Here is a 72,089-nt window from a genome sequence, read left to right on the forward strand (position 1 = left end):
AAGGGCCTGGACAGATATCATGCAAACCCTAAGAGAACACAGATGTCAGCCCAGGCTACTGTACCCAGCAAAACTCTCAGTCCTCATAGACGGAGAAAACAAGATATTCAATGACAAAAACAAATTTCAACAATACCTACACACAAATCCAGCATTACAGAAGACACTGGAAGGGAAAATACAACCCAACAAAATTAGCTTCTGTCAAGAAAACACAGGAAATAATTAACCTTACTACAGTAAAACAAAAAGCAACCAAGCACACAACCTTATGACCACAGCCAACATCAAAACCAAAGGCTCTAACAGCCACTGGTCATTAATCTCTCTCAACATCAATGGACTCAACTCTCCAGTTAAAAGGCACAGATTAACAGAGTGGATACGTAAACAAAACCCAGCAATCTGTTGCATACAAGAAACACACCTAAAGCACAAAGATAGACATTACCTGAGGGTAAAAGGTTGGAAGATGACTTTCCAAGCAAATGGATACAAGAAACAAGCAGGAGTAGCCATTCTAAAATCTGATAAAATAGAAATTTTCAACCAAAATTAATAAAAAGAGATGGGGAAGTACACTTCATACTCATCAAGGGAAAATTCCACCAAGAAGACACCACAATCCTGAACATCTATGCCCCAAATACAAGAGCACCCACATTTGTAAAAGAAACATTGATAAAATTTAAACCACATATAGATCCCCACACATTAATAGTGGGAGACTTCAACACCCCACTCTCAACAAAGGACAGGTCAACAAAACAGAAATTAAACAAAGAAACAATATCTCTGACAGAGGTCATGAATCAAATGGACCTCACAGACATTTACAGAACTTTACACTCAAACACAAAAGAATTTACCTTCTTCTCAGCACCTCATGGAACCTTCTCCAAAATAGACCATATAGTTGGTCACAAAGCAAGCCTTAACAGATACAAGATTAAAATAATCCCTTGTATCCTATCTGATCACCATGGAATAAAGCTGGACTTCAACAACAACAGAAATGGAAAAAAGCCTACACACACATGGAAACTGAACAGCTTGTTACTAAATGACAGCTGGGTCAGGGAAGAAATAAAGAAAGAAATTAAAGTCTTCCTAGAAATCAATGAAAATGAAGACACAACATACCCAAACTTGTGGGACACAATGAAAGCAGTGCTAAGAGGAAAGTTCATAGCACTAAGTGCCTTCAAGAAGAAATTCGAGACAGCTCATTCAAGCAACTTAATGGCCCACTTAAAAACCCTAGAGAAAGAAGAAGCAGACACACCAAAAAGGAGTAGATGGCTGGAAATAATCAAACTCAGGGCTGAAATCAATCAATTAGAAACAAATAAAACAATTCAAAGAATCAATGAAACCAAGAGCTGGTTCTTTGAGAAAATCAACAAGATAGACAAACCCTTAGCCAAGCTAACTAAAAGGCAGACAGACACCACTCAAATCAACAAAATCAGAAATGAAAAAGGGGACATAACTACAGACACTGAGGAAATCCAAACAATCATTAGGACTTACTTCGAAAGTCAGTCTATATGCCACAAAATTTGAAAACCTAAATGAAATGGACAATTTTCCTGGTCGATTTGACTTACTAAAGCTGATTCAGGACCAGGTAAATCAATTAAATAGTCCTATATCCCCCAAAGAAATAGAAGCAGTCATCAAAAGTCTCCCATCCAAAAAAAGCCCAGGACCAGATGGCTTCAGTGACCTTCAAAGAAGAGCTAACTCCAATTCTCTTCAAACTATTTCACGAAATAGAAACAGAAGGAAAATTAACAAACTCATTCTATGAAGCCACAGTCACGTTGGTACCTAAACCTCACAAAGACTCAACAAAGAAAGAGAATTTCAGGCCAATCTCCCTTATTCAATATTCACATTAATGCAAAAATACTTAATAAAATACTTGCAAACTGAATCCAAGAACACATCAAAGATATTATCCACTATGACCAAGTAGGCTTCATCCCAGGTATGCAGGGGTGGTTCAATATAAGGAAATCCATCAATGCGATCCACCATATTAACAAACTGAAAGAAAAAACCACATGATAATCTCCCTATATGCTGAAAAAGCATTTGACAAAATCCAACATCCATTCATGTTTAAAGTATTGGAGAGATCACGCATACAGGGCACATCTCTAAACATAGTAAAGGCGATATACAGCAAGCCTATAGCCAACATCAAACTGAACAGAGAGAAACTTAAAGCAATCCCACTGAAATCAGGGACAAGACAAGGCTGCCCACTCTCTCCATATCTCTTCAACATAGTACTGGAAGTCCTTGCTAGAACAATAAGACAGTTGAAGGAGATCAAGGGGATACAGATGGGAAATATGAAGTCAAATTATCACTATTTGCAGATGATATGATAGTATACATGAGTGACCCCAAAAACTCTACCACAGAACTCCTACAGGTGATAAACACCTTCAGCAAAGTGGCTGGATACAAAATTAACTCAAAAAAATCAGTAGCACTCCTGTATACAAAAGACAAAAGGGCTGAGAAAGAAGTTAGAGAAAGAACACCATTCACAATAACCACAAATGACATAAAGTACCTTGGTGTAACCCTAACCAAGGAAGTCAAAGACTTGTATGAAAAAAATTTCAAGTCTCTGAAGAAAGAATTAGAAGAAGATATGAGAAGATGGAAAGATCTCCCATGCTCATGGCTTGGCAGGATTAACATAGTAAAATGGCCATCTTACCAAAAGCAATCTACAGATTTAATGCAATTTCCATCAAATTGCCAACACAATTCTTTACAGACCTGGAAAGAAAAATTCTCAACTTCGTATGGAATAACAAGAAACCGAGAATTGCTAAAACTCTCCTCTACAATAAAAGATCTTCTGGAGGTATCTCCATCCCTGATCTCAAACTGTACTATAGAGCAACAGTTATAAAAACTGCATGGTACTGGCATAGAAACAGAATGGTGGATAAATGGAACTGAACAGAAGACCCAGAAATAAACCCACACACTTAGGGACACCTGATTTTTGACAAAGATGCCAAAACTATACGATGGAAAAAAGATAGCATCTTCAACAAATGGTGCTGGTCCAACTGGATGTCTACATGTAGAAAATGAAAATAGGTCCATACTTATCACCCTGCACAAAACTGAAGTCCAAGTGGATCAAAGACCTCAACATAAAAACAGACACATTAAATTGGCTAGAAAAAAAAAAAAGTGGGGAATACCCTAGAACTCATTGGTACAGGAGAAAACTTCCTGAACAGAACACCAACAGCACAGGCTCTAAGAGCAACAATCAATAAATGGGACCTCATGAAATTGAAAAGCTTCTGTAAAGCAAAGGACACTGTCATGAAAACAAAGCGACTGCCTGCAGATTGGGAAAGAATCATCACCAACCCTTTATCTGACAGAGGACTCATATCCAGTATATATAAAGAACTTAAGAAGCTGAAAAGCAGCAAACCAAGTAATCCACTTAAAAAATGGGGAACAGAGCTAAAGAGAGAATTCTCTGTAGAGGAATATCGAATGGCAGAGAAGCACTTAAAGAAATGTTCAACCTCATTAGCCATTAGGGAAATGCAAATTAAAACAACCCTGAGATTTCACCTTATACCCATCAGAATGGCCAAGATGAAAAACTCAAGTGACAATACATGCTGGAGAGGTTGTGGAGAAAGGGGAACCCTTCTCCACTGCTGGTGGGAATGTAAACTTGTACCACTCTGGAAAGCAATCTGGTGCTTTCTCAGACAACTAGGAATAGCGCTTCCTCAAGATCCAGCCATACCACTCCTAGGCATATACCCAAAAGAGGCTCAACTACACAAAAAGGACATTTACTCAACCATGTTTGTAGCAGCTTTATTTGTAATAGACAGAAGCTGGAAACAGCCCAGATGCCCCTCAACTGAAGAATGGATGCAGAAACTGTGGTACATCTATATAATGGAGTATTACTCAGCAATGAAAAATAAGGAAATCATGAAATTTGCAGGTAAATGGTGGGACCTGGAAAGGATCATCCTGAGTGAGTTGTCCCAGAAGCAAAAAGACACACACGATATATACTCACTCATATAAACATACAACATAGAACAAACCCACTAAAATCTGTACATCTAAACAAACTAAGCAAAAGAGAGGACCCTAACTAAAATGTTCAATCCCCATCCTGAAAGACAAAGAGGATGGAACATCAGAAGAAAACAGAAAACAACCTAGGAACCTGCTACAGAGTGCCTCTGAAAGCCAGAAGAAGTAAACAGGAAATAACCTTGGAACCTGCCTCAGAGGACCTCTGAAAGCCTCTGCCTTGTAATCTCAAAGCAGATGCTGAGCCTGATTGCCAACTGACGGGCAGAGTGAATGGAATTTTATGTAAAAAATGGGAAATAGTAAGAGCTGGAGAGGACAGGAACTCCACAAGGAAAGCAACAGAACAAGATAATTTGAACACAGGGAACTTCCCAGAGACTCATACTCCAACCAAAGACTATCCGTGGAGATAACCTAGAACCCTGACAATGCAGCCACTTCTGACAAGAACTGATAGACTAAGATCATAAATAAGGAGAGGAGGACCTCCCCTATCAGTGGACTTGGGGGGGGGCATGCATGCAGAAAGGAGGGGAGGGTGTGACCGGGAGAGGAAGAGGGAGGTGCTTATGGGGGGATACAAAATGAATAAAGTGTAATTAATAAAAGTTAAAAAAAACAAAATGTAACTAATCAGAAAAATAAAATAAAATAATAATAATAAAAAAGAATAACTAAAATAGTCCTATACCATAAAAGAATTTTGTTTGTTGTTCAAGTACAACAAACAATAGTGGTTAAAATAAACACATGATATTGGCATAAAATCAAACAGTTTAATCAATGGAATTGAATTGAAGATCCAGAAATAATCTCATACACCAATGGACAGTTGTTTTTTGACAAAGAAGCCAAAATCATACAATGGAAAAAAAAAAAGAAAACGTCTTTAACATATGGTGCTGGTCTAACTAGATGGCTGCATGTAGACGAATGGGAATAGACACATATTTATACCACCTTGCACAAAACTCAAGTCCAAGTAGATCAAATATCTCATCATAAAATTGGACACACTAAATTTAATAGAAGATAAAGTGAGGATTAGCCTTAAATGCACTGGCACAAGGAAAACTTCCTGAAAAGAACAGAGCTTTGAGTTGCTGTTCCTCTACAACTACCCCATCTATGAACTGATGGAGCCAGATAAAGGGGAGAGTCATGCAAAACCATAGTTGCAGGATCTTTTCTGACACAAGGCAACAAAGTATACTATAGGAGCCTTGGTGAGGATCAAGTATTGATCCAGTAGCAAAAGCCAGAGGCCTCAGTCAGGCCAATGACACATTGCAATTAACATTTACAAGAAAAGATGTTGAACAAAAGGGAATATAGGGTGATACATCTTGACATCTTGATGCTTCCTCAGGAAGATGTATTTTTATTAATAATTAATTAATTACTTTTTTTTGTTGAGGGATTTTGAAAGGGCCAAGGGCAGATATGGCAGGATGGAGAGATGAGGGAACTTGGTTGCATGATGTAAAATTCACAAAGAATCAGTGAAAAGTTAAACAGAAAAAAGAAAGAAAGAAAGAAAGAAAGAAAGAAAAAAAAAGAAAGAAAGAAAGAAGAAGAAAGAAAGAGAAGGAATCAAAGACAGCAGTGGATAGTAAATACAGTAGCACATTTACAACTGTTAACTTTTTGAAAGCAATTTACTACAGGGAAAATACTGCAAGGGGAGTGATTTAGTGTAAGAAAGTAGGGAACATGAGTTTATTATTGGAGCACTGCACAAGGACATTTTTAATACAACAAGAAATGAGTAGGGGAGGAGAGTATGAGACTCTCTAAGAGTTATAGTGCACAGTATCATGTATGTGTATAAAAACCCATGCACAAATGACATTGCACAGTGACATATTTGCAAAAATCAGTGTAGCTCTACATAGGAAGGCTGAATGCTGTTAACAGGGGCCTTTTTAAACATTTTTACTATTAAATTATTATTTTTATATTAATTACAGTTTATTTACTTTATATCCCAGCTGTAGACCCCTACCTCTTTATCTCCCAATTCCACCCTCCATCCCTCATTTCCTCCCTGCCCCTCTCTAAGTCCATTTATAGTGGAGGTCCTCCTCCCCTTCCTTCTGACCCTAGCTTATCAGGTCTCATCTGCAATGTGACTGGCTGCAAGGTCCTCCTCTGTGGCCTAGCAAGGTTGCTCCTCCATGGGGGAAGGGGTGTCAAAGAGCTAGTCACTGAGTTCATGTGAGAGACAGTCCCTGTTCCCCTTACAGTGGAACCACTTGGATACTGAGCTGCCATGGGCTGCATCTGAGCAGGGGTTCTAGGTTCTATCCATATATGGTCCTTGGTTGGAGAATTAGTCTTAGAAAAAACCTACCAGGGGCTTCTTAAAGGTGCTCTCATACACCTCAAACTTGTTTTCACCAGAAGAGCAGTTGATACCTTCCTATTGCTAGTGAATTGTTGGAAAACAGAGTGAACAGATTATATACATCTGCAAAAACTTTTGAAAGCAATTCAGGTGAGAGAATTTTACAGCAAGGGGAGTGATTAATTAGTATGAGAAATCAGGAAACATAAGTTTATTATTGGAGCACTGTACAAGGACATTTTCTATTACAACAAGAAACAAATGAGGGAACAGAGCACATGTATCTTTAATATTTAAAACACATAGTACCATGAATGTATAGAAAACACAGGCACAACTGATTAAGCATTGCCTAGTGGCTTATTTGCAAAAAAAAGAATGAACTTCAATGATAGAGAAAACTAAATACTTTCTACAACAGCTAAGAGATTTCTTCATACATCGCTAGAGTTGCTTACATTAGAATATAGCAGAGCATATTATTCCCATGTAAGTTGAGTTTTTAGAAAACATGGTAAGAATACTCATTTCCTTTTCAGTTGCAAAATCTATTCAAAGTAACGCACAGTAGGGGAAATTTCATCAAGCAGAGTGGTAATTTAAACTAAGGAAGCAGGCCATTGAGTTTTTTTAGTAGCACTTCATAAGGATATTTGTGCTGGAGTTATAGTTAAAATAGAACTAGAAGGGAATGGTGGAGAATCATGAGTATCTGCAATGTTCATAGCACACTCTACTCCATGCCACACACACACACGTGCACACGCACTACTAAAATACTGCAAAGTGATCTCTCTGTCCAAATGAAAGTTCTTCAACCATAGCAAAAACTGAATCCCTTTTTACATGTGGAAAGGGTTTTTCTCGCACATCTCTGAAGCTGCTTGAATTGGAAGACTAGATGTCACTTTTATATGTGATGTAAGTTTCTACAAAATGCAGTCAAATCAGAAGTTCTTCCAGAAGAGCACCACAGACCCTGTTATAGTAGAGCCCCTTACAGAGGAGCAGTTCACCGGACAGGACATGGTAATTATTTACAAGAAAGCAGAGCACCTGGAGTTAAGATTCATCCACTGCATAAGGAGATTAGAGTTAAGATTAATGTAAAGGTTGTGGTTCAACAAGAGAGATGCCACGGACCAGCCCAGTCGGATTCCCTGCGTCTGTGGGGAACAAGGCTCTGGATAGGAAGACATGGTTTCGGTGATGAATTGATAGACAGAGACACCTTGATGGTTTTGGCTCTGCTGCACTTTACTGAAATCAAGCTAGTAGTTTTATAGTGATTTCACAAAAAGGCACCTTAAAGTTGGCAAACTTCCCAGAACATTTAGACTTTTACCAAGAATACAAAATTTACATTTTAACATAGGGGAGTGCCCACAAGAAATCTTGGCCTGCAAACTTTTGATCAAAGCAGACAAAGGGAAAGAAACCTCAAATGCAGTTTCATTATTGCTAACCAATGAAGAGGGAAGTCAGGAGCTAAGTCAGATGCCTGCCAAAATCTTTCTCTGTATCAAAATCTAATTACACCTTTGTTAACCATCCTCCCATATGTCCTGCTAAAGATTTATGATCTTCCTTAGAAACAAGGCACTGAAGGGAGGGGAAACTCCCGCCAGCTGTATTGCTCATGCTATTTTTTCTTAAGAAAGAGCCTATTATTTTTTCACTATTCTTATAATGCTCTTAATACTAAATTTAATTCATTACTTCTTTTAAAACTACTTTTCTTCTGCCCTATTCTTGTTAAAGCTTTTGGTAATCTATCAAGATTATACTTCCTTGAATAGTTAATTGTGCTGTTTCAGGAATCATAAAGAAAGATAAAAAAACTCATTAATCCAGCCCCACAACCACAAACGAAAAAGCGTAGAGACCCTAGACTGCGTCTTTTTGACTTAGGTGGTTGGGAAGACTTGCCAGTGGCCTCCAGGGAGTGAATTTCCGAAGAATGCGTGTCTCCTGCCCTGTAGCACAATCTATTGATATGCTACATTGGCGATGCTGGAGTGGGTATGGCAGAGAGGAGTATGGTAGATCATTATAAATATCTGAAACATTAGCATCACCCAGGCCATTTTGGAAAAAATTACGGGGTAAAAATTACAGCAATGGAAGTGGTGATTTAGTTTAAGAAAGCAGAGAACACGAGTTTATTATTGGAGCACTGCACAAGAACATTTTATATTACAATAAGAAATGAGTAGGATAGACGAGTACAGGTCTTTAATATTTATAGTCCACAGTATCATCTATGTGTTGAAAAGAAAAGCATAAGTGACTGAAGCATTTCACAGTGGCTTATTATATATATATATATAAAAAAACAAATAACAAAAACAAAAACAACCATCCAACCAAAAAAAAAAAAAAAAAAAAGAAACTAATGAACTGCTCTAGAGAAAACTACTCCCATTTACAACTGTTGAAAGTTTTGTTCATAGATCTCTGGAGTTGCTTCCATTAGAAGAACAGAGGAGGAATATCAACAATATGTGGATATGCTAGATAGCGTAAGTCAAACAGTTTCAGAACATAAAACATGGTCAGCAACACAGCTCAGCTTGTACTTGTAGAGTGCTCAGTTGGCGTGACAGAGTCCTTTGGTTAATCCTTCCAATCATCATAAAGTGGGCAGGTGTGCACACCATAGGCATGCACCTCGGTCATGCCAGTACTCAGAAAGATGATAGAGGAACATTAGAAGTTCAAGATCACAGCTACAGGCAAAGTTCAATTCTAGTCTACATAACAAAAGACCCATTGTTAAAGACCAAGACAGATAAAAAAACAACAACACAAGGAGGGATTAGGGTGGAGTGGAGGGGAAAAATAAACTCATTTTGTCTCCACTGTTTCTCCTCAGTTCTGTATTTCTTCCTGTCAGTGGCTTTTATGTTCTATTAGAGTCTTCAAAGTAAGAGGAAAGCAGGAGCACTTTTAAGCCTTCAGCTCTGAACCTGACATAAAAAGAGGACACATTCACAAATGTCACCAGACTGGTGTGCTGTGAGGAAGGCTGCACCCTCATCACTGGTGGTTATTTTGCCCTTGAAAAGGCCCCATGGTGCATATTACAGGTGGATTAAATGATCACAGTGATAATAAAAGTCATTTTTTACTACAATTATTAACATTAAAATATCTGTGGGTTTTTCATGGAAACACCAAAACTAAAACACAACTATTTGCTTAACTGTAAATCAAAGAGCAAGTGATTTTTAGTTAATATCTTCTTTCAAATAGATGTATATTTTTTCAACAGAGCCTCATTGTACTGTGCTGACAAACTTAGACTTACAAACATAGGGTAGTCACCTGAGTCAGGCCATTCCTGATATAGAATTAAAGACTAATTCATTTTCTTCTTCTTCAGTATATTCTCTGCTTGCTTTTCCCTACAGAGAATACACAGGTACACATTGTCAAAAGCCAGGGAATTAATTGAAATGAAGGATACAATCAGAATAATATCAATAATTAGGAACTGTGATGAACTGGACAGAGTTTGCTCAAATAACATCACTTGTTCCATCTTCCTCCCATAAGTGAAAGTTCATGGATGCTAAAGTGCTTTCTAAACAATGGCTTAGAGGCCACCCTGCCAGAAGACCAGGTGGGCAAGCTCACTGCAGAGCCCCATACTCTCTAGATTTCCTTGGGAGGAAACCCACTTCCCCAACCACAACAGGCCTTACAGAAGAACAGGTAACCCAGGGCCCTATTCTCAGTTCTCCATCCCCTTCTCAACACCATATACCAACCCCCAACTTATGAAGACATTCCCTGTTGAACCAGAGACCGTACAAGTCACCAGAACTCCAGGAAGACCCCTGGCTGATAGATCTGCTCTACCCTTACAATGTCTCCTTCCCTGAGCTCTGTCTCCAGCAGTCCCTCCCAATCTGTTAGCCTTGTACCAGCCTCCAACTCACACACAAAAACTTCCTACTGGATCAGAGGCCACACAGGCCACCAGAACTCCCATCCCAACTCGGGTGGAGAGTGCTTGTTCAACCAAAGGCCTCCTGGACCGGAAGACTAAAGAGGAAGCAGAAACTAACTAACAAAACACTCACCCAACAAAGACTAAATCAGGAAATTAGAATGTAGGCCCATAGTCACCACAAACCCAGATGCCTAAATTCCAGGGGAAGAACACAATCAACAAGAGCCAGGGTGATATGGCACCACCACAGCCCAGCAAACAAATGTACTACAGCAAACAAATGTAACTCAACAAGGCAGTTATTTTGCAAGATTGCTGCACTGGAACTAAACTGGGCTGTAACAGGCAGAGGTGAAGATGGCTGGTTGTCTTTTTGTTCTCGTGTAGATGGCTTTTTCAATTAAATTAGATTCCCTTTTATTTTATGCTATAGGCTAGTCTTTTGCCACATGTAACTCAAATTTTGTCAGTAATATTTTAAAGTCTCCTGGAAAGGTACATATGTCTGTGCCATATAATTTCCTAAGATAGCTCTCCTTGCAGGTCTGCAGAGCAACATTCCCCTTATTTAAAAAACCCATTTTATTGGTACAAGACCTTAACTCTCCTCTTCCTGGGAGTATTCAACACTGAATGTTGTGAAAATAATTCTTGAACTTAGTTATATAGAATATATTGTTGCAGACTAAGATTAGAGGTGTAAATGACTGCATTGAAAATACTGAGTAAAAATGAAAAGAATCACAGATATCACCGGTATAAGAATTACAAGAAAGCTTAAATATCCACAGCACATCCACACAGTAACTCACCCCCTTTGCTTGCATTCTTCCTGAGGTGGAGGAATAAATTTTGCTCAAGTTGCTGTCTCTATCTTTGGGCAGTCATGTCTTCCTCCTATATTTACCTACCATAAAGATTCAGTTTAAATAACATAATAGTTATTCAACTGTTATCCCTTCTGGTGTTTGTTAGTATTTCAGTGTTCTGGGTATCATGTAAGTCTCCTGCAGATTAAGCATCTTCCCAGTATTCAGTATCTTCTTGATATAAAAAGCTACATCTTTAAAGGTATGTTTATAAATCATGACATCTTTATAAATATGCTCTGGCTCTCTGGGGTTAAGAGAAAGCTATCATCTGCCTTCTTCAAAATATTATCATTTCAGTCACTATGTTGACACTACTGTATACCCATTCCCGAGTCTTTCAATTAGAGTGAATGCTGTGCTACTGCAGATGCATGGGATAAGGAAGTGATTCTAAAGGCAAATTATGTTTGAGCAGAGTGAGACTACAGTATATGTGTCAAGCACAGCATTCTAGAAGCAGTTCCATAAGAACAACAGAAGCAAAAATGTCCTGGAAACAGGTTCTCATGTGGTAAACACTCAGCAATGAGCAATGTTCCTATTTTGATGAAATCACCTAAAACCCTTCTTTTTCTGGGCTCTGTCATGGTGTAAGCTTTCCAAGTACCCACTTGTGTTTGATGAGAAAAATCCTGTAAAGAAGCAGATGGAAAATTCATGAATGTTTTGAAGATTTTCAGGCACACTGATTGGGGTAACAAATTGTGTAAAAAAATGTTATACATGAACAATTTTGCATGGGTTTGTAGAGTTTACCTTAAAAAAATGTTTTAACTGACTTACCAAAAGTTAATTGAAGATTTTTTCAATTATTATTTTCTTTATTAATTACACTTTATTAACTTTGTATCCCCCTGTGGTTCCTTCCCTCCTCCCGTCCCAATCCCTCCCTTCCTCCACCCTCTGCATACATGCCTCTCCCCAAGTCCACTGATAGGGGAGGTCTCCTTTTCCTTCCTTCTGATACTAGTCAATTATTAGAAGGCTTTAGGATTATACTAGTCTTAACACCTGGGCTGGGAAGAGGTCAAAATTTGGGAGCCCCTGGCATACCACTGTATGCCAATGTAAACCACTAGGAAAGATAGTGATGATGACTTGAGATATAAGGCATTGAGTCTGTAGATGGCTCTTGGCAGGATGGCCATTTTAACTGTGTTACTCCTAGTGATACAGGGGCATGGGGGATCTTTACAGTTTCTAAAACATTCTTTGATTTCTTTTTTTAATTAAAAAATTATTTATTACAATTTATTCACTTTGTATCCCAGGTGTAGCCCCTCCCTTAGCTCCTCCAATCCTGCCCACCCTCTCTCTTCTTCTCCCATGCCCCTTCCCCAGTCCACTGACAGGGGAGGTCCTCCTCTCACTCTATTGCCTGCTTCTGGATCACTTCCCCCTGGCAGGCTGCCTTGCCTGGCCTCAGGGGATGAGGATATTCTCAGTCCTGATGTGACTTGATGTACTGGGGAGGATTAATATGGGGAAGCTCACTTTTTTCTGGGGGGAAAGGGAGAAGGTAAGGGGGAAGTAGAGGAAGGGGGAACTAGGATCAGAGGAGGGAGGGAGCACCCTTGGGATGCAAAGTAGATAAACTGAAGTTTTAAAACAGCAATGTACATACAATAAAAATAAAATAAATTATTAAAAATATATAAGCACAGGTCTGGTATGTCACAGTATCAATACTTCTGTGTGCTTCTTAGTTATCAGTTTACAAAACTGACATTCCAGTAGCATTCAATAGTAAGAATGAATCACTTAGTCATGTGTCTGAAAATTAGCTATACTTCAACAGATCAGAGTGAGACTGTTCGCCCATGGCTCTAAGCTAACGCTGGACCCTGGATTCTCATTCTTTCTGTATCATTCTCTTCTGTTATATTAACTACCTTCCACTCAGGCAACATCTACTGACAATACTTTTGCCAAAGCATGGCACAGGATGAGCCCGAGAAAATTTAGCAAGCAAAAGTACCTTTTTCAAAACAATGTTAATAAAATTGATAAGTATTTACAAACAGAAAAGATGGCTTATAATAATTTAAAATATTTTAAATTATTTAAAAATAATTCTATATTGTTTTATGGAAAAGAAAAGTTTAATTTGCTAATTTCACTGCATAAGGTACTGCCTTCTAGAGAACCCTAGGGGACAACATTGCCACTTAGTTCACATCTTAATGACCTTCAAATTTTCTGTCAGTTAATTTATTGTCTAGAATCTAGCCCCACAGTTACTACTACAGTGAACTAGATCCTCCTTAATTAACAATGGAAAAAAATGCCCCACAGATGTGCCCATGGACCAGCATGAAACAGGAAATTGCACAACTGCGGTTCTTGTTTTTGATGTTCAATTCATAGCCAAGATTAGCTCTCACACCAACAGAAACACCACAGTAAAGACTTCAAACTAGATTAGAGAGGATAAAATTGGGTCTTGAAGGTTTAGGTCTCTTTCTCTTTTTCCTAGGCACACATCTGAGGTTGGTGAGGACACTTATCCTCTCTTTGTAGTTCTTAGCTGCACACAGTAAGAAATGAAATATCTTCTCTCTATCCAGAAAGACTCTGCCATCATTGTGTCTGTGTTCTCCCTGTCTCAAAAAGCAGTCTTTTCTATTTCCTTGTCAGTATAATGATAAAAACCTTCATTTTTCATTAAGCATATACTTAACTAAAGTGTTCCCACTTGCTCTCTGGAAGAAATCTGGATAATATTATTGAACGTCCTGGCAGAAGAATCATAAAGGATCAAAGGCATACTGCGTTCATAAATCCAAATTAAAGTTTGTTGCAGCAACTTCAAGGTGGAAAGATCTTGAAGATCCATAGACAACATCTGAGAGCAATGAAGTAGTGCATGCATGCTAGTACTCAGGTGACCCTGTCTATTTACAGTTCAAGAGCCTCTGCTCAGAACATTGCTCTGCCCAAAAATAAGATGCGTTTTTCCAATTCAATTAACTAAAGACAGTCCTTCACAGATAGGCTCAGAGACATTCTAAATCGCAGCAAACTCTCACAGATATCCTTGTTGGCCAGCTTCGTCTGTGCCAAGGTGACAATTCTAATTCTAACATGTTTTACTGTGTTTGTGTAAATAAAAACACCTGTGTCACTTGGACTACATGCACCAGGATATCAGTAAGAATATCTAAGGGATAATTTCAAGATAAAAATAAGTTTTTCTTCAAAACATGAATTATAAAGAACAAATCTTTGCTTGCAGCTACATACCACACTGGGTATCGATTTCTAAATAACCTTTAAGGTTCCTCTTTCCCCACAACACTGGCATGCCCATTATGCACAGGACCTCTTTTCTCTGCAGATCAGAAGCTGAGATCTCCTGAGGACACACACTGGCAGAGCAGGCTCCTTGACCCTGGCCATGCTTCCCATGGGCTCCTGGCCACACTCTCCTCACAGTGTCCTGCTGCTGACCCTGCTGCTGGGTCTTACAGGTGACTATGTCCAAGGAATAGCACCATCTTCCTGCGTCTGGGCAACCTCTGCCTTAGAAACTAAAGGACTCCAGTTGGCCACCTGAACTGTCCCAGGAAAGAAGGTCAGAATATTGTCTCAGGTCCTAGAGCCAGAGCTCTGACCATGGCTCTGCATGTCCATAAGTTTTAATAGAAGCATCCTATGAGATAATGCTTTTAAAATGGTATTTTCTGATATTTAAGCTGAAAAAAATATTTTCAGCAGAATCTTAATTAAATTACTCTATCTATTTGGCCCATTGGAGCCACAAAATTACTTCCAATGCAGCTGGTAGGACCACCTGGCTCTGAGCTCAGCCATCTCTGCTCACTTCCTGAGACATAGAAGCTGGCATGCAGGCCAGTGGCATGACTCTGGGTGAAGTATGTCCTGCAGTGTTCAGCCACCATTTCTTCTAAGTTAGGTTCCTTATTTTATCCTCTGACTTTTATTAGCTTTCTCATATGACATCAGTCTTCTCATTTCATGCTGCTTCTTTAAGAGGCTGTTGCTAGGGTTGCCATGAAGGCTGGTGACCAGAGTCAAGGTGTCCATTGAGCTGATTTCTTCCGAGATGCTTCTCCTTTAAATTGCACTGTCTCATTCTGTCTTCATGCATGATCTCACCTCAGCCTGTGTCTGTAAATTTTCTCCATTTCCTGAAAGAAAAAGAGTCACATTGGACTAAGATCCACCCAAATATCCCCAATTGACTTCAACTCTTTAGAGACTCTGTACCATATACAGTCACATTATGGGGTTATGACTGTGATATGTTGAATATAAACAATTCATCTATAACTGGCCTCCACACATCCCTGGTATTATTTTTTGTCTTTTATTATTATTATTATAATTCATTAAAATTTATTCAATTTGTATCCTGGCTGTGGCCCCCTTCCATATCTCTTAATGCCATCTTCCCTCCTCTTCTCCCCCTATTCCCCTCCGCTAGTCCACTGATAGGGGAGGTCCTCCTTCCTTTTCCTCTGACCCTTACCAATCCGGTCTCATCAGGACTGATTGCATTGTCTTCCTCTGTGGACTGGCAAAGCTGTATCCATCAGGGAAATGTGAACAGAGAGCCTGTCACTGAGTTCATGCTAGAGACAGCTCCTGCTCCCCTTACTAAGAACCCCCCTTGGAGACTGAGTCTATAGACTGCATCTGAGCTGGTGTTTTAGGTCCTTGGTTGGGATATCATTCTCTTCAGGGTCCCCAGAGCTGAGATTTTTTTTTTGGCTCTGTTGGTCTCCTTTTGGAGATCCTGTTCCCTGTATCCTGCCTTGTTCATAAAATTCTATGCATTCTGCCCAACGTTTGGCTAAGAGTCTCAGCCTGAGTTTCAATACCTCAATCAGTAGAGTCTTAAATTTTGTTTCAGTAGTGAGAAGGTATTTAGTAAAAATATTATGCTTTGAGGCTCAAATATATTAAAATTTTCTGTGTTAAAATCTTTTCAACAGATAATAATGCTACTATGAAAGACTGATTATTTAGAAGATAAAGCCTAAAAGGGTGGAAGGTCATGGGAAATGGGGGAGGCATGCTATGAGAGCAGCATGTAGCCTACATCCATTCTTGCCACTCTGTTTCTCACCACCATAAGATGGGCAACATTGTTCCATCACAAACCATCATCATGATGAGGCTCTGTCTAACCTGAGACCAATGCAACCAATCAACCCTCAGGACCCTGAACAATGAGCCAAAAGAAATATTCACTCTTTTGAACTTCTGATCCCAGATAGTTTTTCAATTCAATAAAATGCTAATTTAGAATGCTATAATTATGTTCAGGCCCGTGTCTGTATCTACAGCTAGAATTAGCTGCATGAATTGTTCCCAGCTCCATGAAACTATAAAGATCATCCAGTATATACAAACAGCTTTTCTTGACAATGATATTCACATGGGGAACTTGGTTTCTGTGCTCTAAAGAGAACAGTGTAAATAATAATTAAGAGAAAAGGTGAAATGCTTGATATTTTAAAAAGGTATATGTGGAGATATGTCTAAATGGCTAAAGAAATAAGGAGGTTCTGTTGGAGACTTAGACATTGCAGATGGGATGGTCTGCATGACCATCACTGAGAAGAAGAAATACAATAAAAAGATATAGAGATAAAAAGATGAAAAGAGAGCATGAACATGAGTCATGTGGCCAAGAATCCTAGAAGGGCTTCACCGAAGGCAGCTGCATGTGCAAAGGCTTTAAGTCGATCTTCCTGCCAAGTCATGGACAGTCCTTTCACTCCAGGTGAATGGGAAACATTTCAGGCTTGGAGCAGAGACACACTGTGGACTAACATGGGTTTTAAATAAATTTTTCTAATGATTGAGCATAGATTCTTCCAGGACAGATAGAAGGAGGTTATTGAATGTGAACAAATGAGACAGGGATGCTTGCACAGTCCAGTAGCAGGAGAGAAACAGGAAAGAGGTCAGATTTTTGGATATATACTGAAGTGGAGCCTACAGAATTTCCTGAATATCAGACTTCCTGATGTGGGAGTACAGACCCTAGGCTTGGGGCCCAGGCATCTGGGGGAAGATAGGAACTTTATCTAAATCCATAGATCATGACAGGATCTCCTGATTGGGAATGTTCTCCCTGCGAGGCTCACTCCACTCCAGAAGTCACTCAAGTCCACTTCTGGACAGACAACTTCAGAGTCACAATGGGTGGGGCTGGGCTCCAGGTTTTCATTGTAAGATCATTCATATTTATGCACTAACAACTATGCTTCTGTCCTCTCATCTTTTCCAGATGTCAAAACTTAAACCACCCAAATATTGTGGCACAGCAGACTCTGCCTTGTGCTCTCTTGAGGAATGTCCCTTTTACATTGTATGATTTTGGGTCATTGACTCTTGAAGATTGTTTGTTATGCAGTGTTAGTTTTGTTTCCAGTGTGGCGTTGTGGCAAAGACCCTCTGTACATTTTTGCTGAAATTAAAAGTTTGTCACAGTTCAATACATGGTCAAGTCAGAGACCCATGAGCTCACATAGGTGAGGATCAGTGAGTGTACACAGCAGAGGGGATGGAAGCCCAATGTGTAGCCATCATAATAGTGAGAGTGGTTGTACTAGTAGAATGATAATTCTTTAGTATATAAAGGGTTAAACTCAGTAGCAGGAAAGTGCCTTTGGCATTGAAATCTCTGAGAGAACAGGGGGCCTGAAGCTCCTGTCCATAAAACAGCCAATAGCCTGAGCCACCCTCAGTACAGACAGAAGCAAGAGAAGAACCACCGTGTACCTACTGTATTGTTTGACCAGACCATGGACATTTCAGCATGCTAAGACAGGGACTAGAGGCAGAGTGGAGATGGGTACTGCATGTCCACCAGTTCTCAGTCAGTCCTAGCATTAACACAACCCACAGAGAAGACAACACAGCATTTGACAAAAGAGATACAACATACTTGAAACTTATTCTCATGCAAGAAGCTCTACTGCAATCTGGTGAAATCCTGTTCTCCTTTATTATGAGGCACTGGACAGGCTTATCTGTCACTGTCACTTTTGTCTGCTGGGCAAGCTGTAGAGTGAGGGTGCAACTCCTGTGCTGGTGTCCTGGGATTTCCGTGGACTCAAGAATGAGGATGTAAAAGGCTATCTGACCTCCCACCACCAAACCAGTATGAAGTCAGAAACACTTCTCTGGTTTGGATAATGTATAGCTAATGTAGCTTGGGGTCTTGGAATGAACAAGAGAATATGGATGGGGTCTCTCCCAAGCCTGGCTGCTGTGAAGACTCTAGCTGGTCTCCCTAAATGACCTGAAGCCAGTAATGACTGGAAATTCTCATGACGGCCTATTTGTTCTCCCACATCCATGCAAACAGACTTAGCTGAGAATCTCAAATCCTCTCTGAAAAAGAAATTTCACAGCTGTCAGTATACTTATTTCAGCTTTCTGTGCATTCCAGACAGGAAAGGTTCTATTCACTCTCTTGATGCATTCTTTCCCTCTCCCATGGTGGCTTACCTCAAAGTACAGCTGGTTAAAACATTAGGCAGAGTACAGGAAATCTTATCATAGAAGGGGAAGAAGAATTGAAAGAGCTAGTGAGGCCAATAACACCACATAAAAACCTACAAAATCAACTATCCTGGATCCTTAGGTGCTCACAGAGACTGTACCACCAACCAGAGAAAAGCCATGACACAGATTTAGTCCTCACATATATACCTAACAGATGTACAGCTTGGTTCTCATGGGGGCCCTCCAACAGCAGGAGTAGGAGCTGTCCCTGAGCTGTCTCTTGTCTTCTCATGTATCCCTTGCCCATAACTGGGATGTTTTGTCTAGCCTCAATAGAGGAAGATGCACCCAGTCCTCCATAATATGTCTAGGTGGGCTGATACACACAGGAGGTCTCCCGTTTTCTGAGGAAAAAGGGAGGGGAGCACAAAGGAGGGGACAGGAGAGGAGAGGAAGAGACTTGGAGGAGAGGAGGAAGGTTAAGTCCCTACTGGGATGAAAAGTAAATAACTACATTAATTAATGAAAATTTTAAAAATACAGCTGGTAACAGATGTAGTTCTATGTGAGAGATGAGGTGGATGGTAGGCACATGTGACTGACCTTCATATCTCCCCATATTTAACATTTGACCTTTATAGAATTTAATGTCAAACTCCCTTATTATTATTTTTCTTTTTAAATATAAATTATTTCATGCTTTTCCTTTTCTGTAACACTCTCCCTAGTCCCCTCCAATCCCACCCTTCTTCCCATTCCCCTACCCCAGTCCACTGATAGAGGAGTTCCTCTTTCCTTTCCCTCTGACCCTAGCCTATCGTATCTCATCAGGAGTGGCTGCACTGTCTTCCTCTGTGGCATGTTAAGGCTGTCCCCACCCTTCAGGTAGAGGTGATCAAAGAGCCAGCCACTGAGTTCATGTCAGAGATAGTCCCTGTATCTCATACTAGGGTACCTACTTGGACACTGAGCTGCCATGGTCTACATCTGTACTGGGGTTCTAGGTTATCTTAATACATGGTCCTTGGTTGGAATATCAGTTTCACAAAAGACCCTGGTACCCATATTTCTTGGTTATGTTGCTCTCCTTGTGGAGCTCCTGCCCCTCCTTTCTATCTACCTCTTCTTTCATAAGATTCCCTGTACTCTGCCCAAATTTGGCTATGAATCTCAGCATCTCCTTCAACACCCTGCTGGGTAGAGTCTTTCAGGGGCCCTCTGTGGTAGGCTCCTGTCCTGTTCTGTTTTCTCCCTCTTCTGATGTCCATCCTCTTTGCCTTTCTGAATGAGGATTGAGCATATTACCCAAGGTCCTCTTTATTGCTTAGCTTCTTCAGGTGTATAGATTTTAGTATGTTTATCCTATACCATATATCTAATATCTGCTCATAAGTGAATATATACCATGTCTGTCTTTCTACTTCTGATAAAGCTCACTCAGGATGATCTTTTCTCGTTCTCACCATTTGCCTGCAAATTTCATGATTTCCTTGTTTTTAATTGCTGAGTAGTATTCTACTGTGTAAATGTACCACAAATTCTATATCCATTCCTCAGTTGATGGACATCTGGGTTGTTTCCTGATTCTGGCTATTATGAATAAAGATGCTACAAACATGGTTGAGCAAATGTCCTTGTGTACTTAAGCATCTTTTGGATATATGCCTAAGATTGGCATAGCTGGATCTTGAAGCAGCACTATTCCTAATTGTCTGAGAAAGCACCCGTTTGACTTCCAAAGTAGTTGTACAAATTTACATTCCCACCAGCAATGGAGGAGGGTTTCCCTTTCTATAAATCCTCTCAAGCAAGTGTTGTCACTTGAAATTTTATCTTAGCCATTTTGACGAGTGTAAGGTGAAATCTCAGGGTGATGAACATTTCTTTAAGTGTTTCTCTGCCATTTGACATCCCTCTATTGAGAATTCTCTGTTTAGCTCTGTACTCCATTTTTTAATTGGATTACCTGATTTGTTATTTTATAAGTGTTAAAACAACATTTCATTTTAGTTTGTTCATTAATTTATAGAATTTATGGTAACAAGAAATGTTGCAGAGGAAGGGGTACCAGACATGGTCATGTCTAGACAATCCTACTGGAACAGAAGCCATACACAAGTTCTATAATTTGTGTTTTGCTCCTATCTCACACAGTAAGCCCCAGTGCTTAATAATATTTGAAGTTAGAGTTCTGTTGCTTTATTTTTCAATTTATTGTGTTATAGTATCTTAATACACACAGCAACTAGTGTTTTTTAAATTTAATATTACTTATATAGTTATTTATTTTTACAATTTACTCACTTTATATCCCTGATGCAGCACCCCCTGCCTTGTCTCCTCTTAGTCCCATGCACCCTCCCTCTTCTCCCCCTCGGCCCTTTCCCTAGTCCCCTGATATGGGAGGACCTCCTCCCCTTCTATCTGAACCTAGCTTATCAGGATTCATCAAAGACTGGCTGCATCATCTTCCTCTCTGGCATGGCAAGGCTGTACTGCCCAATAGGAGGTGATCGAAGAGCCGGGCACTGAGTTTTTGTCAGAGACAGACCCTGTACACCTCACTGGGGAAAGCACTTGGAAACTGAGCAGCTAATTGGCTTCCTTAGAACAGGGGTCTATGTCCTCACTATACATGGTCCTTGATTAGAGTATTGGTGTCTCCAGGCATCCCTGGGCCCAGGTATTTTTGTTCTTTTGGTCTCTTTGTTAGTCCCTTTCCTGACCCCTCCATGTCTTTCTCTCTCTTCTTCCATCAGAATCTTGACATTCTGCCCAAAGTTTGGCTATGAGTTTCAGTATCTCCTTCAGTACCTTGGTGGATAGAATCTTTCAGAGGTCCTCAATGAAAGGCTCCTGTACTCTTCCTTGTCTTCTCCAATTTCCAATGTCTATTCTTTTTGGTCTTCTGAATGAGGGTTTAACATCTTTCCAAGGGTCCTCCTTATTGTTTAGCTTCTTTCTGGTGCTTTCTCGGAAACTTAGGAATAGTGCTACCTCAAGATCCAGCTATACCTCTTAGGCATATACCCAAAAGATGCCCCACCATTCATTAAGGACATTTGCTCAGCTATGCATTCAAAGCTTTATTTGTAATAGCCAGAATCTGGAAGCAACCTAGATGTCCCTCAAAAAAGGAATGGATATCGAAATTGTGGTACATTTAAACAATGAAATACTATTTAGAAATTAAAAACAAGGAAATCATGAAATGTGCAGGCAAATGGTGGGAACTAGAGAAGATCATACAAAATGTGAAAGACACATATGATATATACTCACGTATAAGTGGATATTAGCCATATAACATAGGTAATTGTTGTTTTTTTTTTCAAAATTTATTTTATATCCTGATCCTCCCTTCTCTGACTCAGGTCCCACCCTCCCTCCTTCTTTTCCCTATTCCATCTCCCCTACTCCTCAGGAAAGGAGATCCCCTTGCCCCAACCCTATCAAGCTGAATCAGGACTGAGCTCATCTTCTTCCCCTGTGGCCAGGCAGCCTGCAAAGGGGAAGTGATTGAAAAGCAGCCAACAGAGTCCATGTCAGAGATCCCACAGTTTCCTTACTAGGGAATCCACAATCTCTATGATGTTTAGTTAAAAATATTTTAGTCTATAATTTTGGTATATAAATTTAAGATTTTCAGTTGGAACAAATTATAGAATTTGACAAAAGTGCACACTCTTATGCCAAAGTATAAATTACTATATAGCCTTACACAATGCAATCCATTCAAGTTATTTTTATTATATTTTATTTTTTGTCAGTTAGTATCCTAGTACTATCTATCCTATCCACAAGTTTGCTAGATCTGCCATTAGTTGGTTACACAAAATTTTAATTTCTTTTTTTAAAAAAATTTTCATTCACATTTTATTCAATATATAGCCCAATTGAAGCCTGCTCCCTCAATTTCCCCAGTTGCACTCTTCCTCCCTCTTCTCCTCATCCCCTTCTCTTAGTCCACAGAAAGAGGAGGGAGCTCTCTGCTACTGCCATCTGCCCATAGCTTGTTAAGTCCCATCAGGACTGCTTGGATCCTCTTCTTCAGTGTCCTGGCAAGACCCCAACACAAGGGGCCAGAGATCAGACAGCAATCAACTGAGTTCATGGTAGAGATTGCCCCCAATCCCCTCACTCAGATATCCACATGGAGACTGAATTGCCAATTGACCAAACCTGAACAGGGGGTCTAGGTCCTCTCTATGCATGGTCCTCAGTTGGTGCATCAGTCTCGGCAGGACCTCCTGGGCTCAAATTCTTTAGCTATGTTTGCCTCACTTTGGGGTTACTGTTCCATCCATGTCCCTCTAATTTCACCCCTCTCTTTTTTGCCCAAAGTTTGGCCCTGATTCCAGGAATCTGCTTCAATCCAGTTATGTGAATCCTTTCAAATTACCATCTATAGTAGACTCCCATCCTATTTCCTCTCTCCCACTGCTTCTGGTGTCTATCCTGTTTGCCATTCTGAGGGAGATCTAAGCATCCTCCCTAGGGTCCTCCCTTGGTGCTTAGCTTCTTTAGGTCTGTAGAAGGCTGTCCTATATTATATGGCTTATCTCCACTTATTAGTCAATATTTACCATGCCTTTCTTTCTGTTTCTGGGTTACTTCACTCAGGATGATCTCTTCTAGTTCCATTCATTTGCCTGCAGATTTCATAATTTCCTTGTTTTTAAGAGCTGCGTAGTATTGCATTGTGAACTTCCCATACCTTACATCTGATAAAGCACTAATATTCAGATTATATAAAAAAAAACTCAAGAAATTAGACATCAGCAAACCAAGTAATCCAAATAAAAAATTGTGTTCAGAGCTAAGCAGAGATTTCTCAACAGAGGAATATATAATGGCAAAGAAATACTTTTAAAAAATGTTCAACGTCTTTAGTCATCACAGAAATGGAAATTAAAACAACACTGAGAGTCCATCCTATACCTTCCAGAATGGCTAAGATAAAAAACTCAGTTGACAACACATACTTGAGAGGATGTGGAGAAAGGGGAACCCTCCTCCATTGTTGGTGGGAGTGTAAACTTGTACAATCACTTTGGAAATCAAACAGGCGCTGTTTCAGGAAATTGGGAATGGTACTACCTCAAGATGCAGCTATACCACTCCTGGGCAGACATTAAAAAGTTGCCTTACATTCAATAAGGACATTCGCTCAACTATTGTCTTAGCAACTTTATTTGTAATAGCCAGACTCTGGAAACAACCCAGATGTCCCTTACAGAGGAAAGGATACAGAAATTGTGGTACATTTGCACAAAGTTTTAATTTCTTGAAATTCCTTTTGTTTTTGACTTCAGTTATCTAGGGAAGCTGAGTCTTGTGCTCAGATATCCTTGTCTGTGACCTAACAGTGACTGAGTGGTCCAAGACTATCGCCCATACTTCTCAGCAGGTTGGAAATTAGAGCCACCATTATCCAAAAACTAAGTGGAAGTGCTGAGCTCAGAATGAATGTTTTATGAAAATGTAAAAGTCATGTACAGGAAGAAGTTATTTTATCTTTCACTACTCCCTTATTCTTTGGCTACTTTAATGTCAGCCCAAAAGAGCCCATTAGCATTCCCTGCAGGGAAGGTATCATTGTAGTGAAAGGAGATATTTAACTTGAATACCATGTTTTCTCCTTTGTGTTGATTCCATAGTGTTATCCTGTGTGGAATTCTTGGTTTTATTTAAATTCTGGATGTATTCTCTCTTTCTGATCGATACAGTATCTCACTACTTCCTGGATGTTGATATTTCTGATATGAGCAATGTTCATATCATTTTTTAGGATGTTTAAAGAAAAGAATTATGCTCTAGACTGCTTTCAGTCTTCTTTTACTATACTTGGCTTTTGTCAGTTGGATTACAAATGTGCTGGCAGGATATTCTCTGAGTTTATACCACATTTAATTAGTTCATGTTGGCTTTACCGATTTTGTATTCATCAAACTTCCAAGATATTAGACAACATTTTTTTCAATAATCCTTCACCTATACTCCAAAATCTTTAATTTCTTCTCTTTATTTGCCCACTGCCCCTGCACTGCTGACACAGTCACATTATTGTCTCTATTTCTATATTTTTATGATTTATTATAAAATATGTAAGTACTTTGTAGATGTGTTAATTGAACCTCTCGGTCACCTTGTATCTTGACTCCCCAATAACATGTGTTTCCTTCTTACCACTTCTCTAGTGTTCTTATCTTCCTAATCAGACTCTTGACTTTCTTTCATTCAAAATTGGTAGCTAGACTTCTGGTTGTTAGCCTGGCCTGTGGTCCAGCAGGGATCTCCGTTTTTCTGACTGGCATGGCCTTTCCTTTAGTAGCAGGTATACACCAGTGCAGGTGTGGGAGCATGGCAGCAGGAGGCAGTTGTCAGAAGTTTGGGTCTTTGGGCTATGAAAGGAGAGAGTGGGAGGGTTCCAATGTCAGATGTATCCCTTCCCTGTTCTGGCTTGTGTGGCCTGTTCCTGAGCAGTGGAGGTCTGCCTAAAAAGGGAAAGGTACAGTGAAGGGGTTGGGGGCAGTGAGCCAGGGAAGGTATCATTGGCTTCCAAACTGAAGGAGTGGGAGCGTTCACACAGCAAGTAGGTCTGTTACCTCTTCTGGTTGGTCTTCCCCTAAGCAATGAACGTGCACCTGAGTAGCAGGAGTGTGGAGGTGTGGGGAATGGGGTGGGGTAGCAGGTTTCGTCTTTGGGTATTGAACCAAGGAAAGAAGAGAGAAACAGAATTCAAACAGCATGTCAACTCTTTCCTGTTTTGTCTGGAAGTTTTATTTCTTAATGAGGTTACATGTTATAATTTTGGGGGATCTATCTAAAGCAGCATTACCCCATCTGATAAACCAAACCCCATCATGAGAATCTTGAAATCATATGTAGACCTCACTATACATTTATGTTCATATCTCATTGGTCTAAAAGAGTCACATAATCACACCCAATAGTATTGTAACAGAAGTTCCATATGCTGTGTGCACAGAAAATGAAGCAGATACTGGATGAAGCATGAGAACTCCTAACAAAGTAGGGCTTCAATCAGAATCCTGCCAATTTCCCTCTATATCTGTGATTCACTTTCCTCATCTGTGTTAAGAGTCACAAGAGAAGGAAACTATGATCATGTGCATGCTGAGCATTTTTGAGAACAGTATTTGATCACAAACCTGTGGGTTCCCATCAGGATGAGCACTAACTGATGTTTCCCGCAGGAGCAGCTATGCTGAAGCTGAAGGTGATTCAGCCTGAGAAATCAGTTTCTGTCCGTGCTGGAGAGTCAGCCACTCTGAACTGCACTGTGACCTCCCTGCTCCCTGTAGGGCCCATGAAGTGGTACATGGGTAGAGGACAAAGTCGGCGCATTGTATATAGTTTTACTGGAGAGCAGTTACATAAAGTCACAAGTGTTTCAGATACTACATAAAGTAACAACCTGGACTTTTCCATCTGAATCAGTAACATCACCCTTGCTGATTCTGGCACCTACTACTGTGTAAAGTTTCATTATGACCCATCAGAGCTTGGGAAAGAGCTTCAGTCAGGGGGAGGCACCATGTTGTATGTGCTTGGTAAGTACTGCATTGTCCTCCTCATCCCTGATTTCTCCAACAGGTAAAAACCGTGTTCAAGATTCTGTGAACAAGTAAGAACCAAGTGTGGAAGTAAGCCCTCATGTTCATAGAGTGACTTTCCCCAATTGTGGTCCAAGGAATCTGAAGAAAGAAGGTGACATGCTATTTGCTAGAGGTTCCCCTTCTGATGAATGGGGTAAATCCATGCCCTTGTCTGCCTGCCCCACAGAGCTTACCTTTCCCAATCTGTCCCAGCCTAGTGACCGACAGCTGACTGCCTGGTCCAGTGATGGGATCACACCTGGCCTACGGCCTCCATAGGGTCTTTCTTCACCTGATGAATTCTTCTCTTTCTATCCAAACATCCTGGGGCCTAGTTGTGCCATGTTCTACTCTAGATGTCAACACAGATGGCAGAAAGCTGCCAAACAGGAGCTCTTTACTCAAAATTTGTGTCTCCTTTCTCCCAAGAGAAAAAACACATCACTGCAGAAAATGACAGGGTTAAGGAAGGGTGTGATTTCTTCATTTGTTCTACATCTATAGCACACTGAGAACATTCTGGATATGTCTACATTCTCTGTGGAATCTCTTAGCTCTGGTTTAGGTGTTGGCACCAGGCTATCCTTAGTACTGTCAGAAAACATTTTGTGTCAGGGACCAACTCTCCCAGGCACTAAAGGTCTAGGCCAGTGTTAGCTTGCCTCCTAGAGGTCATTCCATGAGGATTGTCAGTTGTCTGGTGAGGTAGCCAGGTTCTCACTTTGAATTTCCAGACAGAAGCCGAAATTCTTCTAACTTGGTCTTGATTTCAGGAATTTTGCAGTATGAAGGACAGTCATACTATCCAGCTACTCCTGTAGGTGATGTGAGCCCTGAATAGCCTGTGTCTTGACCTTGATGACATAGCCAGCTATTGGTCAGATCTGACATATAATATATGCCTCATTCTAGGCCTCCTTCTGATTGTCCAAGCAAGAGACACCATGATCAATTAGAAGCCAGATTAATAACAGATGCTGATTCAGAATTTCATGAACTTAGGCAACATTTTCATTCACCAACAGCTCCAAGGTTTTGAGATTTTTCTCATTCTCAGAATCTATATACAGCAGTGATCAGAAATCTTCCCAAGTGTCAACCATACTCTTACCCCATATTCTAGGTGAAAACTCTTCCACTGTGGAAATAAAGCATAATAGTCCAGCAGCTAGAGATACCATATTTCAGATCTCAGGCCATGAAATGTTTCATTTATTTCAATTTTTGGCTATGCAAACATTGCCACAGTGATCAACTCTGATGGTTACCATTTTGGCCATAAGGCACATGTTCTCTGGAGAAGGACTGCTGGATTTGAGAGTGAATTAGATTATAAGGATGTTACTGTTTTCCCACATAGATGTGATGTAGCAAGTCTTCTCATAACACCTTAACAGAGAGAAACAGGGAGAGTGGCTTCCTCCTGAATCCATCCATATCAATAACAAGGACACTGAAGTTCTAGGTAATGCAATATTTAGGCAACCAGCAAGTGACTCAAGTAAGATAAAATGAGTAAGTTTTCAGTGATGATAGCCTTATTTTCCATATCATTTGTCCTAAGGATACCGTTGATGAAGGACACACTTGTAAGAACAGGTATGAAATAGCAACGTGCTACGTGTGATGTCTCTGTTATATAATTTTCTGCTACTCATGTGTTACATGGGAGAAGTCACCTCTTCCTTTTAGAGAAGAAGACCCTGAGGTTTATAGAGGTCACCTGACTTGTGCACAGGTGAGGAAGAGGAAAGGGTTGACTACAGCACACTGCCTCACAGACTGACACAGCGTATGTGCTAGTCTTCCTACATAGTATGTATATTCTCTGAGCAGCAGACACAAAAGAGAAGGTCAGGGTCTACAGGAGCCTGGGGACACTAGAACAAAGGTCTCTTCTGCCTGGAGCTATCTGGAGCAGGCATCTGGCACAGAATTCCTCAGGTCAGATTGTTAGGGAAGAAGTAGAGTGCAGGGCTCCAGTGTGGAGACAGTTAGTTTCTTGTGGGAAACAAAAGTGAGGGCACAATTATGGCCTCTGAGATGCAGATGGGAGGAGCAGACAGGGTGTCTGTTTTAGGCTTCAGAATCCTCATTTGTAGCATGATGTTGGTCATAGTTCCTTAAGAGAAAACCCTGAGCCCTTTCTATATTACCTGAGAGCAGTATGCCAAAAACAAAACAAAACAAGAAACAGTGGCATATCATGGTTTTCAAACCTTGGATAACTCATTGAACCTGACCCTTAGTTTCTTCTTTTGTAGAAAATGGCTCTTGTGCCGACTTTTCCAGAGTGCTATGACTACCCAGCCATGGAGGGGCACAATCTAACTCTTTATGGAGTCCTCAGTTTTCTATTTTGTGATGATGACAGCCATGGTCCCTGGTAGGTGTTTCTTCATGAAGAAGAAACCATGCACATATTCTTGGCTGGTGATATCAGAGTCATTAAGAACATCAAAATTTCAGTGGTTTGCAGGAGAGAGGAAAGAATTTAAATGCCTGAACATGCATTCCAGCACAGCTACTCTCTGACAAGTGCCCAGAACAAGACCTTCTGCAGGGGACTCATGATACAGTCTTCCTGCTACACAGTATGTAAACTGGTTATACTGAAGGAGTAAAGTCATATTAAAAAACTTAGAAAAACTGCTGACTTCTAGAAAATATTTCACCTATTTGAGCTGTGTTACTAAGGGGCCATGTGACCTTGCTTTTCACTTTCTCTCTAGGCTTTAGGTGTCAATCAAGTTAGGATGAGGTAGGTTGTTCTTTACTTGGCTATTTTTGGAATTCCTTGGAAAACAAAAGTAAATCCTAGATCCACATTTCTTTAATTGTTCACTTCTGGGTATTTGCTTCTGAAATATCAAAGACATGCTCTGAGACAAAAGTACATATGTAATCATTCCCTAGATAGAGCTGTTCAGACACCAAGCTGAGACATTACAAACCCTTATGCTTCAGAATAGAAGGGCCCAGCCTGCTGTGCTCAACTCTCTAAAGCCAAAGGAATGAACTAGGAACACTTATTAGGGAGAAGACCAAGGCATTTACCAAGGTTTAAACTAAGGTTTAACTAAAGCAGAGCCTTGTTCAAATGTAATTTCAGGGCAAATATTTCCTACATTGCACAAGTCTGCATTAAAACTATTTCTGGGGACAGAGATTTCTCTTCTTCACTCAGAACTCTATGTTTTATGACACAGTATGTCATCAACAGCTCTGAGCTTCTCCCTTCTCATAGTCATGTGCTCTCTAAAGTTAGCCCCTCTGGAGTAAGGCCCTGGGTCCCCATTGTGCTATATAAGCCACTAGCAAACATAGTGAGAGGATCACTAAGAAAGCAGAGGATGTCAGGGTATAGAAGCCTCTGCTCCTTAGGTGGGGATGTCATGTTAGTGGGGGCAACAACCCAGAGACACAACATATACCTTTTGTATATGTCTTTGTATGCCTTTTCCTGAACCAAAATGGTGAAAAAGAATAAGTGATCCTAAAACTTGTAACAAGGATAGTATAAGTAGGATTTGATAAGTGGGACTCTAGCATCATTTTCATCTTTCTAGTGAGATGTTTTAATCCAATTTTTCATGAATGGGTATTAGGAAAAGTCTTAGCTCAAGTACTTTGCACTTTAGTCTGTGTAACTTCTCCACCCACATGCACTCTGATCTTAATCCTACCAAAGCTTCATCACTGGAATCTACACAGTGAAAGAATGCCTAGAAATTCCTAATAATTGGTGGCTTACTCTGGCCCCCACAAACCCATAGGGTCATCAGGGTTGCTAGAGTTTAGATAGCTTGACTTCACATAACACTTTTTACATTCCTGGTTGGATGGACATTTGAGAAGAAATTACACATGTACAAGTACCAATGTGTAATATTTGTCATACTTTGCTTATAAAACAGGTGAATTATGAAAACCTCAACAGGAGACATCTACAGGGAAAACCGCATTCATCTCAACAGTCCACACATATGCATGCATGTAGGACCAGAGAGTATTTCTGTCTGCTCAGGAGGCTTGCTTCTGTGTCCCTTGAGATTAACAATTAGGAAATGAACCACCTCTGGCTTTATCCAAAGAAGGTAATCAGTGTTTGACTTAAGACTAAGTCCACCTTGAGCCTAGGTATGGTGATACAGACTCGTGGGCTCTCAGTTTGAAATTCAGGACTTGGCACAGATTAGACATAGTGGCATATAGGTACAAAGAAAAAAAGAAAATGGAATCAGGAAGGGTTCTTGCTTTGTGCCACTTCTGGGATGCATTTATTTTCTCAGTTATACTAGATGTCAATCTAGAAATATTTACCATAGGTTGTCTAGGTTTCATGAGGAGGCCAGCCGGAATATACGATATAAAGTATAAAATACTTTCGTAATTGCCTTTTTTGGCAAGGCTTAGAACTTTAAGTGCCCTGGCTCTTCCTCATTTTTTCCTGGGCATCTCCATTAAACTGGGCAGAAACAGAACAAGGGATACCATAGGAAGGTCTGGAAAAAAAAACAGGAAAACACACTGAGGAGGATGTGCACTTACTGTCTGTGGCTAGGACATAAGCATGACATGGGGGAAAAGCAGGTCCTTAGTATGGTTGAAGCTCTGCTATTGATCCCAAGCACCAAGCAAACCATGATGATGGTGATATTATCTAGGAAGGTTCTTCACAATGTTATGTCCTCAGTGGAGGCCATCACAATCTCATCCTTGTCTACATGCTAATTTACAGCAAAGCCGTCTCCTCCTGTGGTCTCAGGACCTGCAGCCGAGCTTCACCTCAGCAGACAGTGACCTTCACATGCAAGTCTCATGGATTCTCCCCTCCAAATATCACACTAAAGTGGTTCAAAAGTGGAAAAGAGCTCTCTCCCTTCGAAACTACTTTGGACCCCAAAGGAGAAGGCGTCTTCTACAATGTCTCCAGCACAGTCCAGTTAATGGTAGGACATTCTCAGATCGTCTGTGAGGTGGCCCATGTCACCTTACAAGGAAGTCCTCTCCGTGGGACTGCCAACTTGTCTGACATCATTCGAGGTAGGTGTCTCTGAACCACAGCTCAAGCTCATATCTGGTTAGAATGGTTTGTCCACAGTTCCCAGCAAGTATTCATGTGTACCACACAGGAGGGATAAAAGGCTATCATCAGCTCATGAAGGAAATTGTATTTCTTTTAACAGAAGAAATGAAAGCTGTACTAATTATGAGCCCCACAGCTCATGCACAGCATTTCCGGGCATTTATTTCTGTCCCAGTTTACACTGGAGTTTTTCTTATTAATTTCTTTATTAGGATCCACACACATCACTGCCTGAGCTCTTGTGTGTTAGGAGCTGTGCTTAGTGGTTTCTCTACTCTGGAACAAACACTCCTGTCCCATGATGCATTAGCAATTGGGGTGGGTCCACAGGACTTCAGACTCTTCCCTGTGCCTCAGTTTCTTCTGCCTCAGCTTCTGCTTGTGCTTTTTCAGTTCCACCCTTCCTGGAGATCAGCCAGCATCCAACAGTGATACTGAATCTGATAAATGTCACCTGTCAAGTGAAGAACTTCTATCCTTCGAACCTTCAGTTGACCTGGATAAAGAATAGAAACATGTCTCAGACAGAAGTGGCTTCTACACTCACAGTAAACAAGGACGGAACCTACACACGGACCAGCTGGTTCTTGGTGACCATATCTGCACACAAGGAGGACATGGTACTCACATGCCATGTTGAGCATGATGGACAGCCAGCAGTCAGTAAATCCCATACTGTGGTGGTCAGTGCACATCAGAGGGAGCAATGTACTGGCATCATGTCTGGTGAGGTCTCCACCCCTCCTCCTTGGCTGTGTAAAATATGGTCATTTAGAACATATTTCTGATGAAAAATAGCACAATAAGATTATGTGTGATTGTGTTCCCCTAAAAATCTGTTCTTAACTCCAGTGGCAGAGCTTGTGATCTTGAAGGCATTTAAGACTGCATTTGTTGCTTCTGCATAGCTGCACACAAAACAACTTAGGTCAGGAACAACTACATTTCCTAATAAGGATCTTAAAAGAACTGTATTTTGAGTTTTTCAAAATCACTTTTATAAGCTTTTGTGTGCCACAAAATTAGGTTTTATTTCATCTTTAAATCCTCATCATCATTTCTTGATAAATTCTTTGGACCTCAAAGAAATCTATCCCAATGTGTTAAAATGATGAATTCAGTTTCCTTTAATGTTTATAAAAACACATCAATCATCTGATATTGGACATATTGTTGAATGTTGTATGTTTTGGAGAATTTTTATACATTTTTATCTGAGTTTTGAAATTTCTGCTATAGAAATTCTCAAAAGATTTTATTGTCATTTTTTTTGTCTGTGGTCTATGATGATATTCCTGTCCCGGTGTTGATGTGGAAAACTTGTGATTTCTCTTATATTCCATCAGTCATTAGTCTGATATTGTGCACAAATGGTGGGAAATGGAGTTCAGAGAAACTGTAGCATAGCCTCTGAAAAAATTATAGGAAAAAAATAAAAATAAAAATTGTTTTTTCATGGCCAGACCTCAGTTGTAACTGAACTTAACAGCAGCTAGGTAGAGGAAAGCTGAGTACAAAATTCTGGGAAAGTGAAGGGCAGCATCTCATTAAGGGAATAAGTATTCCACCTATTCATTTGGCATGGCATAGACTTAAATTGCCTTCCTAGGACTTAGGCTAGAGATTTTATTTTCTTGATGTGAAGTTTTAGTGCATGGGCTTTTATTGCTATTCTAAAGATAAAATTTTTTTCATTCTGTTTTCTCCTGGTTTATTTTTGTTTTGATGGTTTCCTTGAAATGGGATCAATCAATTTCAATGCTTGATGTAAAAAATAATCTTTCTGTGTATAATCATTGTCTTCTGGTTTAAGGTAAACAGTTATACACCAGGGCCTCTGATCTGTCATGCTGGGATCTCCAATTCCAGGCAGTTTTCAAATTCTTCAGTTTGAGAGTACTCTTAAGACCACTCTTTCATATTAGAATTCCAAGGAAGTACACGTTAAAGTGGATGAAGAAAGGGAGGCCATTCTGTAGTACTGTGGTTATCAGCACAGATGTGAAACAGCTAGTTTAGTCAAGGAAGACATGTGATCACAGTATTGGTCCAATAAAAGACATCATAGGTACTCAGAGAGCTGGGGGATGGGATGGTCATTAATAATTCTTTCAGACTAAAGAGATGAGAAGAGGCAATAGAATTCATATCTCAAATAAGCTGTATAAAGTTGGGTGCCAGATTATTCCTAAGGCCCCATCAAAAGAATTTTATTCTTGTTTGTGTGTAATTTTAGGCAATGCTATACTTTCTTTTCTGTTGCTGCAATAAAATACCCAACCAAAAGAAACATAAGGGATTAAAGCTTTTGTTTAGCTTTCAATTCCAACTTGCCTAAAGAAAGCCAGACAGAGAGAAAAACTGCACCTATAATTTCTGTTTGCTGCCTGATACTCAACTAGATTTTCTGGCTGATTTTACACACTGTGGGACCCACCGATTAATGAAGCGATGCCACCTACATTCAGAGTGGTGATAGCATCTCAATTAGCAATTAAGACAATCTTCCACAGACCCACCAATAGGCAAACTCAATTTAACAAATTCCTTAACTGAAATGCTCTTCCTAGGCAATTTAGGTTGTGGCAAGTCGGCATTGGTAACTAACCAGTAGACAGTGTAAGAAATCACACTTTTGATCCTCTTGTTTCCACATCCCAAGTGTTAGGATTATAGGTATGGGCTACCAAATTATCTGTGTTGTTGGTGTGGTTGTGCTGGAGAGTGAGTCTAGGGCCTCTCATGTGTTCGGCAAACACCACACTCAGTGAACTATACACCCAGACTGTTTCTATTCTTAAAAAATAATTTTAACGTTTGATTAATTGCAAATTAAAACTAGCTATTCCTGAATGATAGAAATAGTTCAGATGATATCTGTGCTGTGGTGGACATGGCTACATTATGGTCGAGGCACCAGGGCATGTAATCTCATCTCATAGGTTCTTAACTATACATTTTTCTTCCTTTACCTGCATGTTTTTCAGCAAGTGGTTTTATGTGGCTGTTTTCCATTTACCAGGCTCCAATCATACTCCGGAATCTAGAGTTTTTTTAGGATGACTTTTATCTAAATGAGGAAGAGTGTCAATTCTCTTACTCACAAGTTTTCTCTTTTATGTGTGTTTCCTGTTTACAGCTATTCCTGGGCTATTGAGAGATGATCCTATCTGGGCAAGACACTGTCTCAGGGATCATCTTAAACAGGAGTAGAGGAATATCTCTTGATCCCACAAACCTTGTGACCCTCACCCCCTGTGTACAGTTATCCCTGCAAAGTGGCAATCCCTGACACACAGGATTCTATAAACCAAACATTAATTATTAATTAATTAGCTATGTATATGAATCCTCTACCTGCAACCTACATGCCAGAACAGGACACTAGATCTCACTATAGATGATTTTGAGCCAATATGTGGTTGATAGGAATTGAACTCAGAACCTCTGGAAGAGCAGCCAGGGCTCTTAACATCTGAGCCATCTCTCCAGCCCTCCAAACCAAGTATTTAACAGTTGACAAAATACTAATTTCTCCTCAAAGAAAACACAAAGCAGTTCATTTTGGATCTAAATATCAGTGATCATTTCCCAGGGATACAGGTTCCAGAAAGCTAAAAGTCCACTGTGGAAGTTTATGAAGTTATTATAGTAACAGAAGAAAGAAAGTCGTTAACCAAGACAATTAAAATTCCTTGTTGGGAACATGGAATAGGTGTGTTAAAAGCAGGGAAACATCTTAGAGGTTTCAAATATTATCTGATGACATCCAGCATTTACATTAGCTGAAACTCCGTCTGCTAAGTTAATACATTCCAAAGAAAATGTACTTTGCTTGCACATTCCAAATGATTCACCTAATCGTCACAAAACTGTTAATCAGGCACAGAGGAAGGCAATACATAGCTATTACAAGGACTAAATATGATCCAAACTAATTTGGCTCTGGCCTGCAATATGCCAAGCTCTTACTCACTGAAGTTGTAAACAGTTAATTGGCCTTGTAGTAGGTTCACTTTGAACTTTTCTCCTTGTGAGAACTTTTGTTCATAAAATCAAGTGCTATGTGACACTGACCACAAATTCTTACACATTTCTTCCTAGGAGGACAAGTTGGAGACATGAACTGTTGCCAATAGAGAAATAGAAACCTCGTTACCATCTCTTTTGTTTTGAACTTTTCCTTTGAACTGATAGAGAATACACATTCAAAATCCTAAGAGCTTTGAACGTGCTTAGAGGTCCACAGATGAGCCAAGAGAAGACCAGTGATGATGAGTTCCTTGTGACCTTTCTAATGGTTCCTTCTACATTTTGATTTCAGAATTGAAGACTTCAAATTCTGCTAAAGTCCTTGTAGCTGTGCTCTTTGGACACAAACTGCTGCTGGTAATTGGGGTCTTTGCTGTGTACAGGTACAAGAAGCAGAAGGCCTGACTGTAAGTTAGAAGGGATGCATGGGTATTTGCTAATTTTCTGTTTCTGTGATAAAATTCTATGACTACAACAACTTATAGAAGAAAAGGGTTTATTTGACCGTTTACTCTTCCAGAGGCATATGAGTCGATCATGCTGGGGAGGAATGGCAGATAGAAGAGAGTTAAGTGGTCACATTCTTAGAAAAAAGCATGAAGCTGATTGAACAAGCTGGAAGTAGTAAAAAGCTTTTAATCCCAAGGCTCACTTTCTGAGACATACTTCCTTTACCAAGGCTAGACCACCTAAATCTTCCCAAACAGTACCCACAACTGGGAACCAAGATGAAAATATCCTAGAATATAGGGAATGTTTTTTATTCAAAGCAGATGGATATCAGTGTGTTGATGAAAATAGACATAGCAGGATTAGTAGGAGGGCCATGTCATTTATCTGTGATAATGGCATGTTTCTAAGGCTCATCAAAAATCTTGTGGAACCCTTTGATACATACCTAGCTTACAGGAAATGTGTGAATACTGCAGAAATAGTTCAGTCCAAGGTCAACAAAAGGTGCCAAAGGAGACCTAGAGGATGTGAGGGAAGTGGGCCCTATGATAGGATGTGGTATATTGGCTTCACTATTCTTGGAGGTTACTACAGTAAGTGGAAGCCAAGGAATTCATGGGAAATATCAGTCTATATTTATGAGACAGAATTTAGACATTTCAAATGGCTGTAATAATGACTTTTTCTGCTTTGGCCTCTCTGGGACCATGAAAAACAGAGTCAGAAGACTACATGACTCAGGAGCTAGGCTGAGATGACACTTTTATGACATGAGCACCTCATCCACTCAGGACAGGAATGCTCTAGGGGGAGAGATGTACCGTGGACACTGTAGAACTAAGATAATGTGTAAATGATGAAAGGAGTGTTGAGTGAGAGGTAATTCTCCACAACACTGGAACGCTGACTATCTACATAGAGGCTCAGTCTAGGAGAAGCTGGTGAGAAGCCATGGAAGACTGCTCCCTAATGCCTTCCTTACAAGGACAACCCCAACACAGAATTTCTTGTTGTCCCTCTGTATCTGCATTGTTAACCCAGAGCTCTGATGCTGTGTGCATATTGGGTTCTATTATTGGACTCCTTTTTGTCATTATTAAAATAATTTGAAGATGGACTTAAAGTTCAAGGATAATCTACCCTGCTGCAAAGAAAAATTCTCAGTACAGGCAAAGTGTAAATCTCAGCAACCTCATGGAAAAGAAGGACAATGGAGGATCAAGGGGGAAAGCAGTCATGCTGTTTGAGAAGGCATGGATGTCAGACCTCAGAAAGGAAGGCTTACCCAGCTGAACCTTAGCATAGCATGTAGGGACTGTGCTGGTGTGGGAGAATTATAGGAAGGATAGGGTAATGTATCAAATAATGGGATAAATTATTTTGATTTCTTTTGTTACTGAGACAGGATCTAACTGTGTAGCCTTGACTTTTGCAGAACACACTATTTAGCCGAGACTTGTCTTGAACCATTAAGATTGGCTTGCCTCTGCCTATTGCATGCTAGGATTGATTGTGGGCTGCACCATTACATCTATTTAGGAAAAATTATCCCATTTATCCCTTCAGTGTAGTGTAAGAGTATCCTTTACCCGAGGCACCAATGGAGGACCATGCATGGAGAGAACCTAGACTCCTTACTGGCTGATTGGCAGCTCAGTCTTCATGTGGATCTCTGAATGAGGAGACAGGGACTGCCTCTATCATGAACTCAGTTAACTGCTCTCTGATCACTGACCCCTGATGATGCAGACCACGGGGGAAGAGGATTCAGGCATTCTTGATGAGATATAGTAAGCTATGGGCAGATGGCAATGGTGGAGAACTTCTCTGTTTTAGTGGACTATGGGAAGGGGATGGGAGAAGGAGGGAGGGAGGGTGGGGCTGGGAGATTTGTAGAAGCAGGCTTCAATCAGGATATATAATGAATAAATTGTGAAGAAAAAAATAAAAATAACAATTATAAAAATGAGTGTCCTTTGCCTGAGTGATTGACCCTGAGGTCTCCACCAAAGTCACAGGTTTTCTTTTCTTAATCATCAACTTTTCTTCAACAGGCTTTTATTGATACTCTAACACCACTCTGAAAAGGTAACCCTAAAATCATTTTGGAAACAATATCATGGGTTACAGCCTCCAAACACTTTTGGTATCCTTGGCCTTTAGCAAAAACAAGGAACAAATTGTCCAGAGGACAATTTTGGCTTCTAGACAAAAATAGAAACTCTTTGTTTTCTGTTTCCATTAAATCCTGTTCAGATTCTACCTCTTATTCTTTTGTTTTTGTTTTTTCAAGTCAGCTTCCACTGTGCAGCATTGTCTGTCCCAGGACTCACTGTATGGACCAGGCTGGCCTCGACTTTACAGAGATCAACCTTCTCTGATCCTCCAATGCTGGGATTAAAACTGTGCACCTCCATTACAGGCTCTACCTCTTATTCTCATCACAAGATCATCATGTGTGAAAAAGGATCTGAGCACCTGTTCTTGGTATGAAATTTCCCTTTTTAAATGCATCTGCCTGTTTATAATCCATTCCCTTGGAGTTGACCATCACTTCTCACTTTAGTTCATGTTCTCTGGTGCTCTTCTGGCTCATAAACTCCCAAGGTATTGATGTTCTCTGTTGAACTGTATCACAATTTTAGGAATAAAAATGATTCTCATTTCTATTTTTCTCAAAGATCTTCAACCAAAATAAATAAGGAAATACCCTTTAATTATTGAGATGAGAACATAGCATATTCCCTCATCTTTATTGTTCTCATCCCTACTGCTCACGGTGTAAATGTTGTGAAAGTTCAATGAATATGGCCATTTTGCTTTTCCTTCCTCCTTGATCTGTGTGTGTGTGTGTGTGTTTCTCTCTCACATATGCATCCAATGAAGGCTTTAAATTGGTATCGCTTCTCTTGTGAGGGTAAATATACAAAATTTGGTTTGAAAAGAGGAGAAAGTACTGATCTGCATTACTTTTGACATTCCATCATGTAAACACTATTCTCAAGGTCAGTTTCAATCAGCCAACCTTTAAAACTGTGAATGTTCAGCCATGACAGTTTATCACAGAGTGATCCAACCTGTGCCTATACATCACTGCACTGTGTCTATGGTCTGAGCATGGCTTAACTGCCTGTCTGCACTTGCCACAGCATCTCCTAAGAACTCTCTCTACAGCTTCTACTAGCTCCCGTTTTAGCTACCAGAATGTGTTGAGAAACTAAGTTAAATAGATTGAACTCTTTGCTTCTTCCAAATATTATTTCATTAAAACTATTTACCTTATGTCCTGGTTGTATCTCATCCCTCTTTCTTCAGCGACCTGAAGTTTTTACATAGCCACAAATAATGTAAAGCATCTTGGTGTTACTTTTACCCACCAAGTTATAGACCTGTATGACAATAACTTCAAGTTTCTAAAGAAAGAAATTGAAGAAAATATCAGAAGATAGAAAGATTTCCCCTGCTTGTGGATGGTAGAATTATCACAATAAAAATGGCCATTTTTTTTACCTAAGGCAATCTACAGATTTAATACATTTCCCATCAAAATGTTAACAGAATTTTTATAGACCTTGAAAAAATAATTGTCAACTTCATATGGAAAAATGAAAAACCAAGAATAACTAAAGCAGTCTTATACAAGAAAAGAATTTGTTGTTCAAGTAAAACAAAGCAATAGTGGTTAAAATAAACACATGATATTAGCATAAATTCAAAAAGTTTAATCAATGGAATTGAAATGAAGAATCAGAAATAATCCCACACACCAAGACACTTGGTTTTTGACAAAGAAGCTAAGACTGTACAATGGAAAACAAAAAAGCATTTTCAACATATGGTGCTGGTCTAACTAAATGGCTCATATAGTAGAATGTAAATACACCCATATTTATACCACCTTGCACAAAAAACAAGTCCAAGTGGATCAAAGATTTCAATGTAAAAGATTTAATAGAATAGAAAGTGAAGATTAGCCTTAAATCACTGGCACATGGAAAACTTGGTGAACAGAACAGAGCTTTGATTTGTTGTGCCCCTACAACTACCCCTTATATGAACTGATGGAGCCAGATGAAGGGGCTACTCTTGCAAAACCAAAGCTGCAGGATCTTTTCTGATACAAGGCAACAAGGTAGCCTATAGGGCCCTTGGTGAGGATCAATTGTTGGTAGGGTAGCAGAAGCCAGAGCCCTCAATCAGTCAAAGACTCATTGCAATTAATATTTGCAAGAAAAGATATTGACCAAATGGGTGTACTGGGTGATACATCTTGACATCATCTAGCTTCTTCAGCAAGATGCATTTTTATTAATAATCAATTACTTACTTTTATTTTTATTTTTGAGGGAGTTTGCAAGGACAAAGGGCAGATTTGGCAGGATGGAAAGATGAGGTAACTGGGGTGCATGATGTAAAATTCACAAATAAACAGTGAAAAGTTAAACAGAAAGAAAGAAGGAAGGGAGGAAGGAAACAAAGAAAGCAGTAGATAGTAAATACAGTAGCATATTTACAACTGAAAAAAACTTGAAAGCAATTCACTACAGAGAAAATATTGCAAGGGGGTGATTTAGTGTAAGAAAGTAGGGAACATGAGATCATTATTGGAGCACTGCACAAGGACATTTTTAACACAACAAGAAATGAGCAAGGGAGGAGAGTATGAGAATCTCTAACAGTTATAGTGCACAATACTTCTATGTGCATAAAATGCATGCACAAATGACTAAGACATTGAACAGTGACATATTTATAAACCAGTGTAGCTCTACATAAAAAGAATGCTGGTAACAGGGGCTTTTTTAAACATTTTTTTATTAAATTTTTATTTTTTATATTAATTACAGTTTATTTACTTTGTATCCCCGCTGTACCCACCCCCCCCATTCCCTCCCAATCCCACCCTCCCTTCCTCATCTCCTCCCTGCCCCTCTCTAAATTCACTGATAGGGGAGGTCCTCCTCCCCTTCCATTTAACCCTAGCTTATCAGGTCTCATCAGGACTGGCTGCAATGTCCTCCTCTGTGGCCTAGCAGGACTGCTCCTCCCTGGGTAGGGGGGAGGTCCAAGAGCCAGCCATTGAGTTCATGTCAGAAACAGTCCCTGTTCCCCTTACAAAGGAACCCACTTGCATACTGAGCTACCATTATCTATTTCTAAGCAGGCGTTCTAGGTTATCTCCATACATGCTCCTTGCTTGGAGAATCAGTCTCAGAAAAGACCTAAGAGGGAGATCCAAGATGGCAGCGACCAGCGCACACTCAGAAGAGCTGAAACTCCGAATTGGTGAGTCGAGGGGCTGTGGAACCCAAAACAACAGTACGAGGTGTCCGGGGTGAAGTGGGACAAACCCTGATCTGAGTCCAATAGTGCAAAGGTCAACTGCGGACATTTTGGACACTTCCTTGTAACAGGCAGAAGCAGAGGAGGAGGTATCTGCAGGTACTGCAGCCAGCAGGGAGGCAGCAGCATTACCACAGCCTGCAGCAGAAGCAGAGGAAGCAGCCAGCAGTGCATACAGCAATTGCAAGGAGCATAGTGCTGCCTACTCCAAGCGCAGATCTCCCTTCTTGAGATTTGAGACTGAGAACACTCAAACCCCCGGCATTTCCTTCACCTCTGATCTCCAGCCTTGCATGATGGGGAGGTGGCAGAGGAAGCACAGAGAGCTTCCTAACTCAGATAGCAGAGCCCAGCCTGCTATGCACACAGCTTCTAACACAGAGCACAGGGCTGGGCACACAGAGCCCACAACACAGTATGTGTCCTACCCACATCGTCAGCCACAGACCTCAGAGTCCAGCCTGCAGAGCACGCCACAGACTGTAAACCACTGGGTATTCAGTAAACCTGTGCAGGTGCTTTGTGCCCACAATCTGAGCTTGCTAACATCCACATCCCCTCCTGCGCTTGCTCCCAATCTCCATAACCCAAGCACCTACACTCTCTAGCACTCCCCTTCAAGACACACACATGCTTATTCCCCCGCAATAACAATTCTGTGCCAGTGGCTTTTCCTCCCTCAGGTACAGCTGAAGCACCAACTCAGACTCTCAAACCACTGGACCTCCCTGATCTTCCTGAAAAGTACTCCAGACACCAGAGAAAGACGGTTCCAGTCTGAAGTTCAGACTAAGGAACAAACAGTAAAGTTTACATATAAGCAAATGGCCAGAGGTCTGTGTAAGAACTCTCCCAACAAAAATCAGGACATCATGGCCCCACCAACAACCCCCAAAATCAATGGATATTTTAATTCAGCAGAAACACAGGAAAACGACCTTAAAGCTATGCTTATCCAGTTATTAGAGGAACCAAAAGAGGAAATGAACAGAGCTCTCAAAGAAATACAGAAGAATATAACTGCCCACATAGAGGAAAAATTAGTGGCATATAGAGAGGAAACAAACAAAAAATAGGAGCCATCTTCAATCAGAGGAAGAAATTGGTGCAAAGCATGAAAACAGAATTAGATTCTATTAAAAAACACAAACTGAGAAAACCCTGGAACTGGAGAACTTAGAGAAAAGATCAGGAACCACAAAGGTAAGCATCACCAATAGAATACAAGAGATGGAAGAGAGAATCTCTGATGCTGAAGATACACTTGCTGAAATTGATACCTCCCTCAAAGAACAAGTAAAATCAGAAAAGTCCCAAACACAAAACATCCAAGAAATCAAGGACCCCATGAAAAGACGAAACCCAAGAATAATAGGAATAGATGAAAAAGAAGACTTCAAGCTCCAAGGACAGGAAAATATTTTTAAGAAAAATCATGGAAGGAAATTTTCTCAACTTAAAAAGAGAGATGTCTATAAACATACAAGAAGGCTACAGAACACCAAATAGATTAGACCAGAAAAGAATTACCTCATGCCACATCATAGTCAAAACACTAAACCTACAGAACAAAGAAAAAATATTAAAGGCAGCAAGGGAAAAAGGCCAAGTAACATATGAAAGCAGACCAATCAGAATCACACCAGACTTCTCATCAGAAACTATGAAAGCCAGAAGGGCCTGGGCAGAGGTCATGCAGTCTTTAAGGGAACACAGATGCCAACTCAGACTACTATACCCAGGAAAGCTTTCAATCAACATAGATGGAGAAAATAAAATATTCCATGAAAATACTGAATTTAAGCAATATCTACATAGCAACACAGCCCTGCAGAAGATACTAGAAGGAAAACTCCAATCCAATGAAAACAAATACAAAAAAAAATATAGGATACAGATAATTTCCCAACAAAAATTAAAATAAAAAAGGAGTGAATCACAGTAAGACCACCAATTCCACAATAAAAGGAATTAACAGTCGTTGGTCACTATTATCTATCAACATCAATGGACTCAACTCTCCAATAAAAAGACACAGACTAACAGAATGGTTGCAGAAACAGGATCCAACATTCTGCTGCATCCAAGAAACACACCTATGCAACAAAGATAAACACTACCTCAGAGTAAAGGGCTGGAAAAATGTTTTTCAAGAAAATAGACTCAGTAAACAAGCTGGGGTAGCTGTCCTAATATCTAATAAAATAGACTTTCAACCACAAATATTCAAAAAAGATGAAGAGGGGCACTTCCTTCTCATCAAAAGAAAATTCCAACAGGAGGACGTCACAGTTTTGAACATTTATGTCCCAAATACAAGACCACCTACATTTGTAAATGAAACACTATTAAAGCTGAAATCACATATTGATCCCAACACCTTAATAGTGGGAAACTTCAACACTCCACTCTCACAAAGGGAAAGATGATCTGGTCAGAAGTAAAACAGGGAAATAAGGGCACTTACAGAGGCCCTAAATCAAATGGACCTAATAGATGTCTACAGAACTTTCCACCCAAAATCAAAAGGGTATACCTTCTTTTCAGCACCTTATAGAACTGTCTCCAAAATAGACCATAGAGATGGTCACAAAGCAAGCCTCAACAGATACAAGAAAATGGAAATAATACCTTGTATCCTATCTGACCATCATGGTCTAAAGCTGGACCTCAACAACAACAGAAACAGCAAAAAGCCTGCATATACAAGGAAACTGAACAACTCCCTACTCAATGACAGCTGGGTTATGGAAGAAATAAAGAAAGAAATTAAAGACTTCCTAGAATTCATTGAAAATGAAAGTACAACATACCTAAACTCATGGAACACAATGAAGGCAGTGCTAAGAAGAAAGTTCATAGCATTAAGCGCCTTCAAGAAGAAACTTGAACTATCTCATACAAGCAACTTAATGACCCAACTGAAAGCCCTAGAAAACAAAGAAGCAGATACACCCAAGAGGAGCAGACGGCTGGAAATAATCAAACTCAGGGCTGAAATCCATCAATTAGAAACAAATAAAACTATTCAAAGAATCAGTGAAACCAAGAGCTGGTCCTTTGAGAAAATCAACAAAATAGACAAGCCCTTAGCCAAACTAACTAAAAGGCAGAGAGAAACTATCCAAATCAACAACATCAGAAATGAAAAGGGGGACATAACTACAGACACCGATGAAATCCAAACAATCTTTAGGTCTTACTACAAAAGCCTATATGCCAGAAAATTTGAAAATCTAAAAGAAATGGAAAATTTTCTTGATAGATTCCACCTACCTAAACTAAGTCAATATCAGGTAGAAAGATCGAATAGCCCCATATCCCCCAAGGAAATAGAAGCAGTCATCAAAAGTCTCCCTTCCAAAAAAGCCCAGAGAGAGATGTTTGCAGTACAGAATTCTACCAGACCTTCAGTGAAGAGCTAACTCCAATTCTCTTCAAACTATTCCACAAAATAGAAACAGAAGGAACATTGCCAAACTCATTCTATGAAGCCAGAGTTACCTTGATGCTTAAACCACACAAAGACCCAATACAAAAAGAGAACTTCAGACTATCTCTCTTATGAACATTGAGGCAAAAATACTCAATAAAATACTTGCAAACCGATTACAAGAACACATAAAGGATATCATCCACCATGACCAAGTAGGTTTCATCCCAGGCATGCAAGGATGGTTCAATATATGGATATCCATCAATGTAATCCATCATATAAACAAACTGAAGGAGAAAAACCACATGATCATCCCCTTAGATGCTGAAAAAGCATTTGACAAAGTCCAACACCCATTCATGTTTAAAGTGTTGGAGAGATCAGGGATACAAGGCACATAACTAAACGTAGTAAAGGCAATATACAGCAAGCCTATAGCCAACATCAAACTCAATGGAGAGAAACTTAAATCAATCTCACTCAAATCAGGGACAAGGCAAGGCTGCCCACTCTCTCCATATCACTTCAACATAGTACTTGAAGTCCTAGCTAGAGCAATAAGACAACTAAAGGAGATCAAGAGAATACAAATCAGAAAGGAAGAGGTCAAAGTGTCACTATTTGCAGATGATATGATAGTATACATGAGCGACCCCCAAAATTCAACCAGAGAAGTCCTTCAGCTGATAAACACCTTCAGCAAAGTGGCTGGATACAAAATCAACTAAAAAAAAAATCAGAAACCCTCCTGTATACTAAAGACAAAAGGGCTGAAGAAGAAATCAGGGAAACAACACCCTGCACAATAGCCACTAATAACATAAAGTACCTTGCTGTGACTCTAACCAAACAAGTGAAAGACCTATTTGGGAAAAACTTCAAGTCTCTGAAGAAAGAAATTGAAGATGATATCAGAAGATGGAAAGATCTCCAGTGCTCATGGATTGGTAGGATTAACAGTGAAAATGGCCATTCTCCCAAAAGCAATCTACAGATTCAATGCAATTGCCATCAAATCACCAACACAATTCCTTACCAACCTTGAAGGAAAAATTCTCAACTTCATATGGAAAGACAAAAAACCTAGAATTTCCAAAATGATCCTGTACAACAGATCATCTGGAGGTATCTCCATCCCTGATCTCATGCTGTATTACAGAGCAATAGTAATAAAAAAAAAAAACCTTCATGGTATTGGCATAGAAACAGAATAGTGGATCCATGGAACTGAATAGAAGACCCAGAAATAAACCCACACACCTATGGAAATTTTATTTTTGACAAGGAAGCCAAAACCATTCAATGGAAAAAAAGACAGCATCTTCAACAAATTGTGCTGGTCCAATTGGATGTCTATATGCAGAAAAATGAAAATAAATCCATATTTATCACCCTGCACAAAACTAAAGTCAAAGTGGATCAAGGACCTCAACATAAAACCAGATACTCTAAATCTGTTAGAAGAAAAAGTGGGGAACAGCCTAGAACTCATTGGCACAGGAGACAACTTCCTGAACAGAACACCAACAGCACAGGCTCTAAGAGCAACAATCAATAAATGGGACCTCATGAAACTGAAAAGCTTCTGTAAAGCAAAGGACATCATCATCAAAACAAAACGCCTGCCTACAGATTGGGAAAGAATCTTCACTAACCCTTTATCTGACAGAGGACTAATATCGAGTATATACAAAGAACTAAAGAAGCTGAAAAGCAGCAAACCAAGTAATCCAATTAAAAAATGGGGTATGGAGCTAAACAGAGAACTCTCTGTAGAGGACTGTAGAATGGCAGAAAAACACTTAAAGAAATCCTCAACATCCTTGGCCATCAGGGAGATGCAAATCAAAACGACCCTGAGATTTCACCTTATTCCCATCAGAATGGCTAAGATCAAAAACTCAAGTGACATCACATGCTGGAGAGGTTGTGGAGAAATGGGAACCCTCCTCCATTGCTGATGGGAATGTAAACTGGTACAACAACTTTGGAAGTCAATCTGGCACTTTCTCAGACAATTAGGAATAGTGCTTCCTCAAGATCCAGCTATACCACTCCTAGGCATATATCCAAAAGACGCTCAAGTATACAATAAGGACATTTGTTCACCCATGCTTGTAGCAACTTTATTTGTGATAGCCAGAATCTGGAAACAACCCCGATGTCCCTCAACAGAGGAATGGATACAGAAATTGTGGTACATTTACACAATGGAATACTATTTAGCAATTAAAAACAAGGAAATCATGAAATTTGCAGGCAAATGGTGGGGCCTAGAAAAGATCATCCTGAGTGAATTATCCCAGAAGCAGAAAGACATACATGGAATATAATTATAATAGGATAATAGACCTATAAGATAAGACAGCATAAACATACTAATATCTATACACCTAAAGAAGTTAAACAAGAAGGAGGACCCAAGTTAAGATCAATCCTTACTTAGAAAGAAAAATAGGATGTACATTGGAAGTAGGAGAAAACGAGAAGCAGGATCGGAGTCTAGCATAAATGGCCTCTGAAAGACTCTACATAGCAGTGTATCAAAGCAGATGCTGAGACTCAAAACCAAACTTTGGGCAGTGTGCAGGGAATCATATGAAAGAAGAGAGAGTTAGTAAGACCTGGAGAGAACAGGAGCTCCACAAGGACCAAATATATCTGGCACAGGGTCTTGTCTGAGACTGATTCTCCAACCAGGGACCATGCATGTTGTTTTTGTTTTTCTCACAGGCAGTAGCTGTCAAATTTGTCCATGGTTAGTCTTTTAACCTTTTGCCTCCCTTTCCTCTTTTTTCTTCCTATTCTTTGTCCTCTCCCTGTCCTCCTCCTCTTTCTACTTCTCTTTTTTCCTTCCTTCTTTTGGAGATTAGGTCTCACTAATTAGGGTCAGAATGCCTTGAGTTTCTGGACTCAGGTGATTCTCCTGTATCAGCTTCCAAAAGTTGGGACCACAGGTGAGTACCACTATGGCTGGCTTCTGATGGTTAAATTTACAAGTCCATTTGGTTAGGTCACAGTGTTTTAGATATTTTTGAATATCTAAAATAAGCTGAATATCTAATAAAATAAGCTGAATATTTTTCTAAAGATTTTTTTTTTTGGTATATGTGGATGAGTTTATCTTAAATAGGTGGAATTTCAGTAAACCAGTTTCACTCTCTGGTATGGTGGGCCTCATTGTAATAGTGATTTACTAAGCCCCAATTGAACAAAGAAAGGTTTCCTACCAGATCTCCCTGAGTAGGGAATTTTTCCTGGCTCTATAGTCAGGTCTTACTGGCTGGCATATCCAACCTCCAAAATCAAGTGAGTCATTTTATTTTCTAAAGAAATCTCAAAATGAATGAATTGTAATAAATTATAATGAATTATTTAAATTAAAAATTAAAGAAGAGAAATTTCCCTTTCCTTCCTATAAATGTTAGGAAAAAAAAAAAAACAACAGTGAGTAATTTATGTAAGGAACAAAGAAACATAAAGAAAACAAATGTATCTCAACAAGGCAGTTATTTTGCAAAAGTGCTGCACCAGAACTCAAACTGTGCTGTAACACACAGAGGTGAAGATGGCTGTGGTCTTTTAGTTCTGATGTAGGTGGTCAGTGCATCCCATCGGAGTGGTGGGAGCTCTTCTTCAAGATCTAAATCAGTTGACTGTTTGCACAAACAAAGGGGAAGCAGAGGGTTCAGCCCCTATGGCTTCTTCCCAAGCTGAGTTCTCTTGATAAAGAAAAAAAAAGATCTGACAGGAATTGTTTCTCTGGTAGCACTGATAATGTGCCTGGCTTTTCCAATTAAAAAAAAAAAAATCCTGTGCTTTACAGAAGCTTTTCAGTTTCATGAGGTCCCATTTATTGATTATTGCTCTTAGAGATTGTGCTGTTGGTGTTCTGTTCAGGAAGTTGTCTCCTGTGCCAATGAGTGCAAGGCTCTTCCCCACTTTTGGTTCTAACAGGCTTAGTGTGTCTGGTTTTATGTTGAGGTCTTTGATCCACTTGGACTTTAATTTTGTGCAGGGTGATAAGTATGGATCTTATTTGTATTTTTTTCTACATGTAGACATCCAGTTAGAGCAGAACTATTTGTTGAAGATGCTATCTTTTTTCCATTGTATGGCTTTGGCATCTTTGTCAAAAATCAGGTGTCCAGGTTTATTTCTGGGTCTACTCTCTGATTCCATAGATCCACCGGCCACAAAAGAAGACAATGCAGCCACTCCTGATAGACTAGTAGGATAGGATCAGAGGGAAGGGGAGGAGTACCTCCCTTATCAGATAGTGGACAGGGAGAGGGACAAGAGTGGGGAAGAGGGAAGGTGGGAAGGAAAGGGGAGAAAGGAGGGAGGTACAAGGGGGACACAAAGTGAATAAACTGTATTTAATAAAAATAAAAATAATTTTTAAAAATCCTGTAAAGAAACAAATGGAAAATTTGTGAATGTTTTGAAGATTTTCAGGCACATTAATTGGGTTAACAAATTGTGTAAAAAAAAAAAAAGTTCAACATGAACAACTTTGCATGGGACTGTAGAATTTTCTTTGAAAAAAAATACTTTTTAAATGACTTACCAAGAGTTAATTGAAAATATTAACTAGAAGGCTTTCAGTGAAGCTCTAGTCTTGAGACATGGGCTGGGAAAAGGTCAAATTTGGAAGGCATTGGCATCAATGTATACCACTAGGAAAGATAGTGATGATGACTTAAGATACAAGGCATTGAGTCTGTAGCTACCTTTTGGCAAGATGGCCAAATAAATTTCCATTCTGACTTTGTATAGTGTATATTATGACATTGAACGAAAACTCATGGCCAGTTCCTAATATGACTCAAACAAGTTTTCTAAATTCTGCATTTCTACATGTCTGAGACTTTCATTTACTTCTAGTACAACAGTGTCATATTCGGCTAGAAGAATTTCACTGTAGCCCCTTCAGTCTTTTCTAGACATCTATGCCCTATACATATGCACAGCTTACCAATAAGGGTAAAGTGATATCTCAAAGTACTCATTGGCTTCATACTTCCTTTAATACACTGTTGGCATGACTTATGACATAGAAATGCAAACATCATGAGGCTAAGTTAACAAGTGATGAAAATAATAATATTCAAATCCATTGAAAGTAAGTAGAAATTTCATTATCCATTGACAGGGTCTTTCATAACCTGTTGACAGGTATGTAGTCCTGGCTGGCCTCATGCTCAGAGAGAATCACCTGTCTCTGTTTCTGAGGGCTGAAACTGCGGGTGTGTACCTCCATTCCTGACTTGTGTTCCTTTCTTATTCAGCCCTGATTCACCTGCCCAGGGCAGCATTGTTCACAGTGAACTAGATCCTCCTTAGTTAGCAATGGAAAAAAAAATGCCCCACAGGTGTACCCATGGGCCAGCATGAAGCAGCAGATTGCTCAACTGTGGTTCTTGTTTTTGATCAGTTCATAGCCAAGCTTAGCTTTCACACCAACAGAAATAACAGAGTAAAGTCTTCTTCATTCTAAATGAGCATGGATAAAATTGGGTCTTGAATGTTTAGCTCTCTTTCTCTTTTTCCTAGGCACACATCTGAGGTTGTTGAGGGCACTTATCCTCTCTCCCTAGTTCCTAGGTGCACACAGCAAGAAATGGAATATTGGCTGTTCCTCGCTGGTTTTTTGGGGGGCAGCCCCATCGTACGATGGCTGAATTAAATACCTCATGCTATTGCATCGATGATTGGTCTCCTGAGTTCTGTTCACCCCCCTCAGAAAGTTAGGGCCCCTAGGGTATTCCCCCTTGGGCCTAACAATGGTCATACTTTCAGTATATTGGAGTAAGTAAATATGTTTCTATAATTAAAATTATAAAGCTATTGAAATGATCTTCTAAAGGTGAAAAAATAAAAAGGAATGGAATATCTTCTCTCTATCCAGAACAGACACTACCATCATTGTGTCTGTGTTCTCCCTATTTCAAGAAGCAGTCTTTTCTATTTCCTTCTCAGTATAGTGATAAACACCTTCATGTTTCATTAAGCATATACTTAACTAAAGGGTTCCCACTGGATCTTCCAAAGAAGTGAAGATAACATGATTGAATACCCTGGCTAAAGCATCATAAATGATCAAAGGCTTATTAGGGTCACAACTTCAAATTAAAGTTTGTTGCAGCAACTTCAAGGTTGAAAGATCTTGAAGCAGGGAGTCACATTACATCCATAGACAGCATCTGAGAGCAATGGAGTGGTGCATGCATGCTAGTACTCAGATGACCGTGTTTATTTTACAGTTCAAGACCCTCTGCTCAGGACATTGTTCTGCCCAAAAATAAGATGCGTTTTCCCAGTTCAACTAACTAAAGACAATCCCTCACAGATATTCCTAGGGGCCCGTTTCTCTGTGCCAAGCTAACAATTAATTCGAATTCTAACATATTTTAATGTGTTTGTATAAATAAAAAGACTAAGTGTCACTTGGACTACACGTTCCAAGATATCAGTAAGAATATCTAAGGCATAATTTCAAGATAAACATAAATTCTTCTTCTAATCATAAATTATAAAGAACAAATCTTTGCTTGTAACTACATACCACACTGGGTATCAATTTCAAAATAAAGAAGATGGACATCAGAAGAAGAAGAAAAAAAAAAAAAAGAAAATAGGAAACAACCTCGGAACCTGCTACAGAGGGCCTCTGAAAGCCAGAAGAAAACAGGAAACAACCTTGAAACCTGCCACAGAGGGCCTCTGAAAGCCTCTGCAGTATAGACTGTCAAAGCAGATGCTGAGCCTGATGGCCAACTGATGGGCAGAATGAATGGAATTTTATGTAAGAAGTGGGAAATAGTAAGAGCTGGAGGGGATGGGAACTCCACAAGCAGAGCAACAGAACAAGATAATTTGAACACAGGGAACTTCCCAGAGACTCATACTCCAACCAAGGAGTATGAGTTATTCGTGGAGATAACCTAGAACTCCTGCACAGATGTAGCCCATGGCAAGTGGGTTACATAGTAATGAGAAGAGGGACTGCCTCTGACATAATCTGATTGGCCTGTTCTTTAATCACCTCCCCCTGAGGGGGGAGCAGCCTTACCAGGCCACAGTAGAGGACAATGCAGCCAATTTTGATGAGAACTGATAGACTAAGATCAGAAAGGAGAGGAGAACCTCCCCTATCAGTGGACTTGGGGAGTGGCATGCATGCAGAAAGGGGAGGGAGGGTGGGATCGGGAGGGGAGGAGGGAGGGGCTTATGGGGGGGTACAAAATGAATAAAATGTAATTAATAAAAAATTTAAAAAAAAATAACCGGTGTGGTTCCTGTTTCCCCACAGCACTGGCATACCCATTATGCACAGGACCTCTTTTCACTGCAGATCAGAAGCTGAGATCTCCTGAGTACACACACTGGCAGAGCAGGCTCCTTGACCCTGGCCATGCTTCCCATGGGCTCCTGGCCACACTCTCCTCACAGTGTCCTGCTGCTGACCCTGCTGCTGGGACTTACAGGTGAGCAAGTCTGAGGAATAGGATCATCTTCCTGCATCTGGGCGCCCCCTGCCATTGAAACTAAAGAACTCCAGTTGTCCACCTGAACTGTCCCAGGAAAGAAGGTCAGAATATTGTCTCAGGTCCTAGAGCCAGAGCTCTGACCATGGCTCTGCATGTCCATAAGCTTTAACAGTGGCATAGAAGCATCCTATTAGATAATGCTTAAAAGTGGAAGTTTCTAATATTTAAGCTGAAGAAAATATTTTCAGCAGAATCCTAATTAAATCACTCTATCTCCTGGGCGCATCAAAGCCACAAAATCACTTCCAATGCAGCTGGTAGGACCACTTGGTTATAAGCTCAGGAATCTCTGCTCACTTCCTGGGATATAGAAGCTGACATGCAGGCCAGTGGCATGGCTCTAGGTAAAATGTGTCCGGCAGTGCTCAGCCACCATTTCTTTTAAGTTAGGTTCTTTATCATCTGACTTCTGTTACCTTTATTATATGATCTCAGTATTCTCGTTTCATGCTCCTTCTTTAAGAGGCTGTTGCTAGGGTTGCCATGAAGGCTGGAGACAAGAGTCAAGGTGTCCATTGAGCTGATTTCTTCCAAAATGCTTCTCCTTTAAATTGCACTGTCTCACTGTCTTCCTGCATGAACTCACTTCAGCCTGTCTCTGTGGATTTTCCCCACCTCCTAAACTAAAAAGAGTCACACTGGACTAAGATCCACCCAAATATCCCCAATTGACCTTAACTCTTTAAAGCTTCTTTACCATATGCAGTGACATTATGGGATTATGGCTTTGATATGTAGAATATAAACGATTCATCAATAACAGGTCTCCACACATTCCTGGTATTATTTTTCCTTTTATTATTATTATTATTATTATTATTATTATTATTATTATTATTTATTACAATTGATTCAATGTGTATCCTGGCTGTTGCTCCCTCCCTCATCTCTTCCCAATCCCATCCTCCCTCCTCTTCTTTCCCTATGTCCCTCCCCTAGTTCACTGATAGGGGAGGTCCTTCTCCCTGTCCCTCTGACCCTAACCAATCTGGTCTCATCAGGACTGGCATCAGCATTGTCTTACTTTCTGGCCTGGCACCCCTCAAGAGGAGGTGATTAGAGAGCCTGTCACTAAGTTCATGCCAGAGATAGTCCAAGCTCCTCTTACTAGAGAATCCATTTAGAGACTGAGTCTATAGGCTACATCTGAGTTGGGGTTTTAGGTCTTCGGTTGGGGTATCATTCTCTTTAGTGCCCCCAGGTGTCAGATTTTTTGGCTCTGTTTGTCATCTTTTGTAGCTCCTGTCCCGTCCAGGTCTTTCTATCCCTGCTGTCTTTCATAAAATTTTATGCATTCTGCCCCAAAGTTTGGCTAACAGTCTCAGCCTCTGCTTTCTTACCAAAATCAGTAGAGTCTTAAAATTTTGTTTCAGTACAGAGAAGGTGTTCAGCAAAAATATTATGCTTTGAGGCTCAAATATATTAAAAATTTACGTGTTAAAATCTTTTCAATAAATAATGGCACTACTTTGAAAGATTGATTATTTAGAAGATAAGATGTAACAGGGTAGAAGGTCATGGAATATAAGGGGGGCATGCCTTTGAGGGCAGCATGTAGCCTACATTCTTGCCACTTTATGTTCTCACCACCATAAGATGGGCAACATTGTTCCATCACACACCATAATCATGACGAGGCTCTGTCTAACCTGAGACCAATGCAACCAATCAACCATCAGGACCTGAACAATGAGCCAGAGGCAATACACAGTCTTTTGAACTTCTGATCTCAGATAGTTTTCAATTCAATAAAATGCTAATTTAGCATGCTATAATTATGTTCAGGTCCATGTCTGTATCTACAGCTAGAATTAGCTGCATGAATTGTTCCCAGCTCCATGAAACTATACAGATCATCCAGTGTATGTAAGCAGCTTCTCTTGAAAATTTCATTCACATGGGGAACTTGGTCTATCTTTTATAGAGAACAGGGGAAATAATAATTAAGAAAAAAGGTGAAATTTATGATATTAAAAAAATGTGTGCAATTATGTCCCTATGTCTAAAGATGTACACATTGAAGATGGGATGGTATGCATGAGCACCAATGAGAAGAAGAAATTCAATAACAAGATACAGAAATAAAAAGATGAAAAGAGAGCATGAACATGGGTCATGTGGCCCAGCATCCTAGAAGGCCTTCACTGAAGGCAGCTGCTTGTGCAAAGGCCATAAGTAGAACTTCCTGCCACACTCATGGACAGCGCTTTCACTCTAGATGAATGGGAACCATTTCAGGCTTGGAGCAGAGACTCACTATGGCCTAACATGGGTTTTGAAGAGATTTTTCTAATGATTGAGCACAGACAGATAGAAGGAGGTTATTGAATGTGAACAAATGAGACAGGGATGCTTGCACAGTACAGTAGCAGGAGAGAAAAAGGAAAAGGTCAGATTTTTTAACATATGCTGAAGTGGAGTCTACAGGATTTCCTGAAATATCAGACTTGATGTGGGAGTACAGATCCTAGGCTTGAGGCCCATGAACCTGGGGGAAGATAGGAACTTCATCTAAATCCACAGATGATGGCAGGGTTTCCTGATTGGGCATGTTCACCCCGAGATTCTCACTTCACTCCAGAAGCCACTCAAGTGGCTGGACAGACAGCTTCAGAATCCCAGTGGGAGGGGCTGGGCTCCAGGTTTTCTTTCGAAGACATTCCTTTTTCTTCTCTAACAATTCAGCTTCTGCCCTGCCATCTTTCGCAGATGCCAAAACTTAAACCACCCAAAGAGTGTGGCACGTGAGTCCTTGCCCTTTGCTCCCTTGGGGAATGTCACCTTTACAATGTATGTTCTTGGATCATTGACTCCTTATATCCTTTTCGTAAAATTCCTTGCCAGGAATTTAATAAATGTGATGTCCTTCAGGAACTTTCACTAGAATTACATTGTTCTTTAAAAGGCACCGAGCTAATTTGTCATCTTACGGTTTTCAGTGTTCTGTTTCAAGATTCATGAATCTGGTGATTTGTCATCTTTGCTACACTGGTGAAAAGCCTTTATGATAAATACCTCTTCCCTAGAAGATTGTCTATTATGCAGTGTTGGTTTTGTTTCCAGTCTGGCACTGTAGTCTGGCACTGTGGTAAAGACCCTCTGTACATTTTAGCTGAAACTAAAACTTTGCCACAGTTCATTACATGGTCATGTCAGAGCTCCGTGAGTGCACATAGGTGAGGATCACAGTGAGTGTACACAGCAGAGGGGATGGGAAGCCCAATGTGTAGGCATCACAACAGTGAGAGTGCTGGCACTAGTAGAATGGTATTTCTTTAGTATATAAAGGGTAGCAAGAAAGTGCCTTTGGCATTGCAACTCTGGGAGAACAGGGGGCCTGAAGCTCCTGTCCATAAAACAGGCAATGGCAAGAGCGACCCTCAGTACAGACAGAAGCAGCAGAAGAACCATTGTGTACATACTATATTATTTGATCAGACCAAGGACATTTCAGCATGCTAAGACAGGGCTTAGTGGAGGCAGAGTGGAGACTGGTACTGCATGTCCACCAGTTCTCAGTCTTTTAGCATTAACACATCCCACAGGGAAGGCCACACAGCATTTGACAAAAAAGATGCAACATACTTGACTCTTATTCTTATGCAACATGCTCTATTCTCCTCTGTGGTGAAACCCTGTTGTCCTGGATTATGACCCACTGGACAGGCTTAAATGTTACTGTCATTGTTGCTCTTCTGGGCGAGTTCTACAACCAGGCTGCAATCCCTGTGCTGCTGTCCTGGGATTTCTATGGACTCAAGGATGAGGATATAACAGACTGTCTGACCTTCCACAACCAAACCAGCATGAAGTCATAAACATCTCACTGGTTCAGATAATGCATAGCTACTGTAGCTTGGGGTCTTGGGGTGAAAGATAGGGCATTGATGGGGTCTTTCCCAAGCCCAGCTGCTGGTCTTCCTAAATTACCTGAAGCCAGTCATGACTGTATGTTGCCAGGACCTATGATCGCACACATCCATGCAAATAGTTTTAGCTGAGAATCTCAAATCTTCTCTGAAAAGGAAATTTCACAGTTGTCAGTATACTTATTTCAGTGTTCTGTGCTCTCATCCCAGACAGACAAGGGTCTAATCACTCCCTTGATGCATTCTTTCCCTCTCCCGAGTGGCTTGCCTCAAAAGTAAAGCTGGCTAAAACATTAGGCAGAGTACAGGAAATCTTATCATAGAAGGGGAGGAAGAATTGAAAGGGCAAGAGAGGTCAAGGTCACCACATGAAGACCTACAAAATCAACTATCCTGAACCCTTAGGGGCTCATAGAGACTGGACCAACAACCATAGAAAAGCCTTGGGACAGATCTAGGCTTCACAAAAATACCTAACAGATGTACAGCGTGGTCCTCATGTGGAACCACCAACAGTGGGAGCAGGGGCTATCCATGACTCTGTTGTCTTCCCACGAATCCCTTCCCCAAAACTGGGATGTCTTGTCCAGCCTCAATAAAAGAAGATGCACCTAATCCTCCTTGATATGCCTAGGCAGGATGATCCTATGTATCAAACTACTTTATAATTATTTTTCTTTTTAATTTAAATTGATTGATGTTTTTCTTTTTCTTTATCTCTCTCCCTCATTCCCTCTCAATCTCACCCTGTCTCTGTCTTCTCCTTCCATGCCCCTACCTCAGTCCACTGATAGGGGAGGTCCTCCTCCTTTCCCTCTAACCCTACCCTATCAGATCTCATCAAGACTGACTGCATTGTCTTCCTCTGTGGCCTGGTAAGTCTGTCCCCACCCCTCAGGGGGAGGTGATCAAAGAGCCAGCCACTGAGTTCATGTCAGAGACTGTCCCTTTTCCCCTTACTCAGTAATTCCACATCAACACTGAGCTGCCATGGGCTACATCTGTTCAGGATTTCTAGATTATCTCCATACATGGCCCTTGGTTGGAGTCTCAGTCTCAAAAAAGACTCCTGGGCTCAGATTTCTTGGTTATGTTGCTGTCCTTGTGGAGCTCCTGTCCCTCCAGGCATTTCTATCTCCCCCTTCTTTCATAAGATTCCCTGCACTCTGCCCAAAATTTGACTATAAATCTCAGCATCTGCTTTGACACACTGCTGGGTAGAGTCTTTCAGAGGCCCTCTGTGGTAGGTTCCTGTCCTGTTCCCTGTTTTCTCCCTCTTCTGAGGTCCATCCTCTCTGAGCATTTTACCCAGGATCCTCCTTATTGCTTAGCTTTTTTAGGTGTACAGATTTTAGTATGTATATCCTATATTACAAGTCCAATATCCACTTATAAGTGAATATATACCATGTGTGTCTTTCTGCTTTGGGGATTCTTTACTCAGGACGATCTTCTCTAGTTCCCACCATTTGCCTGCAAATTTCATGATTTCCTTGTTTTTTTATCACTGAGTAATATTTCATTGTGTAGATGTACTACAACTTCTGTATCCATTCCTCAACTGAGGGACATCTGGGCTATTTCTAGCTTCTGGCTATTAAAATAAAGCTGCTACAAACATGGTTGAGCAGATGTCCTTGCTGTATACTTGAGCGTCTTTTGGATATCTGCCTAGGAGTGGTATCACTGGATCTTGAGGAAGCACTATTCCTAATTGTTGAGAAAGCAGCAGATTGACTTCCAAAGTGGTGGTACCAGTCTACATTGCCATCAGCAATGGAGGAGGGTTCCCATTTCTCCACAACTTCTCCAGCATGTGATGTCATTTGAGTTTTTGATCTTAGCCATTCTGATGGGAATAAGGTGAAATCTCAGGGTCATTTTGATTTTCATATTCCTAATGGCTAAAGATGTTAAGCATTTCTTTGTTTTTCTGCCATTCTATAATCATCTAGAGAGAGTTCTCTGTTTAGCTCTGTACCCCATTTTTAATTGGATTACTTAATTTGTTGCTGTTTAACTTCTTGAGTTCTTTATAAATACTGGATATTAGCCCTCTGTCAGATATAGGGTTGGTGAAGATTCTTTCCCAATCTGTAGGCAGATGTTTTGTTTTGATGACAGTGTCCTTTGCTTTACAAAAGTTTTTCAGTTTCATGAGGTCCCATTTATTGATTGCTGCTCTTAGAGCCTGTGCTGTTGGTGTTCTGTTCAGGAAGTTGTCTCCTGTGCCAATGAGTTCAAGGATCTTCCCAACTTTTTCTTCTAACCGATTTAATGTGTCTGGTTTTATATTGAGGTCTTTGATCCACTTGGGCTTTAGTTTTGTACAGGGTGATAAGTATAGATCTATTTGCATTTTTCTACATGTAGACATCCATTTAGACCAGCACCATTTGTTGAAGATGCTATTTTTTTTTCCATTGTATGGTTTTGGCATCTTTGTCAAAAATCATGTGTCCATAGGTGTGTGGGTTTATTTCTGAATTTTCTATTTGGTTCCATTGATCCATTATTCTGTTTCTATGCCAGTGCCGTACAGTTTTTTTTTTTTTTATTACTGTTGCTCAGTAGTACAGCTTGAGAGCAGAGGTGAAGATGCCTCCAGAAGATCTTTTGTTGTATAGGCTTGTTTTAGCAATTCTGGGTTTCTTGTTATTCCATATGACAAAGTTGAGAATTTTTCTTTCAAAATGTATAAGAATTGTGTTGGTAATTTGATGGGAATTGCTTTGAATCTGTAGATTTTGGTAAGATGGCCATTTTTACTATGCTAATTCTGCCAAGCCATGGGAGATCTTTCCATCTTCTGTTATCTTTTTCTAATTCTTTCTTCAGAGACTTCAAATTTTTTTCATACAAGTCTTTGACTTGCTTGGTTCACACCAAAGTACTTTATGTCCTTTGTGGCTATTGTGAAGGGTGTTGTTTCCCTAATTTCTTTCTCAGCCCTTTTGTCTTTTGTATACAGGAGGGATACTGATTTTTTTGAGTTAATTTTGTATCCAGCCACATGGCTGTAGGTGTTTATCAACTGTAGAATTTCCCTGGTTGAATTTTTAGGGTCACTCTTGTATACTATCATATCTTCTGCAAATAGTGAAACTTTGACTTCTTCCTTTCCAATTTGTATCCCCTTGATCTCCTTCAATTGTCTTATTGCTCTAGCATTAAAACAATTCAAAGAATCAATGAAACCAAGAGCTGGTTCTTTGAGAAATCCAAGTTTTATTTCTTAACTAGGTTACATGTTATTATTTTTTGGTTCTATGTAAGGCATTATTACCCCATCTGATAAACCAAACCCCATCATGAGAATCTTGTAACTAAATGTATACGTAACTATACACTTATGTTCATACCTCATTGGTCTAAAAGAGTCACATAATCACACCCAATATTGTTGTAACAGAAGTTCTATATGCTGTGTGCACAGAAAATGAAAACCAAGCAGATACTGGATGAAACATGAGAATTCTAAACAAAATTAGGGCTTCAATCTAATCTACCACATTCCTGGTGTATCTGTGATTCAGTTTCCTCATCTGTACTGCATTTTTGTGTTAAGAGTCACAAGTGAGGAGAACTGTGATCCTGTGCAGACTGAGTGGTAGTGAGAACAGTATTTGATCACAAACCTGTGGGTTCTCATCAGGATGAGCACTAACTGATGTTTCCTGCAGGAGCAGCTATGCATGAGCTGAAGGTGATTCAGTCTGAGAAATCAGTTTCTGTCCCTGCTGGAGAGTCAGCCACTCTGAACTGCACTGTGACCTCCCTGCTCCCTGTGGGGCAAATAAGGTGGTTCAGGGGTACAGGACAAAGTCGGCATTTTATATACAGTTTCACAGGAGAGCGGTTCCCCAGAGTCACAAATCTCACAGATGCAACAAAGAGAAACATCCTGGACTTTTCCATTCGTATCAGTAACGTCATCCCTGCTGATGCTGGCACCTACTACTGTGTGAAGTTCCAGAAGGACACATCAGAGCTTGGAAAAGGGTTTCAGTCAGGGGGAGGCACCATGTTGTATGTGCTTGGTAAGTACTGCATTGTCCTCCTCATCCCTGATTTCTCCAACAGGTAAAATAAGAGTTCAAGATTCTGTGAACAAGTAAGAACCAAGTGTGGAAGTAAGCCCTCGTGTTCATAGGGTTACTTTCCCTAACTGTGGTCCAAGGAACCTGAAAAGAGGAAGTGACATGCTATTTGCTAGAGGTTAACCTTCTGATGAATGGGGTAAATCCATGCCATTGTCTGCCTGTCTCACAGAGCTTACCTTTCTTAATATGTCCCAGCCAGTGGCTGATAAAATTCCTGACAGCTGACTGCCTGGTCCAGTGATGGTGTCACACCTGTCCTACGGCCTCCAGAGTGTCCTTCTTCACCTGATGAAATCTTCTCTTTCTGCCCTAACAACCTGGGGTCTAGTTGTGTCATGTTCTGTGATAGATATCAACAGAGATGGCACGAAACTGTCAAGCAGGAGCTCTTTACACAAAATGTGTGTCTCCTCCCTCCCAAGACAAAAAGAATATTAATGCAGAAGATGGCAGGGCTAAGGAAGGGTGTGATTTCTTTATTTCCTATATATCTATAGCACACTGAGAATATTCTGGGTATGTCTACATTCTCTGTGGAATCTCTTAGCCCTGGTTTAAGTGTTGGCACCAGGCTACCCTTGGTACTGTCAGAAAACATTTTGTATCAGGGACCAATTCTCCCAGGCACTAAAGGTCTGGGCCAGTGTTAGCTTGCCTCCTAGAGGTAGTTCCATGAGGATTATCAGTCCCCAGCTGAGGTGTCCAAGTGTTCACTTTGAATTTCCTGACAGAAGCCTAAATTCTCCTAAATTGGTCTTGATTTTGGAAATTTTAAAGCATGAAGGACAGCCACACTATCCACACCAATCGTGTTAGTGATGGGAGCTCTGTATGTCTGTGTCCTGTCTATGATCACATAGCCAGTTAGTGCTGAGATGTGGTCTATAATCTTCATCTCATTCCAGGCCTGCTTCTGATTGTCCAAGCAAAAGACACCGTTTTCACTTAGAAGCTTGATGAATAAGAGATGTTGAGTCAGAATTTCTTGAACTCAGCCAACATGTTCATTCACCACCAGCTCCAAGGCTTTGAGATTTTTCTCACTGCAGATTCTATACACAATAGTGATCAGAAACCTATGCAAGTGTCAACCATACTCTTATCCCATATTCTAGGTAAGAACTCTTCCCCTGTGGAAATAAAGCATAATAGTCCAGCCCCCACAGATACTATATTTCAGATCTCAGGCCATGAATGTTTCATTTATTTCAATATTTGGCTAAGCAAACAGTGCCATAGTGGATCAACTCTTAACGCTATCATCTTAGCCATAGGAACATGTTCTCTGGAGAAGGCCTGATGCTTTTGAGGGTGAATTAAATTATAAGGATGTCACTGTTTTTCCACATAGATGTGATGTACCAAGTCTTCTCACAACCCCTCAATAGAGAGAAACAGGGAGAGTGGCTTCCTCCTGAATCCATCCATATCATGAACAAGAACACTGAAGTTCTAGGTAATGCAATGTTTAGGCAACCCTAATCAGTAAGTGACTGAAGTAAGAGAAAATCCGTAAGTTTTTAGTGATACTAGCTTTATTTTCCATATCATTTGCCCTAAGGATACCGTGGATGAAGGATGTACTTGCAAGGAGGGGCATGAAATAGCAATGTGCTATGTATGATGTCTCTGTTTTGCTATTTTCTACTAAGCATGTGTTACATGGGAGAAGTCACCTTTTGTTTTAGAGAAGAAGACCCTGAGGATCATAGAGCTCACCTGACTTGTGCGCAGGTGAGGAAGAGGAAAGGATTGACTACAGCACACTGCCTCACAGACTGACACAGCGTATGTGCTAGTCTTCCTACATATTTTATTCTCTGAGCAGCAGACACTGAGTAGAGCTGCCTCCAGCATCCAGTTAGGGTATATAGAAGCCTGAAGACACTGGAACAAAGGCCTCCTTCTCCCTAGAACTATCTGTAGCAGGCATCTGGCACAGAATTCCTCAGGCTAGATTCTTAGGGAAGTAGAGTGGCAGGGCTGCAATGTGGGGACAGTTGGTTTCTTGTGGGAAACGAAAGTGAAGGCACAGGAAATGGCCTCTGAGATGCAGCTAGAAATTGCAGACAGTGTGTTTGTTTTCAGCATCAGTATCGTCATTTGTGGCATGATGATGACACAGTTCCTTCAGAGAAAAAGCCTGAGCCCTCTGTATATCACCTGATACAGCAGTATGCAGAAAATCCAGTGGCATATCATGGTTTTAAAACCTTGGACAATTCATTGAACATGACCCTTAGTTTCCTCTTCTGTAGAAGGTGGCTCCTGTGCCCGCTTTTCCAGAGTGCTATGACTACCCAGAGAACTGCTGAGAGTCTGGCATCAGGAAGCCTTGGAGTGGCACAATCTTACTCTTTATGGAGTCCTCAGTTTTCTATTTTGTGATGATGACAGCCATGGTCCCTGGTAGGTGTTTCTTCATGAAGGAGAAACCATGCACATATTCTTGGCTGGTGATGTCAGTTAAGATGTTAAGAACATCAGAATTGCATCGGTTTGCAGTAGAGAGGAAAGAATTAAATGCCTGAACATGCATCCCAGCATAGCTATTCTCTGACAAGTGCCCAGGACAAGACCTTCTGCAGGGGCCTCATGATACAGTCTTCCTTCTAACACAGTATGTAAACTGGTTATACTGAAGGAGTGAAGTCATAGAAAAAAACTTAGAAAAACTGCTGACTTCTAGAAAATATTTCACCAATTTGAGCTGTGTTACTAAGGGGTCATGTGATCTTGGTTTTTCACTTTCTCTCTAGGCTTTAGGTGTCAATCAAGTTAGGATGACTTCTGTTGCTCTTCACTTGGCTATTTTTGGAATTCCTTGGAAAATACAAGTAAATCCTACATCCACATTCCTTTAATTGTTCGCTTCTGGGTATTTGCTTCTTCAATATCAAAGACATGCTCTGAGACAAAAGTACATATGTAATCATTCCCTAGATAGAGCTGTTCAGACACCAAGCTGAGACATTACAAACCATCATGCTTCAAAATAGCGGGGCCAAGCCTGCTGTGCTCAACTCTCTAAAGCCAAAGGAATGTGCCAGGGAAGCTTCTCAAGGAGAAGACCAAGGGTCCCTAAGGTTTAACCAAGGCAGAGCTTTGTTAAACTGTAATCCCAGGGCAAATCTTTCCTATATTGCACAGGTTTGCATTAAAACTATTTCTGGGGACATAATTTTCTCTCCTTCACTCAGAACTCTACGTTTTATGACAGTGTACTGACAACAGCACTCTGCTTCTCCCTTCTCATGGTCATCTGCTCTCCATAATTAGCCCCTATGGAGGAAATCCTCCTCCATTGTCCTGTAAAAGCCATTGGCCAACATAGTGAGAGGATCACTAAGAAAGCAGAGGATGTCAGGGTATAGAAGCCTCTGCTCCTTAGGTGGGATTTTCACACTAGTGCTGGCAACAACCCAGAGACAAACCATATTGTCTTTGTATACCTTTTCCTGAACCAAAATGGTGAAAAAGAATGAGTGATCCTAAAACTTGTAACAAGGGTAGTGATAAGTAGGATTTGTACATACATACTTAGACATGGAATTCTATCATCATTTTATTCTTTCTAAGGTGAGTTTTTTTTTAATCTAGATTTTTATGAGAAGGTATTAGGAAAACTATCAGCTCAAATACCAGTCCAAGACCAAGTTCTCATCATAAAGGACACAGGGAAGTAAGAGATAAAGGAAGAGGATAAAGGTTAAAGAGTAGGGGAATGAAACAAAGGAAAGGGGAGGAAGAGTTAAAAGTCCTAAAGAGCAAAGGACTGCCTCTGGATAGAGATGAGAAAGACCTGGTTCAGAGGTAAATGGCAGTTTATAAATGCCAAAAGGGAGAAAGCCTGTGCTTCGATGAAGTGGTCAAATTTAATTGGGTATGTGAATTAGGTGAACTAAAGGGTGTTTTTGAGTGATGGACTTCAATACTTGGACCTTGGTAGTCAGCTTCAGGAGGAGAAATTGGCTAGGTTTAGGAATGTAATTTAAGGTACTTAGCAAGGCAAAGTGAGTGGGGGAGAAGGGCAAGGCCTGCCAGAGCCACAATTGTCATGCTCAAGCTGGCCAAAGTTCCTTCAAAGGGGACATTGATGTACATTAGATAAGGATTGGGATTTAAATTAATCAGCTGTTGTGTGTTAGAATAACTGTGCACTTAAGACTGTGTAACTTCTCAGCCTTCATGCACTCTGATGTTAATCCTACCAAAGCTTCAGTCACTGGAATCTGCACAGTGAAAGAATGCCTGGAAATTCCAAATAAATGATGGCTTGCTCTGGCCCCCTCAAAGCCATAGTGTCATCAGGTTTGTTAGAGTTTAGATAGTTTGACTTCACATAACACTTGTTCATATTCCTGGTAGGATGGCCGTTTGAGAAGGAATTACACATGTACAAAACAAATGTGTATGATATTTGTCATTCTTTGCTCATAAGACAGTTCATATGGGAACTTCAACACAAGACATCTACAGTGCATAATGCATTCATCCCAACAGTCCACACACACGCATGCCTATACGGCCAGAAAATATTTCTCTCTGTGTAACAGCTTGCATCTGTGTCCCCTGAGATGAACCATTAGGAAATGAACCACCTCTGGCTTCATCCTCGAAAGGTAATCTGTGTTTGACTTAAGAATAGGTCCACCTGGAGCCCACGTATGGAGATACAGACTCTTGGGCTCTCAGTTTGAAATTCAGGACTTGGTACACATTAGACATAATGGCATATAGGTACAAAGAAAGAAAAAAACTGAATCAGGAAGGGTTCTTGCTTTGTGCCACTTCTAGGATGTATTTTATTTTCTCAGTTATAATAGATGTAAATCTAGAAACATTTCCTGTTGGTTGTCTAGGTTTCATGAGGAGGCCAGCAGGAATATATGATGTAAAATATAAAATACTTTCATAATTGCCTTTCTTGACCAAGCCTAGAACTTTAACAGCTCTGGCTCTTCCTCCTTTTTTCCTGGACATCTGTGTTAAACTGTGCAGACACAGAACAAGGGATACCACAGGAGAACTAGGACAAAAAAAAAAAAACAAACAAAAAACAAAAACAAAAACAGGAAAAACCATTGAGGATGATGAGCACTTACTGTCTGTTGCTATGACACAAGTATTACATGGGGAAAGAGCAGGTCTTTAATATGGCTGAAACTGTGGTATTGATCCCAAGCACCACAGTAAACCATGATGGTGGTGATATTATCTAGGATGGTTCTTCACAATGTTATGTCCTCAGTGGTTGCCATCACAGTCTCATCCTTGTCTACATGCTCCTTTATAGTAAAGCCATCTCCTCCTGTGGTCTCACGACCTACAGCCCGAGGCTCACCTCAGCAGACAGTGACCTTCACATGCAACTCTCACGGATTCTCCCCTGGGAATATCATATTGAAGTGGTTCAAAAGTGGAAAAGAGCTCTCTTACTTTGAAAATGCTGTGGATCCCAAAGGAGACAGCATCTTCTACAATGTCTCCAGCACAGCCCAAGTGGTGCTGGGACCTGGGGATGTTCATTCTCAGATCATCTGTGAGGTGGTCCATGTCACCTTGCAAGGAAGTCCTCTCCGTGGGACTGCCAATTTGTCTGACATCATCTGAGGTAGGTGTCTCTGAACCACAGCTCAAGCTCATATCTGGTTAGAATGGTTTGTCCACAGTTCCCAGCAAGTATTCATGTGTACCACACAGGAGAGATAAAAGACTATCATCAGCTCATGAAGGAAATTGCATTTATTTTAACAGAAGAAATGAAAACTGTACTAATTATGAGCCCCACAGCTCATGCACAGCATTTTCAGGCATTTATTTCTGTCCTAGTATACACTGGAGTTTTTCTTATTAATTTCACTTATTAGGATCCACACACATCACTGCCTGAGCTCCTGTGTGTTAGGAGCTGTGCTTAGTGGTGCCTCTACTCTGGAACAAACACTCCTGTCCCATGATGCATTTGTAATGGGGGTAGGTCCTCAGGACTCCAGACTCTTTCCTCATCTGCCTCAGCTTCTGCTTGCGCTTTTTCAGTTCCACCCTACCTGGAGGTCAGCCAGCATCCAACAGTGGTATTGAATCTGATAAATGTCATCTGTCAAGTGAAGAACTTCTATCCTTTGAGCCTCCAGTTGACCTGGATAAAGACTGGAAATATGTCTCAGACAGAAGTGGCTTCTACACTCACAGTAAACAAGGACGGAACCTACACACGGACCAGCTGGCTCTTGGTGAACACACATGCCCATGAGGAGGACATGGTACTCACATGCCAGGTTGAGCATGATGGACAGCCAGCAGTCAGGAAATCCCATACTGTGGTGGTCAGTGCACATCAGAGGGAGCAAGGTACTGGCATCATGTCTGGTGAGGTCTCCACCTCTCCTCTTTGACTGTGTAAAATATGGCCAAGTAGATAAAATTTCTGATGAGAAATATCACAAGATTATGTGTTGTTGTGTCCCACTTAAAATCTGTTTTTAACTCTAGCAGCTGAGATTGTTATCTTGAAGGCATTTAGGACTGTGTTAGTTGCTTCTGCATAGCTGCACACAAATAACTTAGGTCAGGAACAACTATATTTCCCAACAATGATCTTATAAGGACTGTATTTTGAGCTTTTCCAAATCACTTTTATAGGCTTTTCTGTGCTCCAAACTTGGGTTTTATTTCATCCTTAAATCCTCATCAGCTTTTCTTGATAAAGTCTTTAGACCTCAAGAAATCTATCCGAATGTGTTAAAATGATGAATTCAATTTCCCTCAAAGTTTATAAAAACACATTAGTCATCTGATCTTGGGCATATTGTTGAATGTGGTTTGTTTTGGAGGTTTATTTTTATCCATTTTTATCTGTGTTTTCAAACAGCTGCTATACAAATTCTCAAAGTGTTTTATTGTTCTTTTTAGTCTAGGGTCTATGGTGATATTCTTGTCTCTGTGGATGTGGAAAACTTGTTATTTCTCTTATATTCATCAGTCATTAGAGAGATATTGTGCACAAATGGTGGGAAAGAGAGTTCAGAGAAACTGTAGCACAGCCTCTGAAAAAGGATAGGAAAAAAAGAAAAAGAAAAAATGTTTTTCATGGTCAGGCCTCAGATGTAACTGAACTTCACTGCAGCCCAGTTAGCAGGAACAAAGCTGGGGACAAAGTTCGAGGAAGGAAAAGAGTAGTATCGCATTAAAGGAATATTTATTCCACCTAATTATCTGGCATGACCTAAAGTTAAGGTGCCTTCCTAGGACTTAAACGAGAGATTTTATTCTCTTGATGTGAAGTTTAGTGCTTGAGCCTTTATTGTTCTCCTAAGGATATAATTTTCTTCTGTTTTCTCCTGGTTTATTTTGGTTTTGTTGGTTTCTTTGAAGTGGGAGGCAATCCATTTCAATACTAGATGCAAAAATATTTACCTTTCTGTGTATAACCATTGTCTGCTGGTTTAAGGTAAACAGTTACACCCCTGGGCCTCTGACCTCTCTCTTGTGCTGGGATCTCCAATTTCAGGCAGTCCATTAATTGAATTTCAAATTATTCAGTTTGATAGTGCTCTTCAGACTACTCTCGTATATTAAAATTCCAAGGAAGTAAGTACACTCTAAAATGGATGAAGAAAGGCAGGCCATTCTGTAGTATTGAGGATATCAGCACAATTGTGAAACAGCTGATTTAGGCAAGAAAAACATGTGATCACAGTGTTGGTCCAATAAAAGACATCATAAGTACTCAGAGAGCTGGAGGATGAGATGGCCATTAATAATTATTTCAGATGGAAGAGATGAAAGGAGGCAATATAATTCCTATCTCAAATCAGCCTTATAAAGTTGGGTGTCTGCTTATTCCTAAGGCTCCCACAAGAGCATTTTATTCTCATTTGCGTGTAATTTCTGGCAATGTTATAGTTTCATTTCTATTGCTGTGATAAAATATCCTGACCAAAGAAACATAAGGGATAAAGCTTTTGAGTAGCTTACAATTCCAACTTACCTAAAGAAAACCAGGCAGAAACTCAAGCATCATATCCACAGTCAAGAGCAGAGAAAAAAACTGCACCTATAATTTCTGTTTGCCGCCTGATGCTCAACTGGCTTTCTTTGCTGACCTTACACAGTGTGGGGCCCTGGGTTTAATGAAGTGATGCCACGTACATTCAGAGTGGTGCTGCCATCTCAATTAGCAATTAAGACAATCCTCCACAGACCCATCAACAGTTCAACTCAACTTAACAATGTCCTTAACTGCAATGCTCTTGCTAGGCAATTCTAGCTTGTCACAAGATGTCATTGACAACTAACCACCATACAGTGTAAGAAATCACACTTTTTTAACATATTTTTTCATTCTTAATATTTTTAATATAAATTACAGGTTATTTACTTTGTGTCCCAGCTATAGCCCCCTCTCATTCCCTCCTAATCCTATCCTCCCTCCCTCCCTCATCTCCTCCCTACTCCTCTCTAAGTCCCCTGATAGGGGAGGTCCTCCTTCCCTTCCATCTGACCCTAGTTTATCAGGTCTCATCAGGACTGGCTGCAATTTCCTCCTCTGTGGCCTAGCAAGGCTGTTCCTTCCTGGGTGGGGGAGAATCACAGAGTCCATCCAGTGTCTTCATGTCAGAGACAGTCTCTGTCCCCCTTACTAGGGAAACCCACTTGGATGCTGAGCTGCCATGTGTTAAGTCTGAGCAGAGGTTCTAGGTTATATCCATGCATGGTACTTGGTAGGAGGATTAGTCTCAGAAAAGACCCCTGTGCCCAGATATATTTGGTTCTTATGGTGCTCCTGTCCTCTCCAGGTCTTACTAACTCCTTCTTCTATCATATGAACTCTGCCCAAGGTTTGGTTATGAGTCTCAGCATCTGCTTTGATACATTGCTAGGTAGAGTCTTTCAGAGGCCCTCTGTGGTAGGCTCCTGTCCTTTTAGATCCTCTTGTTTCCATATCCCAAGTGTTAGGATTATAGGATGGGCTATCAATTATCTGTGTTGTTAGTGTGGTTGTGCTGGAGAGTGAATCTAGGGCCTCTAATATGTTGGGCAGACACCACACTCAGTAAACTATACACTCAGCCTGTTTCTATTCTTAAAAAAATAATTTCAATCTTTGATTAATTGCAAACTAAAACTAGCTCTTCCTGAATGATAGAAATATTTCAATGGCATCTGTGCTGGGTTAGACATGTGCTACAAGATGGTCGAGGCACCAGGCCATATAATGTTGTCTCATAAATTCTTATCCATAACATTTTCTCCATTTATCTGCATATTTTCCAGCAAGTGGTTTCATCTGGCTGTTTGTCACTTTACCGCTTCATTCCCTAGAATCTAGAATTTTTTAGGGTGACTTTTATCTAAACAAGGAAGAGTGTCATTTCTCTTACTCACAATTTTTCTCTTTTATGTGCATTTCCTGTTTACAGCTATTCCTGGGTTGTTGAGAGACTGATCCTGTCTGTGAAGGACACTGTCTCAGGGATCATCCTAAACAGCAGCAGTGAGGAACATCTCTTGATCCCACTAACCTTGTAACCCCTCCATAGTGTAGTTATCCCTGCAAAGTAGGAATAACAATCCCTGACACTCTGGAGTCTTAAAATCAGGCATTTAACAGTTGACAAAAAAACTATTTTTTCCTCAACGAGGATACAAAATAGTTCATTCTGGATCCAAATAGTAGTGACCTTTTCTGAAGAACACAGGTTCCAGAAACCTAAAAGTCCTCTGTGGAATTTTATTAAATTGTTGTAATAACAGAAAAAAGAAAGTTGTAAATCAAGACACTTAAAATCCCTTGTTTGGAACATGGAAGAGGTGTGTTAAGAGCAGGGAAACATCTCAGAGACTATCAGATGACAACCAGCATTTATGTTGGCTGAAACTCCATCTGCTAAGTTAACACATTCCAAAGAAAATGGACTCTACTAGTACATTCCACATGATTCACCAAATTGTCACAGGACTGTTAGTCAGGCACAAAGGAAGGCAATATAAGGTTATTAAGGCTAAATGTGATCCAAGATAATTTGGCTCTGGCCTGCAATATGACAAATTCTCACTCACTGAGGTTCTAAACAGTTAATTGTTCTTGTAGAAGGTTCATTTTGAATGGTCATCTCCTTTGTGAGAACTTTTGTTCATAAAACCAAGTGCCATGTGACACTGACCACAAATTCTTACATACTTTTTCTTAGAAGGACAAGTTGGAGACATGAGCTATGGCCAGTTGAGAAATAGATGCCTCATTACCATGTCTTTCACTTTGAACTTCTGCTTTCAACTGGTAGAGAAAACACATTCAAAATCCTGAGAGCTTTGATGTGCTTAGAGGTCCACAGATGAGACAAGAGAAGACCAGTGATGATGAGTTCCTTGTGACCTTTCTAATGGTTCCTTCTACTTTTTTATTTCAGAATTGAAGTCTTCAGATTCTGCTAAAGTCCTTGTAGCTGTACTCTTTGGACCCAAACTGCTGCTGGTAATTGGGGTCTTTTCCGTGTACGGGTACAAGAAGCAGAAGGCCTGACTGTAAGTTAGAAGGGATGCATATGTATTCCTTAACTTTCTCTTTCTGTGATAAAACTTTATGACTACAACACCTTGTAGAAGGAAATATTCATTTGGCCGTTTACTGTTCCAGAGGCAAATGAGTCCCTCACGCTGGGGAGGAATGGCAGCCAGGACAGATGTTAAGTGCTCACATTCTTAGAGAAAAGCATGAAAGAGGTTGAACAAACTGCAAGTGGCAAAAAGCTTTTAATCCTGAGGCTCACGTTCATTGACATACTTTCTCTAGCAAGGCTATTCCACCTAACTCTTCCTACGCAGTACCCACAACTGGGAACCAAGATCCAAATATCCTAGAATATAATGAATGGTTCTTATTCAAAGCAGATGGATATCAATGGTCTTGCAGGATCAGTAGGAGGACCATGTCATTTATCTGTGGTAATGGCTTGCTTCTGAGGCTCATCAAGAATCTTGTGGAACCCTTTGATACATTCCCTAGCTCACAGGAAGTGTGTGCATACTGCAGAATGGTTCAGTCCAGGATCAACAAAGGTGTCCCAAGAGACCTAGAGAATGTGAGAGAAATGTGCACTGGGGAAGGATGTGGTATATTGGCTTCACTACTATTCTTGGAGGTTACTACAGTACGTGGAAGCCAAGGAGTTCATGGGAAACATCAGTCTACATTATAGTACAGAATTTAGACTTTTCAGATGGCTGTAATTATGATTGTTTCTGCTTTGGCCTGTCTGTGATGATAAAGAATAGACTCAGAAGACTACATGACTCAGGAGCTAGGCTGAGATGACACTTTTATGACATGGGCATCTCATCCACTCAGGACAGGAATGCTAGACTTTTATGAACACTGTAACACTAAGATAATGTGTAAGTGATGGATTATTGAGTGAGAGGTGATTCTCCTCAGCTTTTCCCTTCATCCTCTACAATACTGGAATGCTGACTATCTGCCATAGACGCTCAGTCTAGAAGAAGAAAAAGATGATGGTGAGAAGCCATGGAAGAGTACTCCTAATGACTCCCTCACAAGAACAACCCCAACACAGAATTTCTTGTTGTCCCTCTGCGTCTGTATTGTTATCCAGAGCTCTGATGCTGTGTGCATATTGGGTTCTATTCTTGGACTCCTTTTTGTCATTATTAAAATAATTTAAAGGTGGACTTAAAGTTCAAGCATTATCTTCCCTAGTGCAAAGAAAAATTCCAGTACAGGCAAAGTATAAATCTCAGCAACCTCATGGAAAAGAAGGACCATGGAGGATAAAAGGAGAAAGCAGC

The 72,089-nt window shown here is 40.3% G+C and overlaps 2 pseudogenes; both read left to right on the forward strand.

The window, feature by feature from the left end:
• Positions 1–25,985: 25,985 nt before the first annotated feature.
• On the forward strand, positions 25,986–35,926 carry LOC129673677 (signal-regulatory protein beta-1-like; annotated as a pseudogene).
• Positions 35,927–52,170: 16,244 nt separating this feature from the next.
• Positions 52,171–70,806, forward strand: LOC129673513 (signal-regulatory protein beta-1-like; annotated as a pseudogene).
• The last annotated feature ends 1,283 nt before the right edge of the window (positions 70,807–72,089 follow it).

This window comes from Psammomys obesus, unplaced genomic scaffold (genome assembly GCF_907164565.1).
Source record: "Psammomys obesus unplaced genomic scaffold, mPsaObe1.curated_primary_1811, whole genome shotgun sequence".
Classification (NCBI taxonomy): Eukaryota; Metazoa; Chordata; class Mammalia; order Rodentia; family Muridae; genus Psammomys; species Psammomys obesus.